The sequence below is a fragment of the Diospyros lotus genome, chromosome 8 (assembly GCF_014633365.1).
Source record: "Diospyros lotus cultivar Yz01 chromosome 8, ASM1463336v1, whole genome shotgun sequence".
In the NCBI taxonomy this organism is placed as follows: domain Eukaryota; kingdom Viridiplantae; phylum Streptophyta; class Magnoliopsida; order Ericales; family Ebenaceae; genus Diospyros; species Diospyros lotus.
The window spans coordinates 36,849,672-36,913,493 of NC_068345.1; the positions used below are offsets into that span (position 1 = coordinate 36,849,672).

General features: G+C 36.4%; 8 protein-coding genes and 1 pseudogene across 10 annotated transcripts; 6 read left to right on the forward strand and 3 right to left on the reverse strand.

Annotated features, from left to right (window-relative positions):
* The first annotated feature begins 9,946 nt into the window (after nt 1-9,946).
* On the forward strand, nt 9,947-11,768 carry LOC127808406 (berberine bridge enzyme-like 8). The gene has a single exon (XM_052346934.1). It carries the CDS (start codon nt 10,027-10,029, stop codon nt 11,626-11,628), a length of 1,602 nt encoding a protein of 533 aa, XP_052202894.1. The 5' UTR covers nt 9,947-10,026; the 3' UTR covers nt 11,629-11,768.
* A 5,121-nt stretch (nt 11,769-16,889) lies between these two features.
* On the reverse strand, nt 16,890-18,817 carry LOC127808404 (berberine bridge enzyme-like 14). The gene has a single exon (XM_052346931.1). It carries the CDS (start codon nt 18,815-18,817, stop codon nt 17,159-17,161), a length of 1,659 nt encoding a protein of 552 aa, XP_052202891.1. The 3' UTR covers nt 16,890-17,158.
* An 802-nt stretch (nt 18,818-19,619) lies between these two features.
* LOC127808407 (berberine bridge enzyme-like 21) lies at nt 19,620-20,297 on the forward strand (annotated as a pseudogene).
* A 78-nt stretch (nt 20,298-20,375) lies between these two features.
* On the reverse strand, nt 20,376-22,971 carry LOC127808405 (berberine bridge enzyme-like 21). The gene has a single exon (XM_052346933.1). The coding sequence runs from the start codon at nt 22,361-22,363 to the stop codon at nt 20,705-20,707; it is 1,659 nt and encodes a 552-aa protein (XP_052202893.1). The 5' UTR covers nt 22,364-22,971; the 3' UTR covers nt 20,376-20,704.
* Nucleotides 22,972-24,230: 1,259 nt separating this feature from the next.
* Nucleotides 24,231-26,275, forward strand: LOC127807158 (tetrahydroberberine oxidase-like). The gene has a single exon (XM_052344817.1). It carries the CDS (start codon nt 24,446-24,448, stop codon nt 26,054-26,056), a length of 1,611 nt encoding a protein of 536 aa, XP_052200777.1. The 5' UTR covers nt 24,231-24,445; the 3' UTR covers nt 26,057-26,275.
* A 14,216-nt stretch (nt 26,276-40,491) lies between these two features.
* On the forward strand, nt 40,492-42,406 carry LOC127808982 (berberine bridge enzyme-like 15). The gene has a single exon (XM_052347751.1). The coding sequence runs from the start codon at nt 40,548-40,550 to the stop codon at nt 42,186-42,188; it is 1,641 nt and encodes a 546-aa protein (XP_052203711.1). The 5' UTR covers nt 40,492-40,547; the 3' UTR covers nt 42,189-42,406.
* A 3,362-nt stretch (nt 42,407-45,768) lies between these two features.
* On the forward strand, nt 45,769-47,298 carry LOC127808626 (berberine bridge enzyme-like 23). Its single transcript, XM_052347195.1, has one exon. The coding sequence runs from the start codon at nt 45,769-45,771 to the stop codon at nt 47,296-47,298; it is 1,530 nt and encodes a 509-aa protein (XP_052203155.1).
* A 697-nt stretch (nt 47,299-47,995) lies between these two features.
* On the forward strand, nt 47,996-53,575 carry LOC127807890 (uncharacterized). Of its 2 annotated transcripts, XM_052346086.1 has the most exons (4): nt 47,996-48,163; nt 48,268-48,330; nt 50,284-50,340; nt 53,055-53,575. In XM_052346086.1, exon 4 carries the CDS (start codon nt 53,065-53,067, stop codon nt 53,416-53,418), a length of 354 nt encoding a protein of 117 aa, XP_052202046.1. In that variant the 5' UTR covers nt 47,996-48,163; nt 48,268-48,330; nt 50,284-50,340; nt 53,055-53,064; the 3' UTR covers nt 53,419-53,575. The 2 variants fall into 2 exon arrangements, with proteins under 2 accessions (XP_052202046.1, XP_052202045.1); XM_052346085.1 differs by lacking the exon at nt 50,284-50,340.
* Nucleotides 53,576-53,725: 150 nt separating this feature from the next.
* On the reverse strand, nt 53,726-59,495 carry LOC127807889 (dihydroceramide fatty acyl 2-hydroxylase FAH1-like). Of its 2 annotated transcripts, XM_052346084.1 has the most exons (8): nt 59,328-59,489; nt 58,319-58,489; nt 56,691-56,761; nt 56,417-56,509; nt 55,933-56,129; nt 55,700-55,805; nt 54,351-54,497; nt 53,726-54,113 (listed from the first exon to the last, which is right to left on the reverse strand). In XM_052346084.1, exons 3-8 carry the CDS (start codon nt 56,739-56,741, stop codon nt 53,994-53,996), a joined length of 714 nt encoding a protein of 237 aa, XP_052202044.1. In that variant the 5' UTR covers nt 56,742-56,761; nt 58,319-58,489; nt 59,328-59,489; the 3' UTR covers nt 53,726-53,993. The 2 variants fall into 2 exon arrangements, with proteins under 2 accessions (XP_052202044.1, XP_052202043.1); XM_052346083.1 differs by lacking the exon at nt 58,319-58,489 and having other exon boundaries at nt 53,731-54,113; nt 59,328-59,495.
* Nucleotides 59,496-63,822: the final 4,327 nt, after the last annotated feature.

The following is a 63,822-nucleotide window of genomic DNA, read 5'->3' on the forward strand; positions in this document are numbered from 1 at the left end:
ATATAGATATATCCTAAATGCATATTAGTATTACAATTCCCCCAAGAGCACCTCTACTTCAATTAACATTGAATTATCACTGAAATTCTATCTGATGCCCCACGAGCAGCAAAACAATGTTTCTATTTAGTTCACTGTGCATACTTTTGAATAAGATAACTGACCAAAGTTCTTTATTCTTTACAGAGAAAATTATAGGAACAAAAAAGAGCTAAGATGAGAAGAATTCATAATTAACCAAAAACAAATGGACACAATCATTTTTAACCCCTTCTCTAAAAAAAAAAAAAATGTTTTTAGCTCCTGGGGACAATTCTTTACCTACTCACATTTAACATAGTATGAACCCTTTTGCTAGAACCACATATTGGATGTAGATATAGGTACAAGTACTACAAAATAATCTACTAACCTGCAACTTCCTGATGTACAGGTATGTGTTCCAACGGTGTAGGTACTTCAAAAGAATCCAACTGGCATGTGTTCTAGCCCTTCAATCTTTAACACAGTGGTGTAGTAATCAATAGTTTGTACTCTACTAAACAAATCCTTTTCAAGCTCGTCCAAATCCATTACTTCATTTTTATTTTCTGTGGTGAAAAAAAACCAAGTTTAATCCCTGAAAAGGAACAAGATGAGAGCAAAATCTAAATGAAGATATATAATGCAGAGTAAAAAACCCTGCTAAATCAAATTGTGGTGATCTGTAAGTCTTTCCATTCCTGATAGGAAAAGACCCTGAAATAATGATTTTATCAAATTCCATTTCTTTGACTTCTCCACTACTATTTATAACATCCATGTTGACACCATAAGAATTGTGTCTAACTGCCAAAACTTCAGTGTTCAAGTGCACTTTTGCTGTAAGGGCTTCACTAATTTCTGCCAAAGACTCATGTATCCATATCTAAAACACCTAATCTTTCCAGCCATGGAAGTTCGAGTAAACTCATGAATGTAAGCATAAGGCATGTGTTGAACAAAATCATAACCAGAAGCAGTATATCCATAAGCAACAAACCATAACCCCTATTGGACAAAATAAGAAAAGTTTATTATTTAATTTCACTCGATCTATTTGTTTTTTATTTTTTGAGATGATAATAAAGATAGTAGGGGGTCGACGATTATAAATTTTATTCTTGTCATAACCCTCGATTAATGAGGGTTGATATTAATTGACAGTAATAGATCGTTTTATAATTCTTAAAGAATATCCATCTGTTGTCCATAAAAAATGGTTAGCTAGTCATCGAAGATTGGGGTAATGAAATATGTGCGGTTGGTTAGTTGCCCAACTCGTGATTGTGAAACATTATGGAAGCTTTAACCTTGTTGGATGAAAAAATATAATTATATTGTCAAATCATCAAACAAACAATCATGAATTCAATGATCTCATTGTCATGTATCAAATGGATGCAAATCCCTGAAACCTGACCCCATTATGTGCTCTCCAGATCCTTTTAGATTTGCAAACCGCAATTTAACTAGGAGAAAGTATGGGAAAGTAACTTATTTTTCAATATTTATTGAGATTTAGTAAATTGTTTTCAATATTTCTAATAAATTAAATATTTAATATTCATTTAAACAAAACTGTCATATTACTTGTTATTCTACTAAATTTATGAACTCTATAAATGTCAAGTGAGACATGCCACGAGTTCTTTCCCTCTAAACGAAGCCTATTTATCCAATCATCGATTGAATGCTTCAATGTTCACTAACCAATCTGCACGTCGTTTGGCAAAATTTGACACGTGTGATGCTCAGTCTCAAGTTCTCACAACACTGTCCCTGCTAATGTTTTCATATGCTATTTGTTCATATGCTCTTAGGTTGATGCTCCCGGCCCACTCTTTGGTTTGAGACTAGCCTGGAGATTACCATTGACATTACCATTAACTACTGGAAATTTTCCCGGCCCCTATTGAATGATTAGATTAATTTTTTATTTTTTAATAACAAACCAGAACCCCTATTGGACAAAATAAGAAAAGGTTATTTTTAATTTCACTTGATCTATTTGTTTTTTATTTTTTGTTTATCCATAAGAAAAGTTTTGGACTATGAAAGAAGATTCTCTTCGGACTATGAAAGAAGTTGACTCAGAGCTTTCTTGGTGATAATATATCAGTTAACGACAAGAAGAACAACAAACCAGAACCCCTATTGGACAAAATTTTATCTGATAAACACAAAGCTTGGAATTATATTCCAATAGTTACCAACATGAAATGCATGACAATTGCCAAAAAATATTATTAAGTGTTACAAAAGACATTTTGTGAATTCACTTTTCCCTCAAAAGAAAGAATCACAAGGAGTCTAAAGAATACTATACCAACATAGAAGCCCAGAAAAGATGGAATTTTTTACATCCACCAGTTCCTTCTGTTGCAAAAAGAGTCAGTGATTCCATATTTAACCTTGGCATCATACAATTTCTATTCACAATAATCATGTATCAAATCATAGAGACACAATAGAATTGAAAACATACCTCCACAAGAAGATGAAGAACCTCTGCCTCTGAAGCTGCCTCACCTAGCTTGGCCCTCTATAAAGCCATTGTCTTGGAGTTTAGATGCACCGTTGGGATATAATTGTGTACAGGTACACAATTATACGATAAAGGCCTGCAACACCATTTCACTGTAGCGTCTTTCTGTAGACATCAATCAAGCCATTAAACTGTCTATCCCTTCATTTTTGCTGCCTTGGCATCATTAGCAAGACAGGTTAAGCATAATCCAGGAAAATAGAACTCGAGCAGTTTCCTTTTCAATAATTGAAATTGTAGGATTTATGCAAAAATATAGTTGACAAAGGATAATGACAAGAAAATAGAAGAGCCAGTATAAAAAAATAAAAACAGAGAAAAATTAAGAATACCAAAAATAAAAGAATATAAACGTTATAGCAGAAGGCGAGGCAGTAAGGCGAGAGACTAGAGCGATGGCGAGGGCGAGGGCGAGCCGCGAGCAAGTGAGAGACTAGGGCCAGGGTGAGGGCGAGGGCGAGCCGCGAGCGAGAGAGCGAGCAAGTGAGAGGCAAGGGCGAGACAGCAAGGGAGAGGCTATAGCGATGGCAAGCGCAAGCCGCGAGAAGCAAGGGCGAGAGAGGCAGAGAGGGAGAAGGGGGCGAGAGGAAGAGAAGGAGAAGGGAAGGGTTTGCAGAAGGCTTATTGTGATTGGGGGGAGGGGGCGGAATTGGCTAGGGAAAGAGGCAGGGTGATTCCCGCCTCTTTAATTCACTTAGTTTTTTTTTATAGTTAATATTTAAATAAAAATAATATAATTTAAAATTATAATAGCTCACAAAATAATTTAAATTATAAAAATTCTTAAATAATTTAAATAATAATTTATTGTAATCATCTAAAATGTGATAATAAAATAATTTAAATTATTACATTTCAAATTAATATTTATTTAAAAATAGAATTATATTATAAATCTAATAATTATAATAAATTAGTTTGATATATTGGATTATTTATTATTAGTTTGTTATATCAAATAATTAATTTCTTTTCTATAAATAAAAATTACATTAAACAAAAATCGCATAACATCTACAGATTATTAGGGTAGACCTCAACTATCACAAAAAAAATAATGAGGCAAAACTTGTAAAAAAACGAAAATAAAACTAAACACTGAAAAGAAAATAAATTTTCAAAACTAACGATGTACGACTATCATACAAAAAGGTTAAGTAATGATCAACAAAACAACGAAGAGCCCAATGCATGAAAATGAGCATTGGGAGGTTTAGAAATGGTTTTGATAATACTTTTATAAAAAAGAAGGAGACATTTCGTGAATTTATTTTAAAAATAATTTATTTCTAATAAAAATTGCATGTTCGAGTTAAATTTTAGGAACCATTATTAGGATGCGAATGAAATCATCTGCAAACCTTTTGATGTATAAATTAGTCTTGCGTTCGAAATGAAATTATAGTTTCACTAAGATTGTAAGTATATCTTAGCTTAGCGAAAAGTTCTCCTATTTATAGAGAGAAAGAGACTGACAAGTTAGTCTTTAAACTCCTTTCTCTATAATACAATCCCTCAATATTGTTTTATTTTTGTGATTTTTAAAATTGAAAATAATAAAAACTTTAACAATATTATAATTTTTAAAATTTTTATTTATTTTTTAAATGTAGTGTTTGTTTACATTTTGTACACATTTAGTAAATATTATCAATACTTAATTATTATACATTTAATATATTTTTTATTTTATGCACATGAAATATATTAATTGATATATTTAGAATTTAACAATATTATGTTTTTTTAAACTTAATATATTTATTTAAATTAAAAAATTTAAATTTTACAATTTAATTTTTTTATATTCATCTCATGTTTAAATGTATATTTAATTTTAAATTTAATTTAATTTTTTATATTTATACATTAATATATTTAATTTTTTTATAAAATTTAAATATTTAAATATTCATCTCAAGTTTAAATATTTATTTACTATTTGTAATAATGTGTCACAAGTAAGTATTCTTCCATATTTGATGCAAATAAATCATCACCCAATATCTTCACCTTATATATCATCTTAAAAAATTACTAACAATGGGTGATAAAACTCACCGCTACCTAATACTATTCACCAATATAACGATATGTAATGTGTCACAAATAGGTATTTTTGAATATGTGACGCAATAAATCATCACCAAATGTAATACTAATTAGTGACATTTCTAAAATCGTCACCATATGCATCAAATTAAAATATTACTAACAAGAGGTGACAAAACGTAATGTCACCTAACACTATTCACACATGTGACGATATGTAATGTGTCACAAATAGGTATTCTTGCATACATGACAGAAAGAAAATCGTCACCGACTGTAATACTCATTATTGACATTTCAAAAGTCGTCACCTTATACATCAAACTACAATATACTAACAATGGGTGTCGAAACTGAACGTCACTAAATATTATTCACAAATGTGACAATTTGTAATGCATCACAAATAGGTTATTTTTGTATACGTGACACAGATCATATCATCCCCAAATGTAACACTCATTAGTGACATTCCTAAAGTCGTCATCTTATGCAACAAACTAAAATATTACTATCAATGGGTGACCAAAGTTAACGTCACCTAATATTATTTACAATTGTGACGATATCCAATGGGTCACAGATGGTCATCCATTCATTTGTAACATAAATATATCGTCACCTAATATAATATTAATATGGTGACGTTTTATTTTTCATCACCTACATATTCAAAGCGTTACGAAATCATTTTTCGCAATCGGGTGTTGGCGCTAAAAGTTGGTGCAAACTTATTCATGACGTTTTTTTGTGACAAAATCTCAAAATCGTCACCAAAAAATAATAGTTCACTAATTTTGGTGACGAAATGCTTATATCGTCACAAAAAGTACATTTTTTGTGACGAAAATTCATAGCGCCACTAAAAAATTGTCACTAATAGTAAAATCTGTTGTAGTGTTTGATTGCGAACTCTCTGCTCACACTCCATTAATTTACATTTCTTTAACTTAAGTAAATGTTTGCATTTTCTTTAATTTATAGTTTACCTTTCATTTACTTTAATACATAAATGTAAATAAGAAAGTACCACTTGTTTGGATTCAATAAAAATATCAAAAAAATTAAAATCCATAACAATAAAAAAATAGAATTTGGGTTTTAGTACAAACTCGATAAATTGAGATTTTACTACTCTCAAAATATATAGTTTCTGTTTCTTGAAAAATTCATTAAAAATCATTCTTACAATAATGAATGTTAGTTATCAAAATACCGGGAGTTCGTTTTTCAAAAGGAAGACATTTTCAAAAATATGTTCTAATTGGTCATTCGCCTTAGAAAATTTCAGGTTTATTTTGACCAGCAATTTCGCGTGGTATGGTCATTCTGATTTCATGGGAACTAATAATGAATTTGAGCTATGAGCACGAATGCAAGTAAATGCGTACTATTACTGGTTAAATGAAATCACAACAATCATATGATGGGAAAAATAGTTATTAAATTTTTAATATTTCTCAGCTGGTGAATCAAGATTTAATATTAAATAGCATCTCTCAAAAATTATTCTTGTGTTATAACTTACATCAAGCATTTCTGGGTCATAAATTACATCTTGAATGTGGTAAGATATGTTGAATTTATCTGATAATAGAAAATACCTTGTATGGGTAAGTGATGTTGAAAGTATGAACATCGCGAAAACAAAAATTTAAATACATGTAGTTGAAAAATACATACATGTACAGGTTATATATATATATATATTGTGCACCTATTATTTTGCGCGGAGGGAGAAATGGTACCTTAAAGCACCTAGCGCGGGATGAGGTGGCCATAGCCTAGCAGGTTAGCTCCATATTTATTGTGAGGTTTTATGGAACTTATGCACTTTTGCATGCATCGATTTATGGCTTGTGAGCCAAGAAAATTGATATTGATAATGAAATGATGCACTCTTGCATGTATTGATTGATGGCTTCTGAGAATTAATAATGATATTGGAATTTTATGCACATTTGCATAGTGATACATGATGACATGATATATTAAGTTGAATTGATAAATTCATGAATTATGAATCTTGTATATAATTGTGGAGTCTTTGATTACTTTTCTTGGTGTCATCGTGTTCTTGGATCCTATATATTGTTTATTATTTCTTGAACTTGCTGAGTCTTGTGGCTCATTTGATCTTCTTTGTCATTCCAGGTAAAGGAAAAATTATAATTGGGGGCGAGTCCAGTAAGACTACAGCCAAGGTATAGTGGTTTAAGGAGAAACGTCCTAACTTCAAATATCTTAGTTAGTGATTTGGTGAGATTTATAGTTATAAGGATTTGTTATGTTTATTGTCATTTGAGCCTCTTATTATTTTGTATGGCCATCGAGCCTAGAGTCATGAGATTTTGAAAATGTAATTAAATCTTATTTAAATTTTTGCTGTTAGAAATGAAATGAGTTAAGTTCAGATTTGTTCTATATCATCTCTATAATGACCTTCTTTCGAGTATTTGAAAACGGGCCTTACAAGTTCCCACGCAAACACTCCGATGCTTAAATCAAACATTGAACATAATAAAAACTATATTAAAACCAATATCAAAGACGTACCTTTTAGGAACGAGTATCTGCTTATTTATAGAAGAATATGGAGTAATTTTAAATAATTCAGGATTAAAATTCTTATAGATAACGTTTATCTTGATTTTTCTTAGTTCGTTTGGAATTAAGATTTTGATCGATGACATTTATCCCTGTATTTTATAATTCTTTTAGAATTAGAATGGATAATTGTTTATTTTTCTAGAAAAATTTTTGTATGTCGGAGTTATCTAATTTGTGCGTTTGTGTGGAACCCCCCACGTATGAGAAATTTATGCCTGTTAACCCAGAAAAATTTGTTGGGCTCTTGGGCTTTTAATGGGCCTTTACTCATAACACAACACTCGTCTATTACAATAAATCAAGAATATTTATTGGACTGAAAATAGAAAAACTATATTACAACATAAAGGAAAGAAATATATCAAGAAAAAGGAAAGAAATATTAATATAAAACGTGTTATTAAGTACCTGTTAAACAATAAACTTGTAATTTAATTAGTCTTAGCACACAGTTTTTAGGAATGAATATCTATTTATTTATAGAGGAATATGAAGTAATCTTAAATAATCCAGCATTAAGATTCTTCCAGACAACATTTATTTTGATTTTTCTTAATTCGTCTTGAATTATGATTTTGATAGATGACATTTATCGCTGTATTTTATAATTCTTTTAGAATTATAATTATTTATAGATAATTGTTTATATTTTTAGAAAAAAAATTGGATTTAGGAATTATCTAGTTTTCGTATTTGTATGGAACCTCTCATATATGGAAAATTTATGCCTTTTAATCTAGAAAGATATTTTGGACTCTTGAGCTTTTAATGGACCTTTACTCATAACACCACACTCGTCTATTACAATAAATCAATAATATTTATTGGACTGAAAATAGGAAAATTATATTACAACATAAGGGAAAGAAATATATCAAGAAAAGGGAAAGATATATTAATATAAAACGTGCTATTACTTACCTGTTAAAGAGTAAACTTACAATTTAATTAGTCTTATTAGCACACAATTTTTAGGAATGAGTGTTTATTTATTTATAGACGAATATGAAGTAATTTTAAATAATCTGGGATTAAGATTCTTGTAGATAACATTTATCTTGATTTTTTCTAATTCGTCTGGAATTAGGATTTTGATAGATCGATGACATTTATCCCTGTATTTTATAATTCTTTTAGAATTAAAATTATTTATAGATAATTGTTTTATCTTTCCAAAAATTTTTTTACATATTAGAGTTATCTAGTTTACGCGTTTGTGTAGAATTCTCTATATGAGTTATTAGGCTTTTAATGAACTTTTACTCATGACATATCACTCTCCATTAGGGATGGCAATTGCAACCAAAACTGTGGGGAACCCAATCGAAACCAAACCGGTCAACGCAGTTAAAAACCGTTTGACTGGGTAATGGTTTGGTTCGGGAAAAAACTGAACACTGTTTCAATGGGTATGATTTGGTTATGGTTTCCACTAAAACTAAACCAAAACCGAACCGAATGGTGGGTAACCGAACCGAACAGAATATATATATATTATATATATATAATATAATATGTATAATATGTATATATAATATATATTATATACAACCCCGCCCACCTGAGCCCAGCCCACCTAAGGCTAGCCCACCCCAGCCCAATTGGCTTGCTTGCAAACCCTTCTCCCATTCTCTTCTCCCTCCTCTCTCAACCTCACTCTTACTCTTTCTCACCCTCGCTGCCTCTCGCTCGTCCGCCCGCCCTCACCCTTGCTCTCTGCATGTCTCTTGCTCTCGCTCACCCTCGCTGGATCTCTCTTGCTCTTGCTAGGGCTCGGCCCCTGCTCTTGCTTGCCCTCAATTTCTCTCACCTTTTCTGTCTCATTTCTCTTGCTCCTTCGCGCGAGCTCGCCAATCGCCCTCGCTCTTTGCATCTCTGTTCCTCTCGCTAGGGCTCGGCCCTTCTTGCTCTCGCTCGCCCTCGATCTCTCTCACCCTCGCTGCCTCTCGGTCTCTGCCTCATCTCTCTTCATATTAATTTATTTTTTATATTTATAATTTTGTTAGATGGAGTTGGCTCATTCATTTCAGATGAATATGCATCAATTTACGAAGAATATATTAATGTTGTTGATGAAGGTATTAACTTTCGTAGCTAATTTTTTTTAGCTTAAATTACAATTTAATTATGCACATATTAATTTATTGATCTTAACAATTGTAGATTTGGAAATGTGATTTTATATCCAATAAGTTTTGTAACTTTATGCAAGAATAAGGTAACTTTATTAGAATTTATATTTGTTTGTTGTGAAATTATCAAAAAAAAATTATGAATGCTATTTGTCTTTGTTTGTTGATATGGATTAAACTAAAAAAACCATGGTTAAACCGAAACCGAATGGTTTGGTTATGGTTTTAAATTTTTAAAACCAAATGGGTAATGGTTTGGTTTTGGTTTTAGTAATTTAAATTTGGTTTGGTTATGGTTTTGGCAAAAACCGAAACCAAACCGAACCATTGCCAACCCTACTCTCCATTACAATAAATCAAGAATATTCACTGAAAATAGGAAAACTATATCACAACATTAAGGGAAAGAAATATATCAAGAAAAAGGAAAGAAATATTAATATAAAACGTGTAATTTAATATAAAAAGGAAAGAAATATTAAACAGTAAACTTGCAATTTAATTAGTCTTAGCACACAGCTTTAATGCAATGCAATTAATTAGAACATGCCGGTTAATAACATAATTACAAACGCAAAATCAACGTAGTTACTGTATCAATTTGATGCTCTCCTATAAGTAGTAAAGAGAAGCCAGAATTCCTACAACGACATCAAGCCTTCCATCATGAAGATTATTCACTATCATTTGCTGCTTCTGGTTTCAATAATGCTTCCGTTTCCATTTCTTCAGGCAGCATCAAAATCCACCCAAGAAAATTTTCTTCACTGCCTTCGTGAGAAATCCAACATTTCCAACCACCCAATTTCCGCGGCAATCTTCACCCCAACCAATTCCTCCTTCTCATCGGTTCTCCGTTCGTATGCACAGAATCTAAGATTCGCCTCTCTCGGTGCCGCAAAACCAGTCGCCGTCATCGCCGCCATGCATGAATCTCACGTCCAAGCAGCCGTTTCCTGCGCCAGAGCCCATGGCTTGCTGATTAAAACCCGAAGCGGCGGCCATGACTACGAGGGCCTGTCTTATCAATCGAATGTCCCATTCGTCCTCCTCGACCTCTTTAATCTGAGATCGATTGATATTGATTTAAAAGACGAGAGTTTGTGGGTTCAATCCGGAGCGGTACTCGGCGAAATTTACTATAACATTGCGGCGAAGAGCAAGAACCATGGTTTTCCGGCCGGCGTCTGTCCGACGATAGGCGCCGGCGGGCACTTCGCAGCCGGGGGATACGGGAATATGGTGAGAAAATATGGGCTCTCGGTTGATAACATAGTCGACGCTCGGCTTGTTGATGTGGAGGGAAGAATCCTTGACAGAAAATCCATGGGTGAAGATCTGTTCTGGGCTATAAGAGGAGGAGGCGCCAGCTTTGGAATTGTCCTTTCCTGGAAGCTCAAGCTGGTTGCTGTGCCAAACCCGGTGACGGTTTTCCGGGTGGACAGAACCATTGAAGAAGGCGCTACCGAGCTCGTTTATCAATGGCAGAACGTCGCGGCGAAGCTGCCGAAGGATCTCTTCATCAGGCTGGAAGCGAGAGTGATTAATGGAAGCGGAGTGGCTAAGAAGACGGTGAAGGTTTCATTCGTCGCCATGTTTCTGGGTCAAGCTGGGAAGCTCGTTGAATTGATGAAAGAGAGGTTCCCTGCATTGGGATTAAAGAGAGCCGACTGCAAGGAAATGCCTTGGATTGAATCCACCCTCTTCTGGGATAATGTTCCAGAGGGGACCTCGACTAGGGTTTTGCTCGACAGGAAACATCACAAGAAGGATTTCGTCAAGATCAAATCCGATTACGTTCTTGAACCCATCTCCAAGTCTGGGTTGGAATCCATATGGAAGAAGATGATCGAGCTGGAGAAGATAAGGCTAATGCAGTGGAACCCATATGGAGGAAGAATGAGCGAGATTTCGGTGTCTGAAACCCCATTTCCGCACAGAGATGCGTTGTTCAAGATCCAGTACGTGGTCTTCTGGAACGAAGAATCCCTGAACGCCTCCAAGAAATACGTGAAGGTTGCAAGGAAGTTCCATGGTTTCATGGCTCCGTATGTTTCGAAGAATCCAAGACGGGCATTCTTCCCCTACAGAGACATCGACGTCGGGAGCAGTCCAAGCTGCAATGCTACATACGAGGAAGCAAAAGGCGGCTATGGATGGAAGTATTTCGAGAGTAATTTCGATAGCCTGGTGCTAGTGAAGACCAAGTATGATCGTACAAACTTCTTTAGGAACGAACAAAGCATTCCTCCTCTAAGATTGATGTAATAACAAGGGTTTCATTGCATGTAACGTGTTTCTATGATGGGTTTGGTTGATCTGTTCATGATTAAAATAATATATATGTGCTATCTATCTATAAAGAGTAAGATAATGCTAGACGCATAATCTGGGTGATAATTTTGTTGACAACCTCAAGTTATTGTTATAGTTTGATATTAAAATATTACAATAACTTAAATATTATTTTAAAATCAAAATAATTTGAATACGCACCCAATTAGTCCTTTCTCTCTTCAAATGACCCACATAATTCCCCTCTCCCTCGGATCTCTCTCCATTCTCTCTCTATCTCTTCACTGCGTCTCCATCTCCAACGTGTCTTCGCCATCCTCTTATCAGACCCACATGATTCCCCTCTCTCTCGGATCTCTCTCCATTTTCTTTCTATCTCTTCACTGCGTCTCCATCTCCGACGTGTCATTGCCATCCTCTTATCAGACCCACATGATTCCCCTCTCTCTCAGATCTCTCTCCATTCTCTTTCTATCTCTTCACTGCGTCTCCACCTCCGACGTGTCATCGCCATCCTCTTATCATCGGGCTTTACCAGCAATGACCACCATCTTTGTTTCTCGTCCGTCTTGATGAAGCAAGAACCCACTTGCCCAAAAATTAGATAATGCTACAAGGCATGATCGATGACCATCATCAGTCCATGTGGCATGGACCCGACTTTATAATTTATTAAAAAAAAAAAAAAAAAGCACACCCACAAAGAGAGAAAGTGTCTCCAACTTTCCCTCTTAACTTCCCTCACGCCTGTTTCCGTTCCTTCAGACCGCATCTTCTCTCTCCGTTCTCTACACTTTGCATAGAAGAAAATTGATATATGTGAATTTCCGGCCATTGAGGCAAAGTTTTTTTATATAAAATTTGATATATATATATATATATAAATTGCCATTAAACTTATATTAAAGCATACAAGCCAAGTGGTAAAGACACATTGCTAGTTTGCACTGCAAAACAAGATCCCATAGATAAATGAAAAATAAATGTCTTTCTAATAAATGTGAAACACTCTCCACGACATCTGCAAAAATAACTTCTCAGGTAGTGCTTGGTGGCTAAATTTTCATTAAGTAACTTTGATTCTCGTAGACCAAATTATCAACTTCTTGTTTGCTTGTCCCGCCATTTGCAAAAATAAAAATACACTAGTACAAGTAGAGTATAAAAAGTTAATAAGTTATATATATACATATATATGTAGCTTGACTCAATTACCATTACCTGATTCAAGTTACAAATTGTGACGTCTTCTTGCTGCATATATGAATTACACTAATATATGGTATCACCTAATGTTGAAAAGAAAAAAAAAAATTAACACACTATAATATAATCAAAAGATAACACACAAGTTCATTGTACTTACCTTGAGCATTGAACCCAGAATTTGGTTAAAGCTTGAGGCATCAAAGGGTAAGGTGGTAGGCATTGAAAGTAAGGAACATGTTGCTGGAATCTTACGACTTCATTAATATGAAAGTTATAAGGGGTAAATGTTTGTGTATTATGAGGGGTAAATGCTTGTGTATCCTACTCATAAGCCAAAAATGTGAAAATAAGATTATAAAAATCATCATCAAAATAATATAAAAATTATAAATTATCAAAATAATATAATATTACTTGGATACCTGAACTTTCTTGTGTGTCAACTCCAATGGGTATGCTAACATATGGTTTAGTTGCCTGAAACTAACAGTAAATCAAAATAATAAAAAATTAGTATGTTTAAGTAGATTATAATTTTTCAAACAGAATTTTGAGATGAAATGTAATAATGTACCTCAATTTTCTCTCTCTTTTTCTTGGTTTTTTTGTCTTCACATTTTTTCTTCTTCGAAACAAACTTCTCTACATTGGAGACTCTTCTAGTCTTGGGTGCACGCCCACGTCTTTGAATAGTTAGAAAACTATATATGAAGCCCATTGTTTTCACCAGAAGCCTTACCAAGGTCACCTGTGGTATTAGTACTTGTCAAAAAACAACTCCTCAAGATTGATTCTTTTTTGTTTAATTTTAATTGAAACTCATCCATCATGTTTAACAATAATCCACAGTTCTCATAAAAAATGACAACCAAGTGATCAGCAACATCATCTAATTTTTTTTATAACTTATGATAGTGTTAAGATTTGATATCGCATTTCCAATCATCATAAGCAACTTTCATCCTTGTGTGAGACCTTTTTAAATCCTTCCTCCAAAGTGCTAAGATATACTTTTCTAGAACCTTCTCAATATTTAGTTTAATAAGAACTGACAAAGTATGCTTGCATAAAATCCCTCTAAATTCAAACAATCGACAAGCACATTTAACCTCACTTTTCCCCTCATCACAATAAACAATAAAATGAAACTTTTTATGTCTATCTCCAACCATTCTATCCTCGACCACATCAAATAATCCATTTCTCTTATCAAGACATGAAACTTCATAGTATAATTTTCCAGTCAACTCATTTTGTTTTTCTATTTCAAAATGTGTTATACAAGGAATCCATTAAGTAAAAGACTAGAAATTATAATGATTTTCCTTTTTAACCTTACTTCTTAAAGTGTTATCGTATTGTTCTATAAATTGCTTCAATGTTGTCTTTGAGTAATTTAAGTAGCCATCAAAGAATGCATTCATACTTTTACTACGTTGTGTGGTTGACATACCAGTCCAAAACGTGTCCTTTACAAATGTAGGAACCTAACAAAGTCTTTCTTTGTACAAACTACCTAACCACTCATTTTCATGAAAATTGAACTCATTAATGAACTGCTCCCACTTTTATTCAAATCCTGCCTTCTCCAAAGATTCATAAACAATATTGTGCAATATACTTTTTATTTTTTCATACAATCTATAACCCCTTGCTTCTCTGGCACCTTTTTCATTATATGTCATAGACACCAGATATGTCGAGAATAAGGAAACACAATCACGATTGCATTTTGTATTGCTTTATCTTGATCTATATATAATTATGGCACTCAGTGCATTTCAAGACATGCATGCTTGCCAAGTACAAAATAACCAAATAAATGTAGTAGCGTCCTCATTTGATAGTAACCCACATCCAAATAAAATTGAGTGCCTGTGGTAGTTTACACCCACAAAAGGTGCAAAAAGCATATCATACTTATTTGTCAAGTAAATTGTATCAAATGTAACTCCATCACCAAATTTTTCATAAGTTGCGCTACTCCTTGCATCAGCCCAAAATAAGTTCCTGATATCCATCAAATAAAAGAATTCTTTGCTTGCATCCAAACGAAATAATTATGGATTGCTTTCGCATCTCCAATGCCAAGTTGTAATCTTTTCTTCTTATCAATCTAGTTTCTATAATTTTTTTCCAAAAATGGCACATTATCCACTATGAGAAAAACAGTATATATTTAGCGATAGAATTAGCAATGGAAAAAAATCCGTCACTAATTAGCGACGGGCTAGCTACTGAGTTGTCGTCGCAAAATTTAGTTACGAATTAGCGACTGAAAGATCTATCACTAATTTTTTTTTAATTTTTTTAAATTTAGCGATGGAATTAGCGACGGAAACTTCTATCACTAAATAATTTTAGGGAATTTAATTTTAATATGAAATTTTAATTTAGCAACGGATTTTTCATTACTAAAAGAAATTAAATTAATTAAAGTTTTTAGCAATGGTAAAAATCCATCTCTAAAAATAAAAAAATAAAAATTAATATACAAATCTTTTAACGACAGATTAGTTTCGTCACTAAAATTAAAATATAATTTTTAGCGACAAAAGAGATCAGCCGTTAAAAGACATTAAAATTAAATTTTAATTTTAAATTTTTTAGCTACGAATTAATTTCGTCACTTAAAAATTTACAAGGCAGTAGAGGAAGCACCAAATCAAATCAAATCAGATCGTGCAATCTGGTTTAACGCCAAACTGCACATGCAGTTTGGCGAATTAAATGCCCCTAAACCTCCCACACCGCACCATACCCATCCTCAATGATAAGTATCAAGATAAGGATTTTTTTTTTTATCAAAATATCTCTATTATCAAATTCATTCAAAATTGTATGTTAACATCAACAATAAATTTATTATTAAAATAATATTTTATGATTAACATGAATTGTAAAAAAATTAAAATTAAAATTAAAAATAGTATTTTATTTTCTAAATCAATGTTCAAAAATAAATTCTAAAAAGACTTAGAAAGTAGAAATAATTATTGGTGGAATTACAATAATTTCACTTAGATAATTAAAAATTACCAAAACATATTTTCATAATAGATAATAAAGTATAAAATTGAATAAAAAAATTTAAAAAAACATTTAAAGGAATTTGTATTAGATAATAAAATATATATAGAGAGAAATTTAAAATTTAAAAATTTCCAAAACATATGGTAATTTAAAAATGTATTAAATGAGTAAATGACATTAATTATAAAATTTAAATAAATAAGTTGTTTTAAAATTAACTTTGAAAAAATAAGACTTAATAAATTTAAATTTAAAAATATATTAAATGACATTGATTATCCCATAAGGGGTATATGGATAATTTGGTTTTATCCGATAAATTTATTTAAAGAGAATTAGATAAATTTATCTGGAAAAAATCAAATAAGAGGTTACGTAAGTGTTTTTTTGAAAAAAAAAATAAAATAAATTTAACTAATACGTTAAAAATGACAAACATCTATAATACTTCTTATATCTAATATTTTCTTCTTATATATTAATTAATAAAAACCACTTTAATAAATTAGAATGTGAAGTCCACTTCACATCGTGATGGTCATCAATCTTGAGCTCGCTCTTTTTGTTTTTAAATATTTAAAAGTAAACAAATAAAGGTGTAATTGTGATTTTAATTACCTATTTCGATGGATCCATTGATTGAATTAACGCAATGGTTTCGTTAGGGTCCAAAAGCAAATGCTTGTCTTTGTATATGGAGGCATTCATTACTCATTAGGTCACCTCTCCTCCATACCCTTTATTACGGAGGCACCATCTGCCAGCTGGGCTTATTAATTATTATATCTACGAAATTGACCTCACATTGTTCTAGTGTTGTATTTGGCGAATTCTGTAATTATCTTCCAGAATATTTTGATATTATTTAAATTTTTAAAAAATAAATACACTATAATTTTATAAATAAAATAATATTAAAACGGAAGATGAATATATAAATACACACATAGAAGAAATTAAATTTAGAATTTGTAATCATCACAAAATTAAAAGAGACAAGAAGATAATTCTTATTAATCAATACAAATTCAGGAAATGTATAGGCTTATACATAATATAATTCTACTAAGATAGAAAATAAAAGAATATCTAATGAATCCACTAAAGTAACTAAAACTATTAAACAGAGAGTTTTGACCAAGTCTTGCGAGACTGCCTGTCTGTTGCTTGCAGGTATGAGAAAGTAAGAAACTTTATCTAAATTTTAGCATAAACAAACCAATTAGTAAATGAAACGAAACAATATAATTGTAATTTGTATCTACATTTGCTCTGCCGCTTCATCCCTCCAAATTCCAACCGAAGGAACGCTCTGTTCATACACGAAGAACTCATCCGGATCCACCATCGTCTTCACCTTCACTAATCTCTCGAAATTCCTCTTGAAATACTTTCTCCCCCATATTATGGCTTCCCAATAGCTCGTGTTCCCGATTTGGTTCACCCCCAAATCCACATCTCTGTAGTTCAGATACGATGCTCTCGGCGATTTCGAGACGTGATTCGACATGTAATCGTACAGCCTCCTGATCGAATTCAGGCTCCGCTCGGCCGCCTCCGCCCCTTCTTCTTTCCAAGTCACCGAATACTGGATCTTGAACATGTTTCCTGCTCTATGCGGGAATGCAATTTCTGACTCCTCAATCTCGCTCATTCTTCCCCCGTACGGATTGAATGTCATCGCCGTTTTCTTCAATTCAATCATCTTCTTCCATATTCCTTCCAGATCTGATTCGGAGATTGGATTCTGTACGTAGTCGGATTTCTTCTTCAGGAATTTTTCTGATTGCGGCGTTCTGTCGAGCAGGACATCCACCGATGTTCCATTGGCGTAGTTGGACCAGAAAAGGACCGATTCAATCCATGTCATTTCAATGCAGTCTTGGCGCTGTAAGCCCAATTCTGGAAATTTCTCGTTTACCAGAGCCAAAAGCCTGTCTGAGTTTCCGAGAAACAAGGCCACGAATTTGGCTTTGATTGTTCTGTGATCTTTCTTGCCTGATGGCATTACCACAATCCTAATGAAAAGGTCATTGTCGATCTCTTCGGCAATGTGTTGCCATTTATGAACAATGCGGGTTAAACCCTGTTCTAAGGTCATTTGGAGCCTGAAAACTGTGACCCTTTCTGGAACAGGAACCAACTTGATTTTCCATGAAACAATCACTGCAAAGCTTGCGCCGCCGCCGCCTCTAATTGCCCAAAACAGATCTTCCCCCATCGACTCCCTGTCAAGAACTCTACCTTTAGCGTCGACTAACCAAGCATCGACTATGTTGTCGACTGATAAACCATATTTTCTCATCATGTTCCCGTACCCTCCGCCGCTGAAATGTCCACCGACGCCGACCGTAGGGCAAACTCCGGCCGGGAAGCCATGGATTCCGCTCTTCTTGGCAATTTCATAGTAGAGTTCTCCGAGCGTGGCCCCGGATTCGACCCAAGCCGTCTCGGTTTCGAAGTCAACGCTGACTGATCGCAGATTGAACATGTCGAGGATTACAAATGGAGAATCGGAAACATAGGAAAGTCCGTCGTAGTCGTGCCCGCCACTTCGGATTCTGATTTGCAGGCCGTTGGCTTTACAGCATAGTATTGATGCTTGAATGTGCGATACATGAGTAGGGGCTACGATGAAGAAAGGCTTCGGGGTTGACGGCGAGACGAATCGCAGATTTCTTATGTAAGATCGGAGAACGGAGGCGTAAGAAGAATTCTCCGGCGCGTAGACGACCGAAGAGATTGGTGGGTTGGGCTGCGAATTCTGTGAGAGACATCGGAGAAAGGACCCTGGGATAGGATCTGAATTTGCAGAGGCGACATCGAGAAGAAGAAGTGAAACCAGTGAAAGGATTAAAGACATTGAAGCTCTCATATCTTGCGAATAGTTGTGCTTGCTTGTTGTTGCGTGACTTCCCATATTTGATGTTGTGCGCTATCTTTCAATTCTCAATCGGCCATTCAAATTCAAATCTGCGTTTGCGTAAAAGGGCAGCGGAAATTTGAAATGGCTGCGAAGCTTCAGCTTCTTCGTTTCTTGGAGATGAAGCATCACTCGGAATCTTCCACTCGGTGAGTTGACTCGGCCTAGGTATAAAATCCCCAACTCCGACCCACAAATCCGAAATCTATGGATAACGGATGTTCTGTTTTCGTTTGGTGCGTTTTAGATGCGGGCTGTAAAAATATCGGGTTTGTGGGTTGGGCTGGGCTGGGCTTAGAAGACTGAAACTTGGTTGATGGGTTGCACTTCAAATTAAATTTTGGGATGGCCAATCGTAACAAGAGTACGCACCCCATGCGAGCGGAGCGGTCCTTGCCGTTGCCGTGTGGGGAAATCTCTGGGCAGAAGGTAGGGCAGGGCTGGGCTGGGCTGGGCTGGGGCTGTCATTGTCGTGTTTTGGGATGATACGTACATCATTACACCTGTACCCAGGGACGAGGGGAGGTCACCCGACTCAACCGCCCGCCCCCCCCCCCCCCCCCGGGGGGCTTTCCTTGGGAATCGTATCCAAGCTAGCAAGCGGAGTCTTTAGTCTTCTATCTCTATCTCTTGACATGTAACCTCAGTCAGTGTGGGGACGGTAAGTAAACTGACTTTGGTAGTCGGCTTCAGTCCATATGCACCACCAAATGGCGGGAAATGGCGAATGGGTGCCGGGAAATGAGCTGGATCGAATCGGCGCTTTACTGGGCTGACTTCGAAAACGGGACTTTGCCAGATGCCCTGTGTCAGCTTTCTGAAGCGAAAATCCGATTATCTGGAGAGCCCGATTTCGTGGGACGGATTGGAGTCGATTTGGAAGAGGATGATTGAGCTGGAGAAGATTGGGATTGTTCTCAACCCTTACGGCGGGAGAATGAGTGAAATTCCGGCGTCGCAAACGCCGTACCTCACCGGGCCGGGAACATATTCAAGATCCAGTACTCTGTGAATTGGAAAGAGGAAGCAATCGAAGCGGACGAGCAGTATCTGAATCAAATTAGAACGCTTTACAGTTTCATGACGCCATTAGTGTCGAAATCTCCGAGAAGAGCTTTCCTGAACTACAGGGATCTGGACATCGGAGTTACCGACAACGGGAAGAACAGTTACGATGACGGAATGGTGTACGGGCAGAAGTAATTTAGTGGCAATTTTGAAAGGTTGGTGAGAGTGAAAACAATGGTTAACCCAGAAAATTTCTTTAGAATTGAACAGAGCATTCCTCCATTTCCCGGCGAGGCGATGGAGGGAGGAAGCTAGAGATCATGCATTTCAGCTTAACTACCGGTATACAGTAGTGTATTTGAATAAGATTTAGTTTCTGACATTTTTTTGTTATTATGTTCAGAAAGCCCTTACTCAGCTGAGTACCTTAAGATGCAAACTCAAAGTAACTAACATTTTAATCTCTTAATTTTGTGAGAGAATATTGGAAGATTCTAATTTATTCTAGGGCTGTCAAAGATATGTTAAATATTCTAATATATCTCGTGGAAACATTACAGAACAACAATGAAAGTACTCAGTTATCTCTCCTCTAGTAAAGGGAAAAAACTACAATGTCTTGAATAAATTCAGTATACTTAAAACCATTCATTCCTAATCCCTATTTCATTGAATCAGCTTAAAGAACAATAAAATTCAAAAGTGTCCATTTTGTAAAAACCAAGCGGCCAATGGTAACACCATTTGCTTTCTTCTACCACTTCAAGAAATCAAGAAGCCATGCGTAACAGGCATGGAAGAAGAAGAAGAAGACGGCCACAAGGATTCTACATTTTAGTCAAAATTTTGTCAACTATGAATCAACCAATCATAAATTTAGCAAAACAAAGCAATCACCAAGAGGCTGAAACAGTGACAGATCAACCTCACTGCGTCTCTAGCTTCCTCTGTTCCTCCTTTCTGATGGGAGACTGGAATGCTCTGTTCATTCCTGAAGAAGTTTCCTGGATCAACCTCTGATTTCACCTTCACCAATCTCTCAAAATTACCCTTGAAATACTTCACACCATAGACTTGGCCTTCCCTGTAACTGTTCTTCCCATTGTGTGTAATCCCGATGTCAACATCTCTGTAATTGAAAAATGCTCCTCTTGGGGACTTCGACACAAAAGGAGCCATGAAATAGTATAAACTTCTTATCTGATCAAGATGCTTTCTTTCTGCATCAATTCCTTCCTCTTCCCAGCTTACTGAGTACTGGATCTTGAATATATTCCCAGCTCTGTGAGGAAATGGCGTTTGGTTTGCAGGAATTTCACTCATTTTCCCACCGTATGGGTTGAAAACAAGTCCAGTTTCTCCCAATTCCATCATCTTCTTCCATATACTTTCAAACCCATTTCTTGGAATTGGCGACTGAATATAATCTGACTTTCTCTTCAGAAATTCGACTGATTCAGGACTTCTGTCCAGCAGAACGTCGGCAGAAGTCCCGCGGCCGAATCCCGCCCAGTAAAGCACAGATTCAATCCAGCTCATTTCTTCACAATCATCTTCCACCAAACCCAATTCAGGGAAGCCTTTCTTCATCACTTCCATGAGCCTCTTTGCATCGCCAAGGAACAGCGCCATGAACGACGCTTTAACAGTCTTGTCACCATTTCTCTTAACTGGTTGCAGAACAAGCCTGATGAACAAATTATTATCGATCTTATCTGCAACGTGCTGCCATCTGTAAACAATGTCGGTTGCATTCTCTTCCAAACTCTTTTCGACCCGAAAAACAGTGACAATTTGAGGCACTGGGACAAGCTTAATTTTATACGATAATACGACGCCAAAACTAGCGCCGCCGCCGCCTCTTATGGCCCAAAACAGGTCTTCGCCCATGGCCTTACGGTCCAAAATTCTGCCATTAACATCGACAATTTCAGCATCAACAATGTTATCCACAGATAACCCGTATTTCCTGAGCATATTGCCGTAGCCGCCGCCGCTGAAATGGCCTCCGACGCCCATGGTGGGGCAGATCCCGGCCGGAAAGCCATGCACGTCGCTGGCGGAAGCTATTTTGTTGTAGAGCTCGCCGACTGTGGCGCCGGCTTGAACCCAAGCCGTCTGGCTCCGCAGATCAACGGTGATATTTCGGAGCTTGAAGAGGTCAAGGATTAGGAACGGAGTGTCGGAGACGTAGGAGATTCCGTCATAGTCATGGCCGCCGCTTCGGATTCTGAGCTGTGTCCCAATGCTCTTGGTGCAAAGCACGGCAGCCTGGACGTGGTTTTTGCGCAACGGGGTAAGAATGATGAGCGGTTTCGGGGTGGTTGATCGGTTGAAGCGGCGGTTTCTGATGCGTGATTGGAGGATGGTGGAGAAGGAAGAGTTGCCGGAGCTGTAGAGGACGGAGGAGATTCGGTGCGGTGATTGGGTTGAGTGGTTAGAGAGGCAGCGGAGAAAGGAGTTGTAGGCGGATTCCGGCGAGGCTGCCCATGAAAGTGGAAGAAAGAAGAGAAGGAGAAGAAATGGTGACGGCATGTTGGTTTTGGGTGTGGAAATGCTGGGTTGGATTGAAGGAATTTGGTGGGTTTGTGTTTAATGGAAACGCCATGGCGGTTACTGCAACACTTAGTGAAGAAAGAGCAGAAAAATTAAGAGGGTGAAGATGTATGGATGAAGAGGAAGCTTTATTCAGTGTGTGTGGAGTTACGCAATTAAACATTTCTGCAGTGCAATGTACTCCTCCTCATAGGAATTAAAGGTCCTTTTAACGCTACTTAGTTAGCCCCCTAAAAGAGTATCTTAATGAGGCGAGGATGGTGAAGTAAATTAATATTGGGCCATGACCCAACTACTAAGATTTTTTTGGGCCTTTAACCTGGGCCCAAGACGGCCCAGTTCATGGCCCTACAAAGTTTTAAGTACGACGTGAAAATTGAACTTGTGGGATCCACATTCCATTTGTCAAACGTGTAAAAATAGGTTCGGTCAAATGAGACGTCCAAGTCGAACTTCAGAGCTCTTTCTCAATTGCCTAACAATCCGGGCGTCTGCCAAAGGACGTCTGACCCAACTCTTCCGCCACCATTTAGTGGTTCTTGCTTTGGTTTTTGTTAGGAATATATATTCAATACAAGAATCATAAAATCAACTAATAACAAATTTAATTAAGCTAGTTATGGGGTAATAATCTCAACTTTTAAATGCATTGTGTTAAATTTTTGTTAATTTATAAAATTTTCAAGATAATTTTGTATAGTTTAAATCATTTAAACCAATATATCATGATATAGTTAATTGGTAAAACCAGGTTAGCCAAATAAGTTGATACCACTATTATAATAAATATATTTTTCCTTTAATTATCTAAGTAGTATTAATCTTAGAAGTGAAAGTAAAAAGATTACCCACTTACATTGTCCCTCAATGTGATAGAATAATTTAGACTTAGAATTTGTGACTACAGACTAGGACAAAGAGAAAGAATGAGATAATTCTTATTAACTAACATAATCAATACAAATTCGAGAGCTCTCTTGTATAGACATGCACATGACTCCACTAAATTAGAAAATAAAATATTATATCCACTAAATCAACTAACATCCATCAAGTTTGACCAAGTCTTAACTAAACACACTTAAATCAAATTTTACTGACTGAATAATTGTGCACGTATCACAATGTAACATCACTTTGTCCAAATATGCCATTAATTAAGCTTAGAATTAGTGACGTTTTGTCCAAATATGCCATTAATTAAGCTTCCTTCATCTTCATCTTCATCTTCATCTTCGTGGGGCGTAAAGAATGTCTAATGCCTAGGATGGATGGTGGGAATTAATAAATTAAACCCATTTTATCTATGAGGAAGCAGAATGAATGATTCTCCGCATTGTCCCAACGAGGCGTGATGTGAGTGCATTTGGCATCTTCTTTCTTGATAATTGAAATTACGAGGGGTGTAACATCACTTTCGTTTTTGTTTAAATTTTAAAATACATCTTAGCCACGGATTAGGGTTTTTTTTTGTTTTTGAGTTGTTAAAAGTTGGTTTTAAAATTCAATTAAATAAATAAAAAAAGGGAAACAGGTTAGATGAAAAATCAACGAGAAAGAGTGGCTCACAAATTTGGAAAAAAAAAAATTCTAGAGATGATGAGGTCATGAAGACTAACTTTTTTCTTTTCTAAACATGGTCTGGTCCTCCACCTAATCCTATGTTTGCACTTTGGAATTAAAATATTTAACAGGAATTAAATAAAGAAAAAATTGATTTATTTATACGTATCTGTATCCGTCTTCATTGACAGTTCCTATCTAGCTCCACAGGAAGCATCTGAATGGGATATGCAAATTCAATGTCACTGCTGCGAGAGGCGTATTCATCCAGATCAATCTAGCTGTTAATGTTATGGATATGACTTTTCTTGAATTACCTAATCCTGCTGTTGACACTTCCAATTTTCAGTCAATCAAACCAAGTCATCTCGAAATCTTCTCCACACAAATTTCCCATTATTGAAAAAAACAAACACAAAAGAAGCCGAATTGTTAATAAATAACTGACCTGCATGCCCATTTTATGTCAATTGAAGTCTGCGAGTTCTGAGAGAAGACATGGCGAGCTCAATGGTCTTTGTGCTCCTCAAATTAACCTCCTTGTTTTGCATCTCATTTTCGGTGGCAGCTTCCAATTCAAGTCCCCAACACTTTCTCAAATGCTTTCAACGCACGACAGGTCTTCTTTCCACATCCAATTCCAATGTAATATTCACCAAAAACAGCTCGTCCTACACCTCCATCTTGCAATTTTCGGCTCATAACCTCAGGTTCTTGACATCTTCTACCCCCAAACCCCAAGTTATTGTCACGCCAAAGCATAAATCCCACATTCAAGCTGCCGTCATTTGCTCCAGAGAAAACGGCTTCAATTTACGAACCCGAAGTGGCGGCCATGACTATGAGGGCCTCTCTTATGTTTCTCATGCTCCATTCGTTACGCTTGATCTACACAACCTTCGGTCTATAAGAGTAGATGTGAAAAACCACAATGCCTGGGTTGAATCTGGTGCAACCGTGGGAGAATTATACCACCAAATTGCAGAGAAGAGCAAGAGTCTTGGCTTCCCAGCCGGTACTTGTCCCACAGTGGGTGTTGGCGGGCACTTCAGTGGCGGTGGATTCGGTACCATATTCAGAAAATTCGGCCTTGCTGCCGATAACATCGTGGATGCCCTGATAGTTGATGTCAATGGCAGAATTCTTGATAGAAGATCAATGGGGGAAGATCTCTTTTGGGCCATTAGAGGGGGAGGAGGAGCAAGCTTCGGAGTCATCTTTGCTTGGAAGGTAAAGCTGGTTCCTGTTCCATCAACGGTCACCATTTTTGAAGTAACGAGGACCTTGGAACAAGGCGCCACCAAGCTTCTCCAAAAGTGGCAGACTGTAGCAGACAAACTCCAGGAAGAGCTCTTTCTCCACGTCGTCATAGGAGTTCTTGATGCAACTGAAAATTCAAACAAGACAGTCGTTGTTTCATTCGGGGCTTTGTTTCTCGGTGGGGTTGACAAACTCTTAACTCTGATGGAGGAGGGATTCCCGGAGCTGGGCGTGGAGCGAGACAACTGCACTGAGATGAGTTGGATTGGATCTGTACTTTACTATGCTGGCTACTCAAGCGACGAATCATATGATATTCTGCTGAACAGAACTCAAACATGGAAGAGCTTTTACAAGGCAAAATCAGACTACGTGAAGGAACCAATTTCACAAACCGGGTGGGAAGGGCTATGGAAGATCGTTCTTGAAGATGAGGCTGCAGTAATGATCTTGACACCTTATGGAGGAAAGATGAGCAAGATTCCAGAATCTGAGATTCCTTTCCCCCATAGAAGAGGAAACATGTTTGGAATTCAGTACACGACTACTTGGGAAGAAGAAGAGGAAACAGGGAAGCATATGAAATGGATTAGAAGGCTTTATTCTTATATGACTCCTTATGTTTCAAAGTCTCCGAGGGCTGCCTATCTGAATTATAGGGATCTTGACCTGGGAATCAACAGCAACAATGGAAATACAAGCTATGCACAGGCAAGTGTTTGGGGATTGAAGTATTTCAAGACTAACTTCAAGAGACTTGTACATGTAAAGACCAGAGTCGATCCCAGTAACTTCTTTAGAAACGAGCAAAGTATCCCAATCTTTATGCCACGAGGGAAAGGAAACTAGACCCAACCTTCCATTTACAGATACTAGGGTTTTGCCACTTCCGTTTTTTTTTTTTTTTCAGTCTATTCAGATTATGGAGCTTTGCCTATGGCATACTTCGTACAACTGCTACAATTTATACTTTGTTTATCCATATGACTGCAATGACATTTTAAGTTTGCTTTCAAACCAGTCTAGTTAGAGAGTTACTGCAATTGTAACATCAAACACAACTCTGCTAATTGCTTAATAAATGATAACTTAAGATTTAAAAATCTAGTTTTTTTTTATCAAAAAGACTTGTCAAATCCTAATCACAGCTTTTCTTTTACTACATTTTGGAAGTTCCTGAAAAAAAAAAAAAACAACCTCTAGAGGCCGTACTCATCACTCATTTTGCCAATTCATGAACTACAGCATCACTTTCTCTGGCTTTCTCTGGGAGCAAAGGCCAAAATCCAACAGCCCTGTACTCTCAGCAACCCCTTATGTCCAGCAAAGAGCTTGACCTGGCCAATGAAAATCTCTTCACTTTCTCTGCCCACAAGTGAATCAATTTCCAAGATTACTTGTGTCCAATTATGCATCAAAGCCCACTCCCTAGTTGTTCTAACTAAAAGTGACTCAGGTGCCAAAGCGTTTTCTGCTACACCTATCCATGCTCTGGCTTTCATCTCTTGACCTTGATGAACCCTCACAATGATTCCTCCACTCATGTCCATTAAATGAAGCAGCATCAACATTAATCTTTAAGAAATTTCTTTCATGACTTGTCCAAGGTAGCCTAAATGGAGCCAAGTTTCTGTTCGTAACTCCCTTACCCCTTTCCTTCATTAGCTCCTTATGAGTATACCAAGTTGACTTTATGCCCAACATCAACCCTTGTATGTCAAAAGGTCCTGCTATCTTGCTAAATTTCTTCATTTCCAAATTTTATCCATTAGTATAGCTATAGCCCCATAGACTAAGAGAATGCCTTGGCATTTCATCTTCTTCAAGCCTTACAGTTGAGGCTTCTTAAGAAAGTAGATCTAGCTTTGTATTGTCTTCACTCTCCATATCCACAAGCAATCCCCAATCACTAAACCCCGTTGCTGTAACTGTTAGATGCATAACAAAAAAAAGGAGTGCCGTTTCCTCTTCTTCACAAAAAAACACGGGTTACATGAATACCATTTTCTATAATATGCAGATAAGAAGAACTACTAGAAAACCCTTTACTGTTGCTGTAAATCCAGTTCTACGTGTGAAGAAACTTCTGCTGTATGTCCCGTTGATTCCTACTCAAAGACTTGTGTAGGATCTCTAAGTTCCACTAACAATTTCCACCAACAATTAGCTCATTATATTTGTTTCACTGTTATACCAAGTGCTCCACATCACTGCCGTCTCAATTTTCTGTATAAGTACCAAGTTTTCCCCAGTCGGCCTTCCTGGAACAACACAATTTCCTGGACAAGCACCAAGTGGTCCCCAGTAGGCAGGCTATCCTGGCAGAAAACCTCCTTGGTTAGGAGCAATAAAACCTTCCAACAAAGTTTTATCCTATGGGTTGTCCCCAGCATAAAGTGCAGTAATGCACAGAAACGACCTTGTAAGAGACATTACAAAACCTAATAGGTTTAAAACGGCCACTTTGCAGGTCTTGAGTGACTTAGGAATCAATTTGAAAAGCTTTGGGCTTCTCTCTTTTAAAAGGAAACCATTAGTGAAGAAAGCCTTGATCCTGCAGCATGAGTCATCCCCAATTATTTTCCAAAATGCTTTTAGAATATGGAGACAATCCATCTAGACTACGACCCTTCAGAGGGACACTGTCACAGTGTTCCTTATTTCTTCTTCAGTTAGTAACTTGCAAACAACTTCCTTCACCAGTATCATAAAGTTATACAATCCATTGTCTCTGGTTTCTCAAGTTTAGAAGTGGATAAAAGCTTCTTGAAGTAACAAATAGACTAATTCAATATACTCTCGGTAGTTGTGCATTCTTCTCTAACCTTCTTCACTCCTCTGAGTTGTCCCTTTGCTGAATTTTATCAATTTCCTTCATCAATTGCCATATTTTAACTTCACAGTGCACAAAAGTTTTCCTATTCCATTGCTTTAGTTTGGCCTTATTTTGCTTTAGTGATAATTTTCCTGCTTATTTTGAAACCACGAGAACCCTGAAACAGAAATGACAAGCTCTTCCATCCATTCTCCCCCATCTAGAGGAGAGAAAAAATAGGGCTTTGGATGGAAATTCCATTCTATTACTATAGTCTGTCGAATACAACGCTGTTCCATCTATTTCCATTCCATCCCCCTCCCAAACGCACCGTTAATGCAATGCCATTGACCACATAGCATCCTCTTTGCCGCTCATCGGATTCATCATACTCGCCTTAATTAATACTGGTCCCATCAACATCATTAGCAAAATGCCAGCTTATCTTCAATGGCTACAACCCAACCCTTCTGATCATCATCTTCTTCTTTTAAATCCTTATTTGTTGACTCTACCAAACCCTCGCTTCTTAACTTGAAACCAGTCAAGATTTCGACATTGATTTGCACTCTAATTTTCAAACAAATCACAGCATCCAACTATAATCGTAAAATCTACCCAAACATTTAAGCAATTTTACTAGCATTCGCTATGTTCAATCTACCTAGTGGAAAATCATCAATTTGAAGGCAACATTGAGAGCGAGAAAGTGTACCTCCGAGACGGTAAGCTTGCTTCAGATTCTAGCTCTTCAGAGTTATCAAGCTCCCCCATTATATCTTGGAGAAATATAGAACAGGGGCGGTGTACACAATTGTCTCTATAGAGTATTTCCACAGCAATAACAGTGTATCTCCCACAATTAAGAACAGTAACACAATATATATATAAATAGATATATATCCGTATCTTGAAACAGCAAGAGACTGAACACAAAATATATATATATCTTGAAACAGCAAGAGACTGAACACAAAATATATATATATATATATCCGTATCCGTATCTTTTATTTATGAATTTTAAATTAAATTAATTAAATTAATTAATCGTACGCTGTGTAAACTTTAAGTATTTGATCCAGACATTCTTGAATTTTGAGTCTTTTGGCACACACATTTCCTGAACTTTTATTTTTTTGTTAAATAAGTTTAAGAAATTCAGAGAATAATTTGACAAAAAATAAAAATTTAGAGAGTATATAGTAAATTTATTATATTTCATAACGTATTAAATAATAAAAAATTATAAAAGAATCGTTAGTCCTTATTTGTTAAGAAGTTTATGCTTTTATACCCATAATAATAGAGAATATCTCTTCAATTGTTTTAAAAATTAAAAAGATTTTTTTTTCCTTTGGTCTAAAGACTAAAACCATAAAAATCAACTACACTTAGTTTTCATATTTTTTTTTACAAAAAAAGAGTAAATAACAATTTTTTTTTAAACTTACGATTTTATCTAATCATTTTAATTTTGATAATTATATCTCTATTGATTCAATTAAATGTAAGTTTATCTAATATTTAAAATTAATTTAGAAAGCGTGTGTCAATACTGACGTGACAATAATATTTATAAAATTTATATATATACATAAATAAAAAAAATGTGAACAACTTAACAATCATGAAGTTTTTTTTTTAATTTATATGTACATGTAAAGATAAAGATAGTTGTGGATAAAGATAATTAGAGAAGTGAAATTTATATAATTGAGTTTTCAATTTAATGAAATTAAAGTTTGTATAATTAATTCGAGAAACAACAGAAATTTTACTGCCATTGATGCAATCAATAGGCTCAGGGCAGATTATTTTAACAAGTTCACTAATAGCTGGATGAGCTTCTTTGTGGTTAAATGGGTTTAATAATAGCGTGTGTCAGTGATGTTGAGATTATTGTTTTTTGGCTATCCCTTATTGTTCGTGTTCTCGATTTTAATAAAGGAGATAAATTGTAGAGTGTTTAGTAATTGTCTAAATTAAATATCCAACTCGTGACTAACGTATTAGTACTAACTCCAACGTAACATTTGAACTATATGCTATAGGGGTTAGTGTGTGTGATCTTACTTGACAAGTTGTTTGTTCCCAGTGGCCCGGAATCTGCAATTATCTAACCCAACCAATTATTAAGAGATATTGTGGACATACCGTCAACCAACCTTATTGTTTGCTAGCTAAGTAGTGGATAAGGAATATTATGCCATTAAGCCCAGCTGTTGTTTCCATTTTTTTATGGATGGATCATCACCATTGATTAATCAGATGATTATTGACAACAACATGGGAGCAATGAAGAAGAACATCCAGAAAATTAATTAAAAAAAATATATACAGCAGCATGATGAGGGATAATTTAAGGAGACAAATTATTTTGTTACCATTGTAAGTTCAATAACTACCAAGTGTCACATATATCAAGAGAAGTCAATCTAAAGTCATCATAAGTTTCACTTGAGAGCCTCACATGTACCGAGAAAAGCCGAACTGTAGCCACTAATTTGAAGTGGACTCGATTCAGATTAATTATTGGCATCCAAGGTTGAGGTAAATTCAATTTATTCTTTTAGACTCATCATTTAAGAATTTCTTTGAGAGACACCCTTGATCAATCAAAAATCTCTCTAATCACTCAAAAATTTCTCTAATCCACGATAAAGAGGGAGAATGCAAGGGATAGTTGGTGTGAGGTGAGATGGCGAGGTAAAGACAATGAAAGAAAAGTGGTTACAAAAGTAGCCATGAGAAAGAGAGTGAAATGAGAGAGAAGGCGACTATAAGAAGGGAATGAAAAATAATTTAGGTTGCACGGAAATGGAAATCGAAATGAAAAATGTTTCTGATACGAAATGGAAATGAAAAAATGATATTTTATTTTTTCAAAAGGGTAAAAAATAAAAATGCTGAGTAAACTGTAAATTTATAAAATATAGGAGTTTTTTATAAATATAATTTTTAATATAAAAAATTATAAAAAATAGTTCAAATATAATACAAACAAACATAAATATTGAATCCATAATGTATTCAAACAACCATCAACAATATATTTATAAAATTTTATCATTCTTACATGATTTAATAATTGAAAACAAATAGTAAATTTAAATAATAAAATCAAACATATTAAAATTTATAAAAAATTTAAATACATAGTTTAGAGATAGAGAATACAAACACATTAACTTAGAGAGGAAGGAATACGAATGTAAGAATGACAAAATATTTAATATGTATTTATTACTTTATGTCCTAATTATTTGAGTATTTAATTGATTTGGCTAACAAATATCATGATACTGCCTAGCCTTGTTACAAAACCAGAAGAGGATTAATCCATTAGTAGTAGTGTTTTCTTGAAGGAATCAAAAGAAAACCAGCAGTAACATAATACTGGCTACAAAAACTCTATTAACTCTTAAGACATTACCCTTTTATAGGATATTATATAGCCAACAAATTAAGAAGCTTCAACTATAATTGTCCAAGAATATAGTATAAAGATTATTTATTTCATATATGTTCTAGCTGCAAATTCCTACATACATACATATCTTAGTTCATATATATAGATGTGTGCATAAACATAAAGGAGTCTCTCTCTTACATGCCAAGCCAAACATCAAATCAGCACTTGTGCACAATCTAATTCAAAAATGTTTCTATAATAATCACAAACATAGGAAAGTTAATGTAGCATTTAGAAGTCTAAGCTAACAAAGAGAGAGAGAAGATGGTTACTTAGAGTGGAAACGACTGGCGATGGGGGGAAAGGGAATGACCAACAGCGAGAGGAGAGGAAATGATTGGCGACAAGGGAAGAAGGCACGACGACGACGACTCGATCTTCTGGATTCATGACTAATCAAGGGGCGATCTTCAACCAACGAAATGGAATCATAAGTGAAGGACCTAGAAGTAAGAGAGCAAGGGAACGACAACTGAAATCGAAAGAGGGCACAACGACGACTACAAAGAAGCAACAAGAGAGGACTTCAGGTTTGGGATTTAGAGCACTAGAAGAAGATGAGAAGGAGGAGGAGGGAAGAATGAGTTGATCGATGGGATTCGTGCATGAGGTGGGAGGTAATCTCTTGAAACGCAATTTCAACAAATTTATAGATTTTACTAATCGACCCAAAACTTTTCACTTATTACGGAAATGACTTGAAAAATGTTTCGAACCTTTTTTCACGTTTTTGAAACGAGAAATGAAAATGCTTAAACGACGTCTCTAAACTGTTTTCATGTTTCATAGAAAATAATTTTATAAATGAATGAGAGACATTTTCGTTATTTTAACGTATTTTGAGATTATCATCCTTGTATGATCATCTATCACTTGTGCCTTCAATTTTGACAAAAAAGATAAATCGTAAGTGGAGATTTTGTCTCATTACGTAAAATAAAGAATCAAATCCATGACCTAATAATATTAATTCTAATTTATCATAATTTAATCACTTAACTTGTACCTTAAAAATATACATCGATAACGCTTAATCTGTCGGGGTGTACAAGAATGCATAATACTTGAAGAAACTAGCACAATCATGTCATTAATTACTAGTTCCAGTTATTTGTTCTTTCATTCTGATGGAAGAATATTGTGTGTCACACACTTAGAGATAGATACAGTTAGCGCTTCTGTCCATGGTTGTAGGTAAAAAGCTTCACCTACTTTCAGAATCTGATCATCATCAGCTTTATTCGCGCGCGGGCTATATGTATTATAACCTCTTACGTATATATATATATATATATATATATATGCTTGTGTGCAATAATAATGGAAGACAAACCCCACTACTGAGAGCACCCACTATCAAATATCAAAGGCATCTTCCTCCGTGACTGATTCAATTTAGTAATTAATTGGGGAAGGCCAAGGCTGACACCAAATGTCGTCCTGATAATTGGTCAATCTGCTTACATATGATTATATTTGATGATCCGTCTTTCTTGATGCCTCATCTTCCATCGATGCCCTTCCAAGATTCTGCTTATCTCTTTTCAAAACACCTCTATTCAGGTTTAATAGGGGTGTAATAATTGTCCTTTCTCATCATCATTCTTGCTTTGATTTTTCTTAACTTTGTTGTCAAGTTCTAGACACATTTAAATGTCTCGTGAAGCATGGTACCTACAATCAACTGAATTTGCCACATGAAAATGCCCTTGTCAAGTCAGTTTTAGACACATTTAAATATCTCGTGAAGTATGCACGTACAATAAAATAATTTTTTCATATGAAAATGCCCTTGTCAAATCCTTTGTGATTGCCATTGATTTAAGACTTTCTCTGTCCGAAAATTTTATATTACTTAAATTATCGTTCACTCGAGATTTTTGCATCTTCATATTTGATATGGTCCCCAGGTTTTGTCTTAAAATCTCCGTCCCAAGACTTGATGATAGCTTGAAACTTTCGTCCTAAAACTTGACATTATCTTGGAATCTTCAGCCTGAAGCTTAATGCTGTCCAAGATTACAAAAAAATAAATAAATAATAAAAGAACGTAAAAAAAATTCTAATACTTAAATCAAACGCTGATAATGCTAAAAATTATAGAATAAAATTTTTACCGGTATAAAAAATTTATATTTTTCTAGAATGAAGTCTTGTTTATGTAAAAGGAAAATGAAGCAATTCTAAATCTCCTTGGTGTGAGATTTTTTAATGAATGATATTTTTTTAATATTTTATCAAAATTAAAATTTTTAATAAATAATATTTATTTCTTTTTTTATGGAACTCTCGAGGGAATTTGTAAATGTCAGAGTTATCTAATTTGCGAGTTACACAAGGTTGTTCAATTAAAAGAAAATTTACACGTTTTTAGTCTAAGATAATTTTTTTTGGTTTTTTAATTAATTTTTGCCTATGGGGCACAACATGTATTATTACTTCTATGCATAGACTAAAGATTAACTTAAGAGTTAACTTACAGGCTAGCTACTAACTAATTGTATTAATTGAATTATTAATATACTGTGAAAAACATTGCTTTAATTTGTTGCCTTTCATCTGCTAACGAATCCTTGATTATTTAAGAAAGAAGAAGACTTAGCAGCAGCAGTAGCAACTTCAGATGTCAAACTGATATATAGGTAGATTTACAATTTGTTATATAATTCGTTCGTCGGTTCTTACCTCAATAAAGGAAATTAATTGTTAGGTGAAGCAAAGATCTCACAATGTAGTGAAGAATATGCATACAAATACCTTATGTCAACTCAACTGATGTTTTGGCTTCACGGGTTGCATTATTGATTATATTTTTTTATTGTTACCTAGTAATCACTATTTATTTATTTGTTAACAATAGCATTTTTTGAGATTCCGTTCTTGTATGATCTCTGGCCGTTCGTGCTCTTGATTTTGGTAGAAGAGATAAATCACAAGCGGACTTTTGACTTTTGCTTAAGTCAAGTATCGAACTCATGACTTACTGGTATTAATCCTAACGTATCACTTGTCTGTCATTTGACTTATACCCTAGGAGTAACAATAGCATTTCTTCGACCATATTAGTAAGTGAAGTAGTAGTAGTAGTAGTAGTAGTATGGGACTCATTGTGTTGGGAAATCCAGAGAATCAATAACAATGATAAAAGAGATAAAATGAGAGAAACCGAATCTATTACTCACTGAATAAATTCTACAGTAGAAATTACAATCAGAATCTCTCTGTGTACGAAAACTCTCAACACAACTTTCTCACTCTCTGAATCCTTTCAGATCCTCTTAAAATTGGGATCTATCCTCTTACATGGGATTCATATCCTCTAATTGGGGATTCCTCTTAAACTGGGGATAATATACAAGAAGAGAACAAGGGTTATATATAGGGAGATGGTGGTGGGCATAGTCAACAAGGTTAGCACCTTGCCTAACATGCAAAGGATGCCTAACTCCCTAACAAGTTAAGGTTGCCTAATTCCCTAACATGCCAAAGAGCCTAACAATCTAAAGAACATGTGGTTAAATATCTTCAATTCTCCTCCTCTAGTCACATCTGGACCAATTGTTATCTGCCAAGCATCTCAACTATGTCTCTGCAGAACTCTAGCTTTGTTAACATGTCAGTTGGATTCTCCTTTGTATGGATCTTCACTAGTCTCAATAGTTGTTGATCCATCACTTCGCTTATCTAATGATACCGAATATCAATGTGCTTTGTACAGGAACTTCCAAGATTGGATCAGCTTCCCAATAATAAAGACATGTTTTCGACATACCTTTTAAGTACCTAGGAATCCATTTGACTGCCTCCCAATGTTCATTTCCAGGGTTAGAGAGAAAATGGCTTACTATACCTACTGCGTGAGCAATATCTAGTCTGGTACATACCATTGCCTTGGTACTTGCTTCAGACCATACAAGCTCTTCTTTAGCTTGCAAATGAGGTTCTTACCTGAAACCTCAAAACCTTTTGGTTCCCCATCTTCAGTAAGCAGAATGTACTTAGATTCTGGATATCTCAACGACGAATCCAACCTCGTTCTGATCTACAAACTTCTAGGTTAGGAGGTTCACCATCATCTGATCCTTGTGATGGTCCAACAGCTTCTGGTGAAGGGGGTTGTGTCTCCCCTTACTCAACACCCTCTGCTTCTTCCTTCTCTTCTACTTCTGGCATTTCCTCGAAACCAAATCGTCATCTGTGACAAATTGTGTTGGTGTTGGTCTTGAAATATCTTCATAGGTACTAGAATCTGGATTCCAAGACATTGTGGGCTTTTCAATATCTTTTATCGTCTGGCTTTCATGGAACACTACGTCCTTGCTTTTGATCACATTCTTCTCCTTTGAATCCCATAACTTATATCTGAATTCCTCATTTCATAGCCTATAAAGATACATGGGGTTGTCCTTGCATCAAGCTTTTGTCTAAGCTTCTTGGATACATGTGCAAACGTTATGCAACCAAATACTCTCAGGTGAGAATATGAGGGGTTCTTACTAGATCACATTTTCTCGTGGACTTCAAAATTCAGCGATGCTGACGATGATCTGTGGATTATGTAGTAGGCTGTTTTGATTGCTTCTCCTTAGAATGGCTTTGGCAGCTTAGTCATATTAAGTATACTTCTGACTCTTTCCATAATGGTCCGATTCATTCTCTCGGTTACACCATTATGATATGGGATGCATGGGATCGTCTTCTCATATCAAATGTCGTGTCTCCTGTAGTAGGCATCGAACTTCTTGGAAGTGTATTCGCCTTCATTATCTGATCGAAGGCACTTCAACTTCTTTTCTGTTTCACGCTCTACCAGTGTATGAAACAGTTTAAAGTGATCAAATACCTGGTTCTTTATCTTGATGAAATACACCCACACTTTTCATGAAGCAGCATCAATGAATGTTAGAAAGTACTTGTTTCCACCTAATGATTCAGCTTCTAGGAGACCGCAAACATCAGAGTGTACTAGACTGAGCAACTTTGATCTTCTTGTTGATAAGTAACTAAAAGAGACTCTATGTCGTTTGCCAAATAAATAGTGATTGTAAGGATCTAGAGCAGTATCTTTGAAATAGTAATGAGCTCCTTCTTTTCCAGGGTTGACAAACCCTTCTCACTCATGTGGCTAAGTCTCTAGTGCCACAGATTCTGAGAAGCCTCATTTTTAACTATGTTGAGGCTATCTATGCATATCTTCACATGAGTTTTGTATAATATGCCACAAATATGTCATCGGGAGACTACCATAGCGTATCTTATCAACTTCCATGTTCTATTGCTAAACTGATTACTATAACCCTGTTTATCAAGAGTTATTCCCGAAAGTAGATTCAACCGAAGATTTGACACATGTCTGATATTCTTCAAGGTGATTGTGCTCCCGACGCTCGTTCGTATCTGAACATCACCAATTCCAACTATCTCAGAGGAACTAGAATTTTCCATCTTCACTGCTCCCAAATCTCCTGATTTATATGTTGTGAAGAAATTTTTGTGAGAAGTCACGTGGTAAAATGATGCAGTATCTACCACTCATTCTGTGTCTTCTCTCGAGACGTGAAGGCATGTCTCATCATTGATGGAACAGTAGACTACCTCTCCATGCATAGTGACTAGTGTTTCTCCATCCTTGTTCTTTGGCTCGGAACTGCCTTGACCCTGCTCTCGTAGCAATTTTCTATAGTTCTTCTTTAAATGACGCTCAATACCACAATGGTAGCACTTGTATGTCGGCTTTCTTCCATCTGTGGATCTGTCCCTACTCTTGTTCTTTCCTCTCCACTTGCCTCGACTACTTCCCTATTGTCTCCATCGATTCTCTATTATAAGAGCTGAGTCTGGTTCGTGCTCATGTCATTTCTTCTGGCCTTCTCATTGAACAAGGCATCATTAACCATCATTATGGTAAGTTTTTCCTCTGGGGCCAAATTGCTGAGAGAGACTACTAGTGTCTCCCAACTGTCAGGAAGAGAATTGAGAAGTAAGAGAGCTTGTGTTTCATCCCCAAGTGGCATCTCTACAGACGACAATTGGTTTACCAAGCTCTGGAACTCACTAGTGTGTCGGCAACTGAAGTTTCACTTTTCAACTTCAGATTGACTAATCGCGTCATCAACAGGACTTTGTTCCGAGCAGTCCTGGTCTGGTACATTTCCTCCAGCTTTGTCTAGAGGGCATGTGCGTCTATTTCTTGTGCAACATGGTGGAAGACACTATGATCAATCAATTGTCGGATCTGACCGATATTTTTTCTATTTAGTTTCTTTCACTTTACTTTTTTGGAAGGATCAAGATTTACACCTAATAATTCCAAGGGATCGTACAAATCTGTACAACTGAGAAGATCCTTCATCCGAGGTGTCCATAGTGTGTAGTTGGTGGATGTGAGTTTTATCATGTCTCCTTATGATGTTAACTCCTCCATTTACAATAACTTGTTTAAAAATGAAGTTGAATCTTCCAAAATGGAGTGCACCGTTGTCTCCGGAAGGGTCGAAAATGGTAGATTTAACTTTTACGGGGTCAAATTCTAATTTGAGAAAAAAAAATCAAGGCTCAAATGTAATTTCTAAAATTTCAGAGGCTAAAGTGCAATTTTAGAAAGTTTAGGGATTAGTATAATTTTTGAAAGTTCAAGGGTCAAATTGTAATTCCAAAAAAATTTAGAGACTAATATGTAATTTTGCCAAAGTCTAGCTGTGTGTTGACATGGCAGCCATGTGGCAGACGACGTGGCAGTTGACGTGGTTGTCTTCAACCTCCAGACGGCGCTTGACGCTCATGAAGACTACTCACAAATCTTCAGGCAACGCGTGTGGGCGCGTGCGACGTCCGTTAAACCTGTAAAAAATTGCAGTGTGCTCGTCTCGGCATCAGGAATCTTTTGGTATGATCAAAATACCAATTCGATGATTTTGAAAAAATCGAGTTTGAATAACAGAGGCTCTGTTCTTCATATTTCCTTTTCTAGCACTCAACCTGATTCTCTGATACCACTTGTTGAGAAATCCAGAAAATCAATAACAATGATAGAAGAGATAAAATGAGAGAAACCAAATCTATTACTCACTGAATAAATTCTACATAAGAAATTACAATCAGAATCTCTCTGTGTACAAAAACTCTCAACACAACTCTTTCACTCTCTAGATCCTCTTAAAATTGGGATATATCCTCTTACATGAGATTCATATCCTCTAACTAGGGATTCTTCTTAAATTGGGGATAATAAACAAGAAGAGAACAATGGTTATATATAGGGAGATGGTGGTGAGCACAGTCAACAAGGTTAAGCACGTTGCCTAACATGTCAAGGATGCCTAATTCCAAGTTAAGGTTGTCTAACTCCCTAACAAGTTAAGATTGTCTAATTCCCTAACATGCCAAAGAGCCTAATAATCCAAAGAATATGTGGATGGACATCTTCACATTGATCATAATTAAAAATGGGTTTATGTTACAATAAATATATATTTTAGTTGTTTCTTAAAATGGGGATTGCCTTGAAGTTTACGTGATGGATCTATAATGAAACAAAGAACCATTATTATTAAAACTATAATAATAGAAGGGTATGAATTAATTTGGAACACGAAAGGAAAGAAAGAAAACTCTTGAAGGAAAAGCTTAACATAGTCTTGACTCATAAACATAAACTAATCTTTGCTTGGCAAACAGCTCTGATACTGCTAAATAAACAAGCAAGGCAAAGTAAGCCCAATCATACAAGCAATCAAATGATAGCTAGCTAGCCATCGACCCCTTACATCTCCAATAATAATTTGTTAAGATATAGATTAAAACTACCAAGGCAAGGGAATTGAATTGAACTGAATTGAATGCTCAGCGTTTGGTCCAAAGTCTAATACATGGCATCAAATCAATTGTCAAAAAGCCATTGCTTTTGGGGATTAGTTGAATGTGAAAGGGATGGGGTCCTTTTGGGATAATTTCATGGCTACATTTGCGGATCAGTGAAAGGGCCCTTAAACAAACCTACTCTTTTGAACCATATGATATCACCCCCTCTGTCCCTTCTTCCAGGCCTCGCCAATTAAACGAACCTACTCCTTTGAAAAGAAAGGGGACTCTGTCTCCCTTTCTTTTCAATTGCAACCGGTTATTAGCCACCGACGTGGTCTTTTAAAATAACAATCAACTTCCACTTCTTGCATTGCATGGCATAGCATATGTATGTAAATTAATTAATCTACCAATTTAACTACTAACTGTTGCCCCAAATATAAATAATTTGCAATACTCTTAATTGTTCTATGTAAAAATATATATATATGTTAGAAGATCGAAAGCATCGTGCATCTTTTTGTGCTTTTTGGTTTAAAAATTAAAGCTTTTTAGATCTTGACTTTGAATTAGTAAGTAAAAGAAGAAAAACACAAGTAAATGCCTTTTTATCCTAGCTAAATAAATTAAAAGAAATCAAAAGTTAGTACCAAATGGACCCTAATAGGAACATTCAACCTTCCTTTCTTTCTTTCTTTCTCTCTTTATGAGAAACTGATTGAAATGAAATGCCTTTTCTCCTCCAAAAACTTTAAAATGTCCACGTGTTAAAGGCAGGCATGGAAGTTGAAATCTAAATTTGGGCAGGGCAGTTGCTCTCTCTTCCTCTCTCACGCCATGTTTAGAAATTAAAGGGGCGGGGCCGTGAAAAAGAAAAACAAACTTATTAATACTTAATGAATATACATCGTTTTTATAAGAATTTTTCTATAAATACATTTGAACCCCTAAAATTTTGCTTATTGCAATACTCTTAATTACCCTTATTACTTAAGGATTGTATCCTATTAATTCCATACATACTCCTAATATTTACACTGAATTTCTTAATCCTCAGAAGCCCGACAAGATTTGAAGCTCGTGAATTGAAAGGCACTTAAACATGTGGATTAATTCATCAGCTCTTTCAACCTGACGTTCGCATTAGCTCATTACAGAGTCATCAGTCCACCATAAATACAGCCCCTGCGCCAGCTCTCCTATTTCATCCCAAAACTCAAAGATTAAACCACCAGACTTTAACGGTGATGGCGGATCCTCAGACCCTTCCCATTCTGCCGTTGCTTCTTCTACTTCTATCAGTCCCATTTGCCGCTTCAAATCCCCTCCAAGAAAAGTACCACCAATGCCTCGTTCACAATACCGATGCCGACCAACCCGTCACGATTTCAACCGTTTTCTACACTCCAAACAATTCTTCGTTTCATTCGGTTCTCGAGTCGACTGCCCAGAATCTCCGGTATTTGGTGCCTTCCGTGTCCAAGCCGGAGCTGATTTTCACTCCTCTGACCGAATCCCATGTCCAGGCCGCCGTCATCTGCTCCAAGAAGCTCGGCGTCCCCCTTAGAGTCCGGAGCGGTGGTCACGACTACGAAGCCGTGTCGTATGCTTCCGAAACGGAAACACCGTTTATAATTGTCGACATGGCCAGGCTCCGGTCCGTCACCGTCGATATCGACGACAACACGGCCTGGGTCCAGGCCGGCGCAACCATCGGCGAACTTTACTACAGAATCTACGAGAAAAGCAGCGTCCATGGCTTCCCGGCGGGGCTCTGCACCAGCTTAGGCGTCGGCGGGCACATCACCGGCGGCGCTTATGGCCCAATGATGAGAAAATACGGCCTCGGGGCGGACAATGTCGTCGACGCTCGGATTGTGGACGCGAATGGGAGGATTCTCGATCGAGAGGCGATGGGAGAAGATCTGTTTTGGGCGATCAGAGGCGGCGGCGGCGGAAGCTTTGGTCTCATTCTTGCATGGAAAACCCAGCTGGTCCAAGTTCCGAAAACCGTGACGGTTTTCACCGTTCCAAAGACGTTAGAACAAGGAGCCACGAAGATTCTTTACAAATGGCAGCAAGTTGCCGATAAGTTAGACGAAAACCTCTTCATCAGAGTCATTATCCAAGTCGCCGACGCCGCCGTGAAAGGCAAGCGAACAGTGGGCACCGCCTATAACGCCCTGTTTCTCGGAAGGGTCAACAAGCTTCTGAAGGTCATGGGAAAAAGCTTCCCTGAATTAGGATTAACACGCAAAGACTGCCAAGAAATGAGCTGGATCGAATCGGTGCTTTACATCGCCGGATACCCGAGCAAAACGCCGCCGGAAGTTCTCCTCCAGGGGAAGTCTCTGTTCAAGAACTACTTCAAGGCCAAATCAGATTTCGTCAAAAAGCCGATTCCAGAAGACGGCCTCGAAGGGCTCTGGAAAAGATTAATGGAGGAAGAAATTCCATTGATGATATGGAACCCTTACGGCGGAATGATGAGCAAAATTTCGGAATCGGAGATTCCTTTCCCGCACAGAAACGGGACGCTGTTCAAGATACAGTACGTGACGACGTGGAGCGCCGGCGACAAGGAGTCTGCGGCGAAGCACATAGACTGGATGAGGCGGCTGTACAATTACATGTCGACTTACGTCTCGATGCTGCCGAGAGAGGCATATGTGAATTACAGGGACCTGGATTTGGGGATGAACAAGAACGGGAGCACGGATTTCGTTCAGGCGAGCGTTTGGGGGACCAAGTATTTCAAGAACAATTTCAACAGGTTGGTGAGAATCAAATCGAAGGTTGATCCGGAGAACTTTTTCCGGCACGAACAGAGCATCCCTGTTCTTCCGACGGTGGAGAGGAAAAGCGAAAGAAAGGGGGACCATTGGTGAAGAGCAGAGGGTAGAAGTACTGGGTTACGGGGGGGGGGGGGGGGGGGGTGTGCTGTTGTTGGAGATCTAATGTTAATTAATTTGTATTTTAGGTGGCAAGCTGCTGCTTTTCATGTACGTAGTAGTATGTGCTTCTCCATTTGGAAGTGATCTACTGATGAAGTAATCGAATGGTTATGATGTAAAATTACTTAATAAAAAATTTGCTTAGATTTGGAGACATTGTGGAGTCATTGAAGTCGATATGCGTGTTAGCTGAGAAGAATATATAGCTCTTAAATTTGATGATGTTTGTTACCCCCCCCCCCCCCCCGGCCAGGGGGGTGTGTGTGGAAAGTTACAAAGGCAATCTGTAGGTTCTACGGTTATATATGCTCCATCAACCCTTCATGATTTGATTTCATTCCTTCTTCATTTAATTCAGCCAATCATCAATTCAATCTACTTTCATATTCATAGTATTTATTGCCTGCCCAACTCCCTTGTAGACATATCCATCCGACAGTATCCCCCTTATCTGATCGTGTCAGCTTCACTTCAGTTTGAAAGTAAATGACATTTATATCCGCCGAACTAATTAACAGAGAGCAGCATTGAGTCTTCTTTTCCTGACACCATCATTATCTAAACACATTTATATCAGAGGGAGGGTAGAGCCCTCTTATTTTAGGAGAGTTGTGTGTGTCTCGCACCCACCCTCCTACAAGGCCCATGCCCCCTTTTAATTTTATTTGTATGGAACAAGATCAGAGTTGGCATCAGAACAAAAGTCTCAAACACTATTCATCTTTTAAATAACATTTTATATTTTATTTTAATGCTTAAAGTGTGAAGGGGTGGGTCGTGAAAATAGACTTAAAAAAAGATTATTTATTAATTAATGATGTCCTCTATTAATTCACAGGTCATCCCAGTGGGATTTGGAGCAGTAAAAATGTGTTTTAAGGAATCTTATAACAACTCTCTCTAGTTCACAAGCGCAATTACTGTTCTTCTTTCCTATATATAATATATATAAGCTAAAAGAGTAGTGGTTAATAAGGTCAAAAAGGTGAAGAAACTAAACAAATGATTAACAAAATCTTGGGGCCGAAGAGCAGTACTAGAGAACTCACTCACTCTAGTAGTAGCTACAAAAAAGTTTTTGCCATTTCCTCTGTCCCATGTCCCAACTATGAGTGACATTTCCTAACCTATTTTCTTGTATATATTTGGACCATACCATAGTAACTCTTACAAATATTTAATTTGGCAAATCTGTATAATTAAATTTAGAGATTCATTTTGTGTGGGATAATTTTAGTTTGATTTGGAGTGTCCAATGTCAATAATTGTGTTGACAAGAGAACTGAAATGATGGGACTTTGAAAGGAGAGGGCAGTGCACATGCATTCAGTTGAATACTGAAAGATATTTAAGGTTGATAAATATCATGTATATAAATATAGTAGGAGCATTTATAACGTTGGACACCAAATTTGACACCATTTTGATGTCAAATAGTGGTTCACACCAAATTTTTCAACACTAAATTTGTGTTGTCTCCAATGTGCTCAGCATTAAATTGGTACAAAAGACATCTTTAAAAAATATTTTATAAATAATTGTTTAATTAATATTAATTAATTTATTTAACTTAGCATAATATTATTAAAAATAATTAATCACATTCTATAAAAAAAATTAATAATTACTCTCATAATTTTATTAAATTTTTTACAAAATATGTTATTCTAATTAATTTTCTAACTAATTTTTTAATTAATTATTTTCACCTAACTTTTATCAAACTAATTATTCATCCACCTAATTGTTATATTATTAAATTTTTACATTAAGAATATTTTCTTTCTATAAAGTAATTATTGAAATAAAAAACTTGCATATACATAAATAAAATTAATTCATTTTATATTAACATGGCATTTATAAAACATATTCAATATTATACTCATTTTATAGATCTTAATAAAATATTTCTATTGGTATATATTTTTTATAATAATTTAATTTATAATTTTAATTATTAATTAAAATATATAAAAATAATAAAAGATATAAAGAGAATAATTTATTTTAAAGTTATAATAAGAGGAGCAAAAATAGAAATAAAATAAAAAAATATATATATTTGGTGTTGATGAATAGTATAACACTAAATTTGGTGTTATACTATTTACTCAACACCAAATTTAATGATTGAAGTTTGTGCTTAACACCAAATTATTAGTGTATTTATTGAAGAGCATTTTAACACCAAATTGGCCAGGACCAATTTGGTCCTCTAATAAGGTTTAAATTTATGATTTTTAAATAGTAATTTTATCACTACATTAATTGATATTTATTTTATTTATAAAAATTAGGAAAAAAATAAAAATGATAGTACTGTTACTGTCAGACAAACTTAGGTATGTAGATAAAGGTAGATATCTGAAGGTATATTATAAGTTCGATTCCAATGAAGAGGATCCGTGAATAAGTGGTGGTGGTTGAAGAAACTGCCACTCCTTCCTTCCTTCATCAATCATTACGGATGGATGGATGGATTCTAGTGCCACGGATTCATTCCTGGTCTAATCTTGAGGACACCATCATTCCACCATCTAATCTTAGCTCATATTTTATTTTATTTTATTTTTAATTACACGTTATCACTCGTGTCTTTTATTAAATCCGCTCTAAAATCATCATAAGAGAAGTAAATCAGAGATGTACTTGGATGATTAAGTTTTTTTTTTTTAAAGTTGTGTCGACCGACACTTATCAAGAATCACTCCAAAAAAAAAGCGTTGCCTCCCCCGAAAATCAATCTCATACTGACAATTTCTGACATGAATTTTTATAACCACTCCTTTATCACTCAGCTATCCCTTTCGCGGCACACACGCTTTCATTATACATCATTCACACTTCACTTTTTTTTTTTTTTTTGTCTTCTTTATCTATTATATTATATTATTTATTCTATCCAAATTGCCTTCGTAGCCTTTTATTTATTTGAAGCACTAGTTCAATTACACGATAAGAGTCTTAAAATTGTCGGCTTCTTCCAAACAGGCTTTGAGCACGGAGCCCATATAAAACAGTGTTTGGATTTCTCAAAATTGGGGCCGTTATCCCTTAAAGCCCAAACAAAATTAAGCTAAAGGCCCCAGAGCCAAGATTTATTGGGCTCAATGAATCAAACACCAACAATTATTTTGCTCAGAAGTGGCCTCCCCAACCCCAAATGAGCAAGCCAGCCAATATATTGAATTAAACATGAACGGTCATGCATCTAGATTATCTTTTTGTCAGCGTACGTGAATGTAAAGAAGTCTGCATGCAAATATTAAATAACTGCCGACTGGGATACAAAATGTCAAAGCACTAGTGTTTCTCTCCGGCTTTGGGATGATCGCTATTCCTTCACCGCCATCTTCAAAACTCTCGATCCAAATTCTCATCAAATCCCGTCTCAGAGTAGAAGAAGAAGAAGATGATGATGATGATCAAAGGGCACGCTCTATTTTCTCTTGTTTTCTTTCCAGTTTTCTGGGCAGTTTGCTATGCAGCCAAACAAGGCTTTCTCCAATGCATGGCCGTGGCTGACCACTCAACCGTTAGCCGCAATAAAACCTCTGAATACATCTTCTCCCCTGCCTCCACTGCATATTACCCCCTATTACAGTCTTCTCAGCAGAATCCAAGGTGGATAAATTCCACTCTTTCCAAGCCTCTTTTCATCATCACACCTTACGCTGAATCCCAAATCCAAGCCGCCGTTGTTTGTGCCAGAAACCATGGACTCCAAGTCAGGGCTCGAAGCGGAGGCCATGACTATGAAGGCCTTTCCTACCTCTGCACCACCCGGTTCGTGCTAGTCGACCTCCTAAATCTCCGGTCAGTCGCCCTTGATCCCGAAAAGGGGACCGCTTGGGTGCAGTCTGGGGCCACGCTGGGAGAGCTTTACTATAGCATTGCCAAGAACACTGCCCGAACTTATGGCTTTCCGGCAGGGCTATGTCCTAGTGTTGGCATTGGAGGCCACTTCAGCGGGGGAGGCTTTGGAACCATGTTGAGAAAGTATGGCCTGGCTGCTGACAATGTTGTCGATGCTCGATTCGTCAATGTTTATGGAAGAATTCTTGACAGGGAAGCAATGGGGGAAGATGTGTTTTGGGCTATCAGGGGAGGTGGAGGAGCCAGCTTTGGGATCATACTTTCCTGGAAAATCAAGCTCGTTCGGGTTCCATCCCTCGTCACTGTCTTTACCATCGACAAGAGGCTGGAAGAAGGCGCCACCGGGCTGGTCCTGCGGTGGCAAAACGTCGCTCATAAGCTGCCGGAGGATCTCTTCATCAGAGTCATCATCCAAGATGATGGTGGAGAGAGTTTAGCCTCACAGAAGACCGTAAAAACGTCCTTCAACTCTCTGTTTCTTGGAAGAAAAGATGAGCTGATCCCAATTATGAACAAGAGGTTCCCTGAATTAGGCTTGCAGGCCAAGGAGTGCACAGAAATGAGTTGGATCGAATCGGTTCTGTACTTTGCAGGGTACCCCAGAGGCCAGCCCTTGGAGGTTTTACTCAGCCGGACTACCCTTTACAAGACCTATTTCAAGGCAAAGTCAGACTTCGTAAAAGAACCGATCCCGGAAACAGGGCTGCAGGGCATCTGGGAAAGGATTCTAGAGGAGAAGCTGGTGTTCATGATAATGGATCCCTATGGAGGAAAAATGGATGAAATTTCAGAATCAGAGCTGCCATTTCCGCACAGAAAAGGGAACCTGTACAACATACAGTATCTAGTGAAGTGGGAAGAGAATGGCTTCAAGGCAACAAAGAAGCATGTGAACTGGATCAGAATGCTGTATCAGTACATGGAGCCATTTGTCTCGAATTCTCCCAGAGGTGCATATCTGAATTACAGAGATCTTGATCTGGGAATCAACCGGCGAGGCCGTGGCGGCGGCAACTACTCGGAAGCACAAGCGTGGGGAAGAAAGTACTTCAAGGGCAACTTGGAGAGGCTGGCAATGGCGAAGGCCATGGTTGATCCAGAGAACTTCTTCAGAAATGAACAGAGTATTCCTGTGCTTCCCACAGGGAGAAAAAATGTAATATAGCTTGGCAACAACATTTTACTGGGAAGCAGCTTCTGTTACATGAAATAAGTCATATGTTATGCTATATAACACATGAAGATGTAAAACTCTTTTTTAAGTCCCAGTTCACCTATAATCTCACCATGTTCAAATGTCATGCGTTAGATGTCACGATTCTAGTGTGAAATACTTCGCTTCTTCTCCTTCACAACAAAGTAATACTTGTTACAGTTATACAAAAATGCCTTTTGTTATAAGCTAAAATAGTTGGGGAAAGTACTGAAAAAAGTTCTTTCCTTGGGCATAGAAAAGATTTTAGTAGATAAAAGCTTTCCCCTAATAAACTATAAATCTAATCACAAACAATCTACTCCACAAGTTTTATCAAAAAGAGATGAAAATATATACACAAAAATATTTGAGAGTGCAAATTTTGAAATAATTTTTGATAAGAAGCCAAATATATACACAAACATAGTAAAGAAAAAACACTCGACTAGTATGTGTCAAGTGAAGATTTTGAGAATGCACTTTCCTTAAGTTAATTTACCTAATTTAGCTACGGTTAGACTAGAAGCTAGGGGTTCTTTTTCTCTGATTGACCCAAAATTAGCTGGGTCGGGTTTGATATCGGTTTAGGACCGGAGCTTCGATTTGGGAAAAGAAATCGGGTTGCGGTCCGGGTGTTGGGTAGGGTCGGGACTCGGGATTAACCCTCCAAATCCGCCTCCAGCCCACCGCTCTCCATCACCTAAACCATCTGAGAGGTAACGGTGGTGAGCCGGAGAGGAAAGCGGGATGCCGGGGTTTTGACCGACGGCGAGGAGGGGGTTGCCGGCCGGCGTCCGACTGAAGGGGAAGCTTACCTGAAGATCGCGACGAGCCGGTGAGTCTCCGACCGTGTCTTCCTTCGATTTCTGTCTTTCCTTCTTTTATTTCGTTACATATATCCACTTATATATAAACTACTGATTTCCATGCATTTTGTAGAATCAAAGTAGGGTTATGCTTTGTCATCATTCGAGGATCACCCAAGCAGAATAATCTTGGAAGGTAATCTTCAAAATTCTGTTAGGTCTTCCCATTTTCATTGCTTGAAACTATTGGGTCGGTAACTGGCGCTATTTCGTTTGATAAATGTAGGCTTTTACCACTAAACTTCAAACCCTTAAAACTGTCAAGAATGGGTTAACATTTCTGTTTCCTGATATTAGTGTTAACGTACTTCACTTGTATGATGAAATGTCCAAGTATGGCGTGTTTGCTTTTCTTACGTACTCTAACATTTTATGTTATAAAGAAGTTTGAATTCAATAGTTTCGCTTGTCTTACTTCAGCTTTTGGTAATGGTGCTGAAACCATGCAAAACATATTCCTTTATGAGATGATTCTGGGCTGTCAGCCTTTCCCTAATATAACAGTGAACGTGTTACGTGGCTATTTTAATGTTGTTTGTCTTGCCATTGAATGGTTTATTTGGGCTTCATAGTGCTCCAAAGCTCTTATTCATTTTTAACATTTCAGATCCCCAGACTCTATATAGTAATTTTTAGGAAGTCCAAAATGGATCCGGGAGTAAATTTGGGTGAAGGCATAGCTTTTTGATTGGAACATGAGATCACATGACAGGAATTTGAGAATGTTTTACATCCTATGACATTGCTTCAATTGGAAAACACTCATGGTTGTGTGTGGCTTATTACAACATCTGGACTGGGCACTGATCTTATTCAGACCCACAAAATCAATATTATTCCCCAAAAATCTTATAGCATTGTGTATTGAAAGAGGCACATGTAAACTAAAGCAAAATTTATTGCTAACTGCTAAATAAGAATGAATTTTGCTAAATTATTGAAGTAAGAATTAATTTAGCCAACCCCACTGTCATGCACCTAATGTTTGTAAGGGTTTATTGGTATTTTACAGCAGTTGTACTTTTGACTAGCTGCTCATAGTTGCACTTTGAGCTTTGTATTGGCAGCCTTGCTGGCGCCAAATTTAACTGCCTGATTAGTATATAAACCAAATCCAGCTGAATTCAAAGGTACTGAAGCTTTTTTCTAAAAGAATTCTCTCTCTCTCCCTCTCCCGATCTTTCTCTCTCTCTCCTCTTTCTGTTTCCCCCTCTTTCTCTGAAATTTCCACTAATTTCTCCCTAAATTCTGCCCTAATTCTCTCAATTAGCAGAGAATTGATCTTGTTAGGTCTGAGGACCTGACAGCCACATAGTGGCATAAAGGCTTGGTATGTTGTTGTTTGTTGAAATAAGAAAATCAAGATTAGGAAGCCAAGTGTGCCATTGATGTAGGTCTAGCTAGTTGTTAATCCTTCAGCACCACTTGTTTTTACTTTTGGTTCGAGCATGAAGGTTCTCTACTTCCTTAAAACTTGGTTTCTTGTTGTGTTGTGGGATGTTCCTCAGTCTACAGGTTCACATGATAGATTTAGTAACCAACAATTTATCCTTTGAATTGCACAAATTGAAATCCTCTCATAATAGAAACAAACCCAACCCTCTGATTTCTTTGATTGCCGCTCACCAAAAGGAATCCAAAATGTCAAAGCCCTCTCAGCCTGATTTTTCCAATTGCAGGAATAGCTAATTAGGAAAGAACCACCCTGATTTCTGGACCCAAAATTGAATATCCAATTAAATCCAAATCCGGTCACTTATTGCTGATTGCCATACATAACTGTAAGTGAGTTGTGAATAAATAATTATTACCATACATAGCAGTAAGTCAACTGTTAATAATTAATGAGCATTGAGATCGTGTAGGTGGTTAATGATAAAGACTACTGAATTACCATAGGTGTGTTGTGCATCATTAACAGGTTGAGTGTTCTAAAACATAAATGTTAATTTAGCAAGAGGGCCAAATTTCATGTTTGTTCAAATACTTGTATGTGTTAATTTAAGATATAGAAGGTATAAATTGGGAAATTATAATTTGAAATGGAAAATTCAATTCGATTAATTGATTGTATTATTTCAATTTTTAGGTACTTCTATATACCCGGTTTGCAGTCAGCATAGCCAATTAATTGGGTGTGGTTACTGTGAGTAGATAATTTATATTGTGACATGATTTTTAAGAATTCCCTTAGCAATTGTCATGCATGAATAAATCTTTTTTTATTATGATTGCATAAATTGGAATTTTCAATATCTGCAGAAAAAATGTTTTCTCAAAATCTTTTTAACTCCTTATATGAATAATTCCTGCCCTTAAACTGTAGAGCTAAGAATATTGAGGGCAAGCCCTTCATTATTCCTTCTGCTATGATCTTTGATTATGCAATAATTTTATGGATTTGGTTGCATGACATATTGGATTATTTGGTATAAATCGGATTCTTAGCCCTATTGATTGATGATTAAATTTTGCATTTAATAGAAGTTTTGGGAGAGCTTTGAGATATTGTAACTAGCGGAGTAGATGTTAGCTTTGGTGCACCCCAATTAGCAGGGGGTGTTCCTAACTCCATGTGTCAGCTAACTCACACAGATCAGTTATTTACTTTGGCACAACTGATGATGGTGGTGTAGCTAATTATGGAATTGTCATATGGATTCATCTTGCTTAGTGTACTCCCATGAAACCGAAATATGGTTTTCTGAGAAGATATGAAAAAGAAAAGAAATTTCTTGAAACAGGGAAAATTTTGTTTTAAAATGAGAAACAATTTTCATTGCATCATTTTGAAAGAAAAAATCTTTTTTGTGTGAAAGCTCAAACGAATTGCTTGTCCCAATTCCATCATGGCATTTGTTGCCCATACTCATTTGAGATAGGTATATATTTTTTCAGATCACGCCTCAGCCACAGAACTGACATGTCAGACTATTTGAGCAGTTCATTCTAGTTTAGATATTTTGTCTTGGTAAGCTCTATTCTTGTTCTAGTGGGCATTAGTTGTTTCTTTGTTTAAGCATTCTTAGTTGTAGGATCAATTTTTACAAGCATAGTTGTATAGACATTGACTTAATTTATTAGCATCAAACTTTTTTTTTTTTTTTTTTTTTTTTTATGGTTCAGTTTTGGTTATTAATGGTGTTGTCATGATATGGTAAGCACAGAGACTTGCTTGACCCTAATGGTCTCATCAAGGGTTAAGCGCAGGTCACAGGCCCCCTTTTAGGTCATGGCAGATTTCCCACCCTTTCTTGTCTAACCTGTAATTCATATACAGTTTTTTTGGGAAATATTGTTTAGTTTAAGATTTCACTAGAAATAGGAATAAAAAAATTGGTTATATATTGAAGCATAGATATTTATATGCATGTAATTTTGTTTCTTCTATTAATGATCATGAAAGATGATTCTCATGAGAATGTTGTTTTTATGTCTCAATATTTAGAAACATTTGAACAGTGTTATTATTATTAATGATTGATCGTGATTTGTGTTTAATAGCCTCTTTATTATTTTGAATTGGCTATATTCCTTTGGTAATGGATTTTGTGTAATACCCCAAGAGTCTAGAGAAGGGTAGTATATATCGAGAATAAGTAAGGAAGGAAACAACACCAACTGGATGCCTTTTGCGCTGAATGTAAGTAAAGAACTCTAGGGTTAAGCGTGGTTGAGTTGGGAAAGCTTAAGGAGGGGTGACTCATGGGAAGTTTGTGTAGACCCATCAAGGTAAGTTGTTCCGGTCCTTCTTATTGCTCGATGTGAGATGTTATAGATGGTATCAAAGCCGACCCTTAGTGAAGGCTGTCCGATGAGGCCAGAAAGTGGTGCTGAGGCTCGACGGTTTGTACAAGAAGCGATTTTTGGCAAGCTTCTAATGATAGCAGCTCCCAAAAGAGAGAAAATCTGGAACCAGTTGTGAGGACACATGACGAGAACGTCATTTGCTTAAGGGGAAGGGGGAGAGAATGTAATACCTCAAGAGTTCAGAGAAGAGTAGTATATATTAAGGATAAGGAAAGAAACAACATCAGCTGAATATCTTTTGGGCTGAATGTAGGTAAAAAACTCCCGAGTTAAGCGTGTTTGACTTAGAGAAGCTCAAGGATGGGTGATCCCTGAGAAATTCACGTAGGTCCATCAGAGTAAATTGTTCTGTTCTTTTCTATCGCTCGATGCGGGATGTTACATTTTGTAACACTGACCCTCACCCTAAGGTGGTTGTTGAAGTTAATTTTGCCCTTGGACTAATGTACTGAAAACTACCCGAATATACCATTGACGTGGGATTGAGTTGTAACCAACCCTTTTCTTTTTGGTACTCGTGTTCTCATTAGGATGTATCTCTTCATCATAATTCTGGCATAACCCGTGGTCTGCCTCAAACATACTATTTCAATCCAAACCTCACAGTGGTGAACATTAGATCCAATTTTGATAACATTGTTAACCCCTACTCAAATCTCTCCAACACACTACCCTTCTTTATAATTCACAAATCTCGCTTCTTTATGATTTTGACCCTTAGTCTGCCTCAAACAAACCATCTTTACCTTCTTCAATAGCATTAGTTATAGCACCTTAGGACCTAACAATTTTTGAGTTACTAGAGTAGAGCAAAGTATATATCCAAAACTTTTTAAGTACACTAACAAAGTGGAAGTGGAACTGTATCACAAGTAGTTTGGTTTCCTTGATTGATGCTGGAGTATTTATTCTTTGGTTGTTCTCCAGAGTAACAGATAATCTAGTGAGAAGTGATACAAACTTCGGTTTGGGGTTTTGGCATCTGAATGCATTTATGAGCTTCTACAAATTAACCTAGATTTCTCTTTGCATGTGCTCGATTGTTATCAGTTCCAAGTAAATGGATGCTGAGGAGCAGGCACAGACATCCTTCGATCAGGTAGGAGTTTCATCAGGTTGTGACCCAAAAAACTCAGAACTTGTGGCTCGGGCCAAGAAGCTGCTTTTTCGGCAAATGCTGGTGGGGATTAGCGATGGACGTTTTTTCTTGGGCACATTTTACTGTCTTGATAAGCAAGGAAACATCATTCTCCAAGATGCAGTGGAATATAGGAGCACCAGACGTTCATCCCCTTGCCCAATGGAGCAACGGGCGCTTGGTCTCATTCTTATTCCATTCTCTTGCCGAACATCTTGTCACGTCGATTGCTCCATTGAAGAACAGTTGTCGCTGCTGCTATCGCTAAAGGAATGAGACAAGCCGTTCATCTGCCACAGCTTATCTGATTTGTTATCACGCAACTGTATCCAGTTATTACTTACAGACATATTCATTTAGCATTTGATTGCTTTTCAGATTGTATTCAACTCGTACCTCGGGAATGATCTTCTTTGCAAGTTTTTTGAGTTTATTTCTAGTTGCATTCTTTTTGGTTTTCGCAAAACATGTATCAACCCACTCAAAACAAAAGTAGGAGTCTTTAGCATGTTAGAATATAATGATTATACCCGGCCTCAAGTAATCCCATAAAGATTAGCTTGTTCCATGACATCGCTAAAGCATGAAAGTTTATTTTGGACTAACAGATGGAGGGAGGAAAAAATAAATAATTTGAGACTTGCATCAATAAGTACTGTATCCACCAAGCCAATCAATTCATTTTATACAGATTTCATGGCACAAATAATGGCAACAGAATCCTCACATCTAACTAGTGAAATAGATCTTACCATAGAATCGGTAAAGAAGTGAAAGAAACAAGAGTGAGGAGAAAATAAGTTCTAACTTATGATGTCACTGGTTGAACAAATGCTATCCTTAACAAAATTTTATCTGCTTTTTGCAGCTGCTTTTGATTGAGGCAGCGTCCCGAACACCTTGTCCCATAATGAGGAAGTGATCCCAAAGCCTTTGTTCTGGATCCTAAAATGATGGTTTAGGTGGTATTTCTGAAAAACAAAATCAATCAAATTCATTAGGAGGAAAGTGCTGAAATGACCATTTTGTCCGCAAAAGACCATTTCCACAACTGGAACAGGTATTCACTTTTGATATTTAATAACAAATGGTTCGTTTGATTGGTCCAGTTAAGCTAATATTCACTATACAGAGGGGATGGGTGATGGAAATGAATAGCTATCTCACAACCCCATCTGCAAGTAGTGTTGAAAAGGTACAGCTCTCACCTTAAGATTTCGAGGTACTTCACTTGTTGGTTGCCCATGGTGCAAGTAGTAATGGGTGACATCGTACATCACATAACCCAGTAAACCGCCTCCAAACAGTGCAGGAGCAGTAGTCCGAGTGGATAGGAGTCTAACAAAGTTATAGAACTGGCAGCAGTAGATACAATGAGTCATAACAAGAGAAAAACCCTGCTTAGCACACTGCCACATTTGTACAGGATCTATATGTTTATTGGGTATGAGATTCAGATCCCTAATTCCCTATGTTGCAAGTCTGACTACATTTACAAATTTTCATAATACCCTTGGGCTCACGTCACAGTTATCATGGTAAACCACCAAATAGTAAACTTGATCCAGCTGATTTATACAATTGACAGAGAGGTGCAATAGGTTTGGAAGTATAATATGACGGCCAAAAGTTACTGATGCTGCCACAATGAGATCAATCCAGGAATTGCTTCAGACTGGATCAGTTTACTCACCATCAGCATCCAACTTCTCAAGCTTAAGTTTAGCCACCATCACCATCCAACTTCTCAAGCTTAGGCTACTCAGTTCCTTGCCCTATGGTTTGGGAAAGAGTGTAGGTTGCAGTTCAGCCTGATGGTCCACTCACTGGAAATCAGGTAACACCGTATTCCCTGCTTATTTCAGTATTGAGAAGTGAACCCGGGACTCCATGTGGATAAAAGTGAAATGAAGGCATAGGGTATTATTATCTAGACTAGATTTAAGAATTCACAACGCTACTTACTAGCATTAGTTTTTGGTTGTCCAGCTGATGCTTGCTGGATCAAAGATCGCATATTGTTTGTGGACCACATCCTGTAATCTATAGCCCGTGAATAAAAAAGACATTATGCATGTGTTCTTCTAGAGTTATGATGCTAAGTTGCGCTAACCTTTTTTCTTTGGGAAGGGGTGTATAACCATATTGTTCAGAAAGGTAAAACAATCTGGAAGCCAGCCCATGGCTAATTGACTGCATCTTCATTATGACCACTCCAATATGACCGTACTCTATCTTTACTCATCCAAACTTAACAATTTCAGACAAATCCCAAGAGATGCAGATCAGCATCGCCATTAACATGAACACTAATTTTCAAGTTATCTCATCATGGTATTTTTCAGTGGCTCAAAAATAAGCATAAGGCAGCTCAGGAGACAGATACACTAGGACAACAAAACTCGTAAATAGATTAACAAGTCCAAAGGAATTAAAGAATGACCTAAGCAAATTAATAGAAAGCTAGACATTATAGTGCTCTAAATAAACAACTAAGATCTTTGAAGTCTAACATATAGAGTGACAAGAAGCAGCTGCAAAGTTGAAAAATGCTTACTGGCACACATAGGACAGCTGTTGCAGCAGGAGGGAAAACAAGGCGTAGTCCATCCATTGGGTGCTTATGATGACAACCATGAAGGAGATAGTGTGCGGTGTTTCCCCTGTATGCATGCACATCCTTTACAGAATTAGTGCAGAGAATTCAATAACAATAATAAATCTCAACGCAGTACTACAAAATTCAATTCTAGGAACTCAGAAGAGAGAGAGAGAGAGAGAGAGGCAAACCAATAGCTCTTTGTTTTGATATGAAAAAGGAAGCGATGGAGAGTGTATTCCATCAATGTCCATATAAAAATACCAAGGATCACCAACGTTGCTATCTGAGGAAGATTGTGACCCATCAACACAGATCTTGAGATGGACCAGCATACAACTGGCAGCCAGATTAGAGGTATTACCCACCACTCTGTTTTGGTTAAAAACTGTCCATTGAAAACAAGTCAGACATGCAGCTTGCAATTTGTGAAGCAATGAATTAAAACCAAAACTAAAGTCCGCTGATAAAAAAAGAAAAAAAAAATTGGGGGGGGGGGGGGGTGTATCCCCAGTGCATAATGCTCCCCTGCTTTGTGAGGGTTGGGGAGGGTCTTAATTTGTAAATTAGTGAAATGACATGTTTGCACCAGTGAATGTACTAACGTAATCTTAGTAAATTAGGATGCCACCAGAAGACAGCAATTTTATATAAGCAAATACAAAGGGGTCATACCTCCCAAAAATCACTTGCAAAAAATCGAGGGCCTTCCTTACTGACAATAGGCTGGTGAACCCATTCCTGATAATCCTCTCCAAGGTGACCAACCTGTAAAAGATTGTCCAAGATTTTATTAGTGAATGATTTATCAGTGTGAAAGGTTTCAAAGACGAGTGATGCATGTTTCTTTGAACAACTTTTCTCAGCTTTATATCCCTTCTGGCCTTATTAAATGAACAATTATTTTTCATGAAATATAATGAAAAAGAGTGTAACAAGGGCCATTCACCTGGAAGACAAGGGGCTTATTCAAATCCACTATGAAGCCTTGTGCAACCATCTTGCCACCTCACCACGTGACTGCATTCGTGCATGTGAGAAAATAAAGAAACAGTTAGAAAGCAACAAATTGGATATGAAACTCAAACAAGCTTAATGATGAAAAATCAACTCATAACCCAAACGGTCTGCACATTCTTTATCCAATGCACATACACTAGTGTATACATGCATTCAAATAATTTTGATGACTATCACAAGTTTTTTCAAACTCAACCGATAAGGTTTTGAAAAGTTCACTCATAACAAAAAAAAAAAAAAAGGAAAGAAAATCAGCAATTTTTTGGGTCGTCTAGCTACAAAATCTCAGCGGGAATGGAATTTTACACCTAGAGGCATAAAAAGTTGAATTTTAAAGGCCCAATTCAAATGTCAAAGAGCAAAAACCAAGCAGCTAGCAAGAATATATTGCCCTTGGTAGCCTTACCACACGTCTCAAATTGGACTTTGACCTCAAGGCAAGCAAGAATACTATAGTTTAAACTTGGCCATGCTTGAGAACTAATTTGCAGGTGTAAAAAAGTGCAATTCTAGCCCTTAGTAGCCTTAGCTCAAAAGATATCTAATGTTGACTTGGCCTCAGGAAAAGCAAGAATACTCTCATTTCAACTTGGCCGTGCCTGAGCAATATATTGGAGGTGCAAAAAAAGGAATTCTAAAAGCCCAATTTGAATGTTTTGAAATTCAAAGAGCTAAACCAAGTAGCTTGCAGGAATAGCTGGCTGCTGGCCCTTAGTAGCACTAGCTTAAATATGTCTCTAATGTTGACTTGACCTCAAGCCAAGCAAGAATACTCTTTTTCAACTTGCAATGCTTGTATTGCAAGTTGAGTACCTCATCTTTGAATGAAAAATGAAGACAAACAGATGGACTTCATGTGATTCATGCCTCAATGTCTATTGGCATTAGCCTCAACTGAGGACTGAAATAGAAGTATCATACAGCTCAAGTTGCACTTAGCACAAGCATTTAAAAGAGGAGGTTAGTCTTAGGTAGCATGTATGAATTGAATATCAACACAAATTACTTAAGAAGTCCTAAAACTTTTTGCAAACGATGCACATTACAGCTCTATATTGGATGAGACTCCTAAAAAGTGGATAAACAATACATGACACCTACCATCATCAGCAGAACCACCTTCTTTTTACAAACACATGTAACTAACATCAAAATAATATTTGTCTAACTACTTATTATGGTGTATCATTACCCTAACACACTCTCGAATCAAGTATATAACAAAATAGTGTACAGAATTCTTTCTTTAAATCTGATGATTACTCTGCACGAGATATTAATCCTTAAATTACATCCCTTTTTATCAACTAAATTACATCATCTTTAATATCAAGAACTTTCAAACTGACTGGTGATCTACAAAATAATAGAGCAACAAGGCCCTTGATTAAAACTGATCTTAATCCATTCACAAACTTAAATATTTTCATCCCCTTAGCTTGAGCTTTAAAGCAATATAAGCACTGACATACTTCAAAACAGATCCCCCACCTGTGGCAGAATTACTGAAGAATATATGCAACTTAAGAAATAGGAAAAAAATTGAGATCTCATAACCTCTGCCAATGAGGTTCTATCACCATTCACCAATGGCTATGAAAATGGCATTTTCCTTCGAGGCCCACTTAATGAAGAAACACTTGCACACTGATCCACAATCAAAGCACATCTGGAGAACACATCCAATGAACACCCAAATGCACTATTTTCTGACAAAGAGAGTGAAATCTGAAATATCAAAGTGGACCTGAGAAATGCATTACGTTGTAATTTGATTCTATTAATGCTAGGGGTAGCATCATCATCTTAGTTGAACAACCATATAAATACAGTAATTGCTCTATTCAAAGATCTTCAGATCAAATATTTCTGCGTTTGATCACATTTTGATTTCAATGCGTAAAATTTGGGAATATTTATTTCTATTCACCATACAGCTTATTCTCCTAATAAATCTTATCAATTTTAGCCAGCCAGCATAAAGCAAATAATCCATTCCAATTATAAATTCTCACACTTTCCATCAATGTCAAAAAAAAAAAAAAAAAATGTTCCGAGCCATTCCACATCAGTTTCAGTATTTTTAACGATTTCAAAAAAGCGAGAGAACAACTTTTCAAACTACCTATTAGATCCAAGAAATCCATACAGCATCACAACAGTGACTCCTAACCTAACCGATTGAAACAAGCAATGGACTAAGAAGCAGCACATCAGACCCCATATGGGCTGCTGAATGACAACTTCAAAGCATAAATCGACACATTAAACCGAAACTTCCATTTTAAATTGTTAAGTACAAGGAAACAACTGAGAACAAGCACATCAAAACCCACAATGTACTTCAAAAAAAAAAAAAAAAGGAACCCAAATTGCGTTCTGTTCGAAAACCGTCTCGGACAAGCAATCAATATAGAACAGCACATCAAAATCCAAAATGCACCTTGAAAAACCAACTTCAAATCACAAATCAACACACAAAACCCATAAAATTGCTCAAGAAAAACATCGTTTTTCCGCTTGAAAACACAAAAACCTCAGATCTAAATAGGAAACAAAAACTAACCCAAAATAATGCTGCCGAGATCTGTGAATACTGCGGGAGGACTTCGTCTCAGTAGACCACTTCTCTCTCTCTCTCTCTCTCTCTCAATCAACGCCCCACAACCATGGGCGTAGCCTAATTCCGCCAGAGAGGAGTAATGTGGCGTAGAAGAGCAGAAGGCTTACCTGTACTCGGGATGCTATTTATGCATGAATATTGTATATGAAGATCTGAGCCGTCCATCTGAGCATCATCACCAAATCGCCACCAGAGATCCGCACGTTGGATGATAACGGTTCGCCAGGCTGGCGGTCCAGGATGATACAGCTCATCCTTTAGTGGGAGGGATCTGACGTGACCGCTCGTACCCATTCAGATGCTCTCCTTTTCCTTTCTATCCAACTTGATTGATTAATGGGTCCCACTTATGAGTCCCTCGGACCCAATTTAAATACGAATCAAACTATTTAAATATTAAGGGTTGCTATATCAAACATGTTTTTAGTTAAATTAGGCATTGTAATTTTAAAATAATTAAATAAATTATTATATTTTAAAATATAAGTACACGACACAAAAAGATATAAATTATAATTATGTGAGATTTTTTTAATTTAAATTTGAGGTTCGATTTGTATATATCAGATTATGTGAAATTATTTCAACTTGAAATAAAATTAATATTATTAATAGAATTAAAACATTGTTGTTGGATGATTAACTCTTTACTATAATGACTAATGTAAATTACAGTCTAAAAGTATAGTATCTTATTTGATAATTTTTTTAAAATAATAGTTAAATTAACTTTGAGTTTTAAAAGTACAATATAAGACTTATTTCATTATTCTTAAAGTATTATGTTTAAATTAGTCTCATAAATATAATAAAATTATTTAATATTTTATTTAACACTTTACAAAAAATATATAACTTATTCGATCAAGAATAAACACTCAAATATAGGTCGAACTAAAATCGTTCTTTTAAAAATCGAATCAAAATTATCTTTTTTGTTTTGAATAAAAAATCAGAATTGGTATCGAAAATTTACGGTTGAGTTTCAATTCCTAAAAATAAGAAACTGAAACTAGAATTGGTTTAAATTATTAAAAAATAAAATAAATAAATATATAATATAATACATAATAACCAATACTTTAGAAAATAATTTCAATTAAAGTAAAGGGGTTATGAATTCAAATTGTAAATAAACTTCATGAATTTTGATTTTTTTAAACCTCAAAAAATATGTACATAACTTTATTTATATAAATTATTATTATTATTTTTTATTAAATCGATTTGAATCAAAATCGATACTGTTGACATTAGAATTGAATCGTCAAAAAATTAGAGCCGAAACCATTTATACACAGTTCAATTTTAATTTGACTAAAAAGTGAAATTGGAACCACCAATTTGAAGATCACGGTCAGAACTACAAATAATAACTTTTGTTTTGTAGAGAATTTCAGAAGAAGTTGATAACACTGAATACTAAATTTGCACAATATATTGAAATTTAGAAAAGACACTAACAAATGGAAATAAGAAATTAATTTCAAGCGCTCGTGATGATCTAGGGGCGAGTTCGACGAGGGACTCGAGTGATGGCATGTAATTCAGGGTAATGGAGAAGGGGGCCCCATTGGCCATTGCCGCGTTTCTTAAGGGCAAGAGACCTGTGAGATGTTAAGAACTAATTGTAGTGTTTGGAGCTTCCAGTCAGCGCCAAACTGTTTGTGCTAAACTAAACCACCATTCCACTCCACACAGCAGAAGCTGTTTGGTTGGAGGGAAAATTTTCAAAAGTAAACTTTCCAGAAGGAAGGCTGGCTGTCTGAAGAATTTTGAATTAGATCTTTCCGGGAAAACATGGACCCGTCATGTTACAATGTGGACCCCATAAAATCAAACCCTTCATTGTGAGTCGTTAGATCACGGTCGATGCCCGTTCACAAATTAAGGGGAAAAACAAACACCCGCTTACTACCATTTGCATGCGTTTGTTTTACGAAAGTACAAGGAAAAAGTGTAAAACAAGTTTTCTATTTTGGTCTTAGAGTTAACTTATTTATTGTAGTTATACTAATAAATCATTATATTTTTAGAATCAAAATTAAATTATCATTATATTTTTAAAAATATCAAATAAGTCACTATACTTTCAAATTCAAAGTCATACTAGTCACCATCCAATTGTGTTTTAGATCTATTATTAGAATTAACTTTGTTCTTAATCACAAAATAACTCCATTTAGTCGTAATTTATATCTTTTTAAATGGATAAATTGCAAAGAACATCGGTCAAATTTGACGAAATTAGAAGAAATTCCTTAATGTTTGAAAATAATAATAACCAACCTTACAATTTAATAAAATATTAAAATAATTAATTTATTCTTTGTTTTCTCTCCTCTCTCTTCAAAAAAAAAAAATAAAAACTCACTAAATTATGTGTTAATGCCACAATAAACCCAAATCTATGTGGTGATAGAACCTAGTATCGTACTTAAGATTTTGAGACCCTGAGACAAAATATAAAAGTGTGCCTCAAATCTGATGAGCCAAATGACAATTGAGAGGTAGCGAGCCACCAGCAACAATGAGCGATGGAGCAAGAGTCAAGAGCAACGAGCCATTGACCACGAGGTTGAGTCGGTAAGAGTGAGCCGACAAGGGTGTGAAACTACGATCGTGCGACGAAGTGAGAGAGAGACAGTGAGCGATGGAGAACGAGTAACAGGCCAAGCAGCCACGAGGGCAAGGGTGAGCAACCCAGTAGCTAGATGTGAGAGTGAAGGCGAGGGCGACAGAGCAATGAGATGAGAGAGAGATAGCGAGCGACGGAGCAGCAAAAGGCGAGAGCAAGGGCTAACTGCCGACTACGAGGGCGATGCGCGAGGGCGAAGCCAAGAGTGATGGAGCGAGAGAGATAAGCAGAGCATCAAGCAAAAATGAAAGGTAGAGAAAGGCAGGGGTGAAGCTATGTTTGTAGAGGAGAAAGGGGTGGGCGACTAACAGTGGGCCCTTACAAAGAGGGAGGGTTTCCAATTTATGGACCCTCAAATAGTCCAATATTTACGGGCGCTAAGGTAATCATAAAAGGTCCCTCCATGATAGAACCCATACCTGAGTTAAAAAAAAAAAAAGGGAAGAAAATGCCTACAATAAATCTAAATTTGAGTTCATCACTAGCATGCGAAATGATCATCACAAAAGTTTTGAGACAGTTATCATCTTTCTTTTTTTTTTTTTTATCTTTTTTGTAGACTTGTCAACTCACATAGAGATAGTTTTTGGAAGTAATTGTCTCTCTCAAGTCTTATAAATTCAATTATTTTTAACATAACTCGCTATTTTCAAAATCTAAACGTCCATGTAATAACACTTTTAATTAACTAATCAATTTCCATTTTCCATTTTCATATGAAAAAGTTCTAAATTATTTGCAATCACCTTTTATTGATAGTTCTTGTTTAAAAAAAGAATCATGCTACATGTACATTATTTTTGTATATTTTGGGTTACACAAGGTGTATCAATGACAAAAATACCCTGCGCCTCTCCATGCGCCTCACGCGTCTCTATGCGCCTCAGAGGAATATTTTTATCATTGATATACCTTTGTGTAGTCTAAAATATACACAAAGATGTATCAATAATATTTTCCTTAAAAAAAAAGAGATGCTATTATTTGATAATTTTGAGATATTAATTACATAGCTCAGAAATATCAAAAGGATTTTGTAGATTGTATGCATTCAAGCAAGCAGGGGGACACAATGCGAAAGGTAGATAGATGGATAGATCATAGATAGATAGCAGCCTGTACGGATCAACATCAGTCCTTCGATGTAAAACGTCACTTTACAAACTCTACTTTTGGTTTACCCGACCCCCTTTCTTTATTTCTTTTATTTATTATTAGTAAAGTGTAACTAATATTTCTTTTATATTATTGTGGGCTCTCATCAATTTTAAATGCTTCTTTTTCATTCTCTCTCCCTTTTTGTCTTCTTTTCTAATAAATCTCTCGTCATCGCCGCCGCCTTGCCTTGCCTCGCTATCCCACCTTTTTGTCTCACGCGTCAATTTTCATTACATCCTCTCTTATCACGAAGATACGGTGAGACACTAAACAACAAGGTGGGACGACAAGGTAATGAGAGACAAGATGGCAATGACGAAATGATCAGCAACGAAAGGTGATTGTTGGAGAAGAAGAAGAGAGGAGAGAAAGATGATGAGTTTGAGAGAAAACCACCCCCAAATAACTTTTTTACCTCGGTCATGTTCACCCCAATTAAAGAGATCAACAAAATAACACTCATATATTTATAGTTAATAAGATATTATTATTTTTGTTGTTTGATATGATAATTTATTAATATCTTGGGATTATGACGCTAATATTGAATGATAAGGAGATGAGAGAGGGAAAGTGAGTAGGTGAGAGTGTCGTGCCCCCTCTCTTAATGTGAAAAAATGAACCACATACATAAGAAGTGAG

What these genes read in the sequence shown, in the direction of transcription:
- LOC127808406 (XM_052346934.1), top strand. Translation starts at nt 10,027, where the DNA reads ATGAAGATTATTCACTATCATTTGCTGCTTCTGGTTTCAATAATGCTT.
- LOC127808404 (XM_052346931.1), bottom strand. Translation starts at nt 18,817, where the DNA reads ATGGGAAGTCACGCAACAACAAGCAAGCACAACTATTCGCAAGATATG.
- LOC127808405 (XM_052346933.1), bottom strand. Translation starts at nt 22,363, where the DNA reads ATGCCGTCACCATTTCTTCTCCTTCTCTTCTTTCTTCCACTTTCATGG.
- LOC127807158 (XM_052344817.1), top strand. Translation starts at nt 24,446, where the DNA reads ATGGCGAGCTCAATGGTCTTTGTGCTCCTCAAATTAACCTCCTTGTTT.
- LOC127808982 (XM_052347751.1), top strand. Translation starts at nt 40,548, where the DNA reads ATGGCGGATCCTCAGACCCTTCCCATTCTGCCGTTGCTTCTTCTACTT.
- LOC127808626 (XM_052347195.1), top strand. Translation starts at nt 45,769, where the DNA reads ATGGCCGTGGCTGACCACTCAACCGTTAGCCGCAATAAAACCTCTGAA.
- LOC127807890 (XM_052346086.1), top strand. Translation starts at nt 53,065, where the DNA reads ATGGATGCTGAGGAGCAGGCACAGACATCCTTCGATCAGGTAGGAGTT.
- LOC127807889 (XM_052346084.1), bottom strand. Translation starts at nt 56,741, where the DNA reads ATGGTTGCACAAGGCTTCATAGTGGATTTGAATAAGCCCCTTGTCTTC. An exon ending in TTGCAAGTGATTTTTGGGAG is followed by an intron (nt 56,130 to 56,416) that starts GTATGACCCCTT and finishes TTCAATGGACAG; the next exon opens with TTTTTAACCAAAACAGAGTG. An exon ending in ATCAAAACAAAGAGCTATTG is followed by an intron (nt 55,806 to 55,932) that starts GTTTGCCTCTCT and finishes GCATGCATACAG; the next exon opens with GGGAAACACCGCACACTATC.